Raw genomic sequence first — 72089 nt, forward strand, 5'->3', positions numbered from 1 at the left:
GAAACTAATTGTCAAAAATATATATATTTTCCGTCACTGCATCATCAAATAAAACTGAAGCAATTGATAACCTCGGAAAAGAAACTATTCCGCCCCTGCTTCTATATATTTAACTTCAAACTCTTCGTCAAAAAGAACAATTCGACACAAAACAATTTGCCAAAAGGATAAAACGAACTATCTGACATGAAAATGAAACTAATTGTTGCATGAAAACTATTTATCGAAAGGAACTATTTGGCGCCGCTACATCGCGCGGGTATTCTATTAGTATATATATATATATATATATATATATATATATATATATATATATATATATATATATATATATATACACACACACACACTAGCCGTTTACCCGCGCAAAGCGACGGGTGCGGATCAACAAAATGACATAAAAAATTTTGTTAAACAAAATGACGAACAAATAGAAATTTCTTATACCTTGGCTAGGATTAAACGTAAGACATTTTTGGGCTTATTTGATTTTAATAGAAAGAAAAACAAAGGAGGATGTAGCGAGCATGAGAGAGAACCAAGGTTTTGCGGTCAATGGCAAGACATTCATGATAGACGAATGCTAGATCAATGCGCCTCTTCCAGTTTATATGAAATGTTTTATAACGTGTACATCGTATTAGACCGATTCAAATGGATATGAAGAACACTTGGTCAAACTTTGACTAATTCAAAATCTTATCATCATCTTATTTGACTTTTTTATTATTATTGACAGATTCAGTGTTTAGCGATTCAATTGGATATGAGGAACACTTGGTCAAAGTTTGACCCATTCAAAATCTTATCGTCATCATCTTATTTGACTTTTTCACAAATGTTGACCGGATAAGATTTAGTATTTACCGATTCAATTGGATATGAGGAACACTTGGTCAAACTTTGACCTATTCAAAATCTTATCATCATCATCTTATTTGACTTTTTCATAAATGTTGATCGGATAAGATTTAGTATTTACCGATTCAATTGGATATGAGGAACACTTGGTCAAACTTTGACCCATTCAAAATCTTATCAACATCATGTTATTTGACTTTTTCATATTTAACCCATTCAAAGAAGACCTATTCAAAATCTGTCTTTGACCAGATAAGATTTATTATTCTCCGATGCATAAAATTATTGTATATGATGCTTAAAAGCTTGTACCTCTTAAAATTCAGCAAAATCTTGTAAATGCTTTTTAAGGTATAAAGATATATATATATATATATATATATATATATATATATATCTTACTATCTTATTATACAAACCTTACTATTTCTAAAAATAGATTTAAGACGTCCAAACCTTTAAGCTGAATGTACAACAAATCATTAATATAATAATATTATAATATAAGTGATTCAAATGATAATGCAAATTGTACAAATATTTAATACACAATAAATTATATACTCCAATAGTTGAATCTTATCTTTCGATCTGTTATCTTTCCTATTATTGCCACTGTTTATCGCTTATTAGTTCACTTGGTTATTATTTTGAACAGTTCCTTCCCTTATCTGTTATTTCCCTTGTATCCGGGCATTCTCGGTTCGTATAAACCGGAAGACTCATTCCCCATCAGCACATTAATCTATCATCGACCTCTCAAGAAACCTCAGCACATCATCTTTAAAAACCCCGAGTCGTTGGCCTCATACTACATCGCCGTTTGCTGCTCCGCCTCAACATCTTCGAGTTTCAAGCTACGTATTTGGAAGAAGACCAACAAACCCTTCACCTTTGATGATCATCGCTACCACCAAAACTCCCCAATTCCACATGCACCAAACTGAATCTCGGTTCAATTCCTCATGTTGATTCAGTTTTCAGAATTTGAATCCTCTTCTTCTCTTAAATTTCTGTAGGATCCCCTATTCAAATTTTGAATCCTATTCTCCCCTTAAATCTTTCTGATAAACATTCAAATTTTGAAAATGATTTCTCTCATCTTCTCTCAAAAAAACCCTAATTCCATTGGTTTGGTTACAGGTTTAATGAAGGTTTCAAGAAATCCAAGCTTCAATGACTAATGCGTAATCACTCATGATGAATTATGGGGTATGTTTGGTTTTATCGCCATTAGATGTGTCTTCTTCAAATGGTCCCCTGCTACCATCAAGAGTAATCAAGAGTTTCTCGCTTCGTTTTCTTGCACTGATATCTGCTTTAAGACAACATATTTTTTTTCATCTTCTTTACACTTATTAATTGAAATTAGGTGGTATTCACTTTGTATATGTGAACGTGAATTGAAGTCACCCTGACATCTGTTTCCAGAAAAAGAAATCCTAAGATCTCTCTCTCTCTCTCTCTCTCTCATGTCACTTCAACAGAGGCTCTGCGTGTTCCAAAAACCAACCCACAACAGCATGGCTCGCTTCATGGTAAGTTGCAATGTGTGTGATATTTAACAATCAGGGATAGTTTCTGACGTTCAATGATCAATCTGTATAGACATCAATACATGGTGTTTTAAGTAACAATGTTATTGGAATCATGAACAAGGATTTCTCAAATATCAATTTGTGGATCTTTTGCATTGTATGGAACTCGACTCCTTGTTCAGAATACATAAAGCCTAGAACTTTAACTCAACATTGTAAACTTTTTTTTTGTCTTTTGCAGCATAATGGCTCTTTTTTGGTAGTCAATTGAAAGTAACATGCATATATCTATGGTTCAATGAAGGTGACTTTTAGGCTTATTTGCACTGCATAGGACATGATTCAAACAATTTTTTTGCAATGTTTCAAGCTAAAACTGTTTCTCACTTCATAGTTGCGATGTTATCTTTTTTTTTTTTAGCTTTAGATATCCGGATAAGAGTATACCCAAATATTAATTTAGTTCCACTTTAGGTTGCAGTTTACTTGGTAACCCTATTTTTTGTTCCTGTTTGGAAATAAATACAAAGACATAAAAAGAATCATGTAACATTTCACATTGGCTTTAGGATATGTTGTTAATGAACTTGCAATGTTGCAGGTCACAGATTCTCACATGTTAGGTCCATGAAAATGTGTTCTAATAAATGGAAGTTTTGGTATTGTGATAACTTCAATTGCAGGTATGATTGGGATTTTGTTGAAATCTATGGTTTGTGATATCATAGCATGAAGCTCATCTGGTGCAAAATTCACAAATAGTGAAAAAAGTGGGGCTGCAACAATAAAGAAATTAATGTCACTTATGAGAAATGATAAGAAGGGGATGTCCCTCTTTGTGCCAACGTTATATCAAATATGTCAGAATTAAGGTAAATCTCATATTTGTTTGAAAAGGATTTGAAGTTTGTTAAATATTTCCAAATCTCAAATTAGCAATTTGTGGTGTTTGTGTATGGTACTATAGGCTTGGGATCTAGGAGGAAGAGTTTGTCAAATCATGAAGAACATTTGGTGCTAAAAAATTCATAAACATAACTTAAGGAGATGGAGAAAGAGGCACATGAAGCAATCTTCACACATAACAAAAGGTACTTATGTGTACTCCTTAATAGATTTGGATGTTAATTTGATTATTTTTTAATGAATATACAATATTAGATTTTTTTAGTGCAGTCACTATGGATGTAATCTTCAGGGATAGCTTGGAGTGCTAGAAGCAATATCAATCTAGACAAAGCATTGGATACTTCAAGTTTCAAAGAGGACAAGTTTTAAATGCAATCACTATGGAGGTAAAATTCAGGTGGAGAAAGATAAGTGGACATAGTTATGGTGCCTTTGAAATTGAGGGTGTTTTTGTCATTTTAGAGAAAAAATATTGTGTGTTGAAGATGAAGTGGACATTTTTGATAACTTTGTTATTATTTGTTGTTGTTTGGGATATTTCCAAATCTTAAATGACACTTATTGATAATTTTTTTTTTACATGTTGGTTGGTTTAATAAAGAATCAGGTAGAAAAATACTTCATACAATTAACAAGTACATATATAATAATAATACAAATCATTATAATATGTTATGTACTTTTTTAATTTCATTCCGTGCGATAGTGAGAAACTGAGAATTGTGATGACGGTTCAAGACTTCAGCTTCAACATCGTATTCCCTTTGCAAGTTTGCGTCGACTGTCGTGTCGTCGTTCATAAGAAGGAAACGAAGGGTTTTGTTTTATTTCAAGCGTGCATACGTGACTGCATTATATATTTGGTATTATTTAAAAAACGAATTCGGGTATTCGGGTATACCCGAAAATAAATATTAATACCTAAAACCCGACCTATATTATTATCGGGTTAACCTATTACCCAAACGTTCATACCCATTACCCGTTCTACCCGACCCATTCTACCCAAATTCGAAACAGGTCGGGTGGGTAGAACGGGTTTTGGGTTTTTTCGACAGGCCTAATTCAAATTATTGGCTTTCACACTTATTTTATTTCAAAGGGAATTATGAAAGCCAGGGGACAACAAATCATATAGGGTATTATAAGGTACCATTAGTGCATTATGTTTCTCATTTTACATATGTGTGCTCTTTATATAAGTTTACCGTATTTGAAACTTCATCCTTGTTTGAAGGATGCAGTTAGCAAAAAATGTTAAACTATTTATTGTTTATAGTTAGATTATTTAAATTTGAAATTATGGTATGAATAGTATTATAAAATTTATTAAAAATTCCATTATATATAAGACATTAGTTTTGTTTTATCATATATATAAACAAAAGCAAATAGGTGATATGAGTTTTGATTATATAGATTTGGAAAAATCATTTTAAATAAATTTAAAAGAATAAATATATTTTGTACCTTACATTCAACAAATGTAATGCTTTGTATGTGAATGATCTTACTAAAATCAAAATCAAAATCCAAAACCTAAAATTTTCTAACTCCAAACTCTAAATCTCAAACTTTAAACCCCAAACCTTTAACCATAAGCACAAATACATGTCAAAACATCTTTGCAATTAAAATTCACTAAAGGTTTCCGACAATAAAATCCTCAATTTGTGGTCAAATCTGTATTTTTTATTATCTAACATGGAATATAAAATGTTTATTGAAGAAAGTATTCACATTCACCATTTATATAACAATGTGTGTCCGCCTTAATTGTAAAGATATTTGCGGATTCCTTCACTAAAAATAATTTATTTTCCAAAAAAAACGAACTATACAACCCCCCCCCCCCCCACCCATATGGGCGCCCGCCGCATTGCGCGGGTAACGGCTACTATATATATATATATATATATATATATATATATATATATATATATATATATATATATATATATATATATATATATATATACCCTAATAAATAAAGATAATTTTGACAAATGTCATGTTCTCACTGAAATTGACACATGTCATTTTCTCAGAGTTTTTGAATTATTTATTTTCCACTTGTCATTTTTATATTTTTTTATTTTTATTTAATTTCCACCTATTAAATGTCACCTCATACTAATTAATGTGAATTAATATATATATATAGTAAACCTTCCATTTGTATTTCTATTAATATATCAATAAATTCCATTTATGAATTTATATTAATTAGTTTTATTAGTTTAGATTAATTAAGACGAAATATATAAATGGTCCTTGTAGTTTACTTTAAAAAATACTTAATTTTTACACATTCATATTCAACATGATTATTTAAAACATGATAATGATTTTTTATTATTATAGATTGAATTACTTATTCATCATTTTATTTATATTTATTTCAAAATTTTAATTTAGAAAATACTTAATGTCTATACATTATATTTAACTTTTTTAATCAACCCGTGTAATACACGGGTCTCACACCTAGTATGTATATATATATATATATATATATATATATATATATATATATATATATATATATATATATAAGAATTGTACCCCTTTGTATTAATGCAACGCAGACTTCACTTGCCATTTGCTTCTTATCTGGAGTAAGTAACATAGGATACATAACCTACCAAATCTAAAAAAAATTAATTCGTACCAAATCCATTTATGAAAATCTTTAATAAAGTGAATTACTTGTTTTCGATCAGGGAACCAAGGATGACTTGGTTGGCTGTCTGGATAATGAATTAACCCTGTGCTTTCGATTTATGCCCTCAATCTTTCGACTTCTTTCAGCCAAATGTCATCAGTCTCGTTTTCTTGCTTTGAATCGCAATAATAACACAAAAAGACGAAACATAAGACACACTTGAATGAGGAAAATTGGAGTATGGAAAGGCTACATGCGACAATAGCAGACAATGACTTCAATTTATAGTAGAGACACACAGATGATGTGAGTACTACTTCTCTACTGTGGTCGTCCTCCTATTTCGTCTAATTAGACCTGATTTTGAGCCTTTGTGGTACAATCGATGCCTCCAAAGAAATTTGTAATTATGGGCCAACTGGGTGGAGCCAAAATCGATTACAGACAAAGATGGGAGTGAAGAGGATTAGGGCATGAATTAGATAAAAAAAAACAATAATACTTTGGATTCCTGGTACGACCTCCAATCCGTTTAGAAACTTCTTCGAACGGAAGAGGTGAATGGCGGTGGAGGGTTCGACATACCCTATAAAATTGGTTCCACATACCCTATAAAATTGGTTCCACATACCCCGGGTATGGAATGAAGATGCAGCAGCAGTGGAGACAATGTAATGCTTTGTATGTGAATGATCTTACTAAAATCAAAATCAAAATCCAAAACCTAAAATTTTCTAACTCCAAACTCTAAATCTCAAACTTTAAACCCCAAACCTTTAACCATAAGCACAAATACATGTCAAAACATCTTTGCAATTAAAATTCACTAAAGGTTTCCGACAATAAAATCCTCAATTTGTGGTCAAATCTGTATTTTTTATTATCTAACATGGAATATAAAATGTTTATTGAAGAAAGTATTCACATTCACCATTTATATAACAATGTGTGTCCGCCTTAATTGTAAAGATATTTGCGGATTCCTTCACTAAAAATAATTTATTTTCCAAAAAAAACGAACTATACAACCCCCCCCCCCCCCCCCCCACCCATATGGGCGCCCGCCGCATTGCGCGGGTAACGGCTACTATATATATATATATATATATATATATATATATATATATATATATATATATATATATATATATATATATATATATATACCCTAATAAATAAAGATAATTTTGACAAATGTCATGTTCTCACTGAAATTGACACATGTCATTTTCTAAGAGTTTTTGAATTATTTATTTTCCACTTGTCATTTTTATATTTTTTTATTTTTATTTAATTTCCACCTATTAAATGTCACCTCATACTAATTAATGTGAATTAATATATATATAGTAAACCTTCCATTTGTGAATTCTTATTTCTATTAATATATCAATAAATTCCATTTATGAATTTATATTAATTAGTTTTATTAGTTTAGATTAATTAAGACGAAATATATAAATGGTCCTTGTAGTTTACTTTAAAAAATACTTAATTTTTACACATTCATATTCAACATGATTATTTAAAACATGATAATGATTTTTTATTATTATAGATTGAATTACTTATTCATCATTTTATTTATATTTATTTCAAAATTTTAATTTAGAAAATACTTAATGTCTATACATTATATTTAACTTTTTTAATCAACCCGTGTAATACACGGGTCTCACACCTAGTATGTATATATATATATATATATATATATATATATATATATATATATATATATATATATATATATATATATATATATATAAGAATTGTACCCCTTTGTATTAATGCAACGCAGACTTCACTTGCCATTTGCTTCTTATCTGGAGTAAGTAACATAGGATACATAACCTACCAAATCTAAAAAAAATTAATTCGTACCAAATCCATTTATGAAAATCTTTAATAAAGTGAATTACTTACTTGTTTTCGATCAGGGAACCAAGGATGACTTGGTTGGCTGTCTGGATAATGAATTAACCCTGTGCTTTCGATTTATGCCCTCAATCTTTCGACTTCTTTCAGCCAAATGTCATCAGTCTCGTTTTCTTGCTTTGAATCGCAATAATAACACAAAAAGACGAAACATAAGACACACTTGAATGAGGAAAATTGGAGTATGGAAAGGCTACATGCGACAATAGCAGACAATGACTTCAATTTATAGTAGAGACACACAGATGATGTGAGTACTACTTCTCTACTGTGGTCGTCCTCCTATTTCGTCTAATTAGACCTGATTTTGAGCCTTTGTGGTACAATCGATGCCTCCAAAGAAATTTGTAATTATGGGCCAATTGGGTGGAGCCAAAATCGATTACAGACAAAGATGGGAGTGAAGAGGATTAGGGCATGAATTAGATAAAAAAAAACAATAATACTTTGGATTCCTGGTACGACCTCCAATCCGTTTAGAAACTTCTTCGAACGGAAGAGGTGAATGGCGGTGGAGGGTTCGACATACCCTATAAAATTGGTTCCACATACCCTATAAAATTGGTTCCACATACCCCGGGTATGGAATGAAGATGCAGCAGCAGTGGAGACAATGTAATGCTTTGTATGTGAATGATCTTACTAAAATCAAAATCAAAATCCAAAACCTAAAATTTTCTAACTCCAAACTCTAAATCTCAAACTTTAAACCCCAAACCTTTAACCATAAGCACAAATACATGTCAAAACATCTTTGCAATTAAAATTCACTAAAGGTTTCCGACAATAAAATCCTCAATTTGTGGTCAAATCTGTATTTTTTATTATCTAACATGGAATATAAAATGTTTATTGAAGAAAGTATTCACATTCACCATTTATATAACAATGTGTGTCCGCCTTAATTGTAAAGATATTTGCGGATTCCTTCACTAAAAATAATTTATTTTCCAAAAAAAACGAACTATACAACCCCCCCCCCCCCCACCCATATGGGCGCCCGCCGCATTGCGCGGGTAACGGCTACTATATATATATATATATATATATATATATATATATATATATATATATATATATATATATACCCTAATAAATAAAGATAATTTTGACAAATGTCATGTTCTCACTGAAATTGACACATGTCATTTTCTAAGAGTTTTTGAATTATTTATTTTCCACTTGTCATTTTTATATTTTTTTATTTTTATTTAATTTCCACCTATTAAATGTCACCTCATACTAATTAATGTGAATTAATATATATATAGTAAACCTTCCATTTGTGAATTCTTATTTCTATTAATATATCAATAAATTCCATTTATGAATTTATATTAATTAGTTTTATTAGTTTAGATTAATTAAGACGAAATATATAAATGGTCCTTGTAGTTTACTTTAAAAAATACTTAATTTTTACACATTCATATTCAACATGATTATTTAAAACATGATAATGATTTTTTATTATTATAGATTGAATTACTTATTCATCATTTTATTTATATTTATTTCAAAATTTTAATTTAGAAAATACTTAATGTCTATACATTATATTTAACTTTTTTAATCAACCCGTGTAATACACGGGTCTCACACCTAGTATGTATATATATATATATATATATATATATATATATATATATATAAGAATTGCACCCCTTTGTATTAATGCAACGCAGACTTCACTTGCCATTTGCTTCTTATCTGGAGTAAGTAACATAGGATACATAACCTACCAAATCTAAAAAAAATTAATTCGTACCAAATCCATTTATGAAAATCTTTAATAAAGTGAATTACTTGTTTTCGATCAGGGAACCAAGGATGACTTGGTTGGCTGTCTGGATAATGAATTAACCCTGTGCTTTCGATTTATGCCCTCAATCTTTCGACTTCTTTCAGCCAAATGTCATCAGTCTCGTTTTCTTGCTTTGAATCGCAATAATAACACAAAAAGACGAAACATAAGACACACTTGAATGAGGAAAATTGGAGTATGGAAAGGCTACATGCGACAATAGCAGACAATGACTTCAATTTATAGTAGAGACACACAGATGATGTGAGTACTACTTCTCTACTGTGGTCGTCCTCCTATTTCGTCTAATTAGACCTGATTTTGAGCCTTTGTGGTACAATCGATGCCTCCAAAGAAATTTGTAATTATGGGCCAACTGGGTGGAGCCAAAATCGATTACAGACAAAGATGGGAGTGAAGAGGATTAGGGCATGAATTAGATAAAAAAAAACAATAATACTTTGGATTCCTGGTACGACCTCCAATCCGTTTAGAAACTTCTTCGAACGGAAGAGGTGAATGGCGGTGGAGGGTTCGACATACCCTATAAAATTGGTTCCACATACCCTATAAAATTGGTTCCACATACCCCGGGTATGGAATGAAGATGCAGCAGCAGTGGAGACAATGAACCGATGCGATACGTCGAGAGAGTCGGAGGGGCAAATATTGTTGGCCTGGAAGACGACGGTTGAGAGAAAGTTGGCGGTGGAGGGAGGGAAGAAAGGCTTGAGTGTTGAGTGTGAAACATAGAGCCAACACCAAGTATAACCGAGAGGAAGTGAGAAAAAGGCGGTGACCTAGTGTTTTAAAAACCGGTTTAAACCGGCCGGTCGAACCGGTTGGACCGGGAACCGGAGAAGAGAGCGGTTCAACTATCTCCGGTTTTACACCAATTTCTGAACCCGATTGAACCGGCCGTTTTTTAGAAAAAAACCGGTTGAATCAGTTAAACTAAATAAAAATACATGGAAAAAATATTTTCAATAATAAAGGTAGATTTTTTCATATTTATTTAGATTTCTCTAAATAAAAACATATGGTAAATGTTATGATATTTTTTGATGCATTTATGTTCATTTAAAATTATATTGTGTTCGGATTATACTTTATTTTCTTTTGGACATATGTGAATTGATACAAAACTTACAGTTATGTGTTGTTTTAATGTATTTATATTGATCTACAACTTATTTTTATGTGTATTTTTAATGTTTGAACTTGTAGACGTCAAATTCATGACTTATGTATGTATGTATGTGTAGAAAAATAAGAAAAAAAATGAAAATTATAGAAACCGGTTGACCCGGCGGTCGAACCGGTTCAACTGGTTGAACCGGAAGCCGATGGCCATACCGGTTCAACTAAAAAACCGGCTTAGAAGAAGTGAGAAGATCAATCTAGAGTATAAGAATAAATAGATGAAGCGGTGGCGGTGAAAACCCTTGTCAGTCCCACTGCCTCGAAAAACACAGAACAGACACCACGTATCCTCGTAGACAATAAAGAAAGATGTTGCGCGTGTAATCCACTATCCACTATAATATACAGATAAAATATATAATTATCAAAAAGCAAAGAAAAAAAATAAAAAAAAATATCCACCAATAATAACAGAGTCCTGTTCACAAAGGGAAGTCAAAATTAAACTTATATATAATTAGAGATTATTGGATTGTCTAATTAATAAGAATTTTTTTAAATAGCCAAATGAAATGTCCTTTAGCCTAAGGATGAGCAGTTTGTCCCAAATCCCGATCCCGATCCTGATCCCGTACCAATACCGTACCAGAATCGGTACCGAACCGTACCGAATTTAAAAATACGGGACAATACTTGATACTTCAAATACATGAAATTCGGGAATCGGTACCGCCGGTACCGGTACTAGTACCGAGTACCGGTGATGTTAATTCGGTTTGGTACTCGGGATTAACTTTCGATCAAATTCGGTATTCGGAAAATCAGGAACGAGACGGGTCGGTATCGGTTCCGTCCCACGCTCTTCCCTACTTTAGCCGATCCTTTAAATTTAAGTCGACGGGTTGGAAATTTCGATAGTGTATATATTGATTATAGATTAATTTGGACTGGACCACTTTTTAGCGGCTCAAACTTTTAAGTTTGTTTTATTCAGCAACTTGTATTATTATATTATGATATAATTTTCAATAATATTTATATAACTATTTTTTTAAAGAAATATTTACACAAAATCTTTCTAGTCAACCTAATTCATACATTGTATTTACCGTTTTAACGTGAATATATTTCGTGATGTGGCATTTGAAGAATTATGAAACATCTCTACGGAAAAAAAAATCATTATTTGATTGTTCCTGTATTCTTTAAAATTTCTTTTTAAGACACACGTTCCATATCAAAAACCAGTCTCTGAAAGAAAAATTATTGAAACGGATTTCTTTTTAAAGGGGCCGGAGAAAAACTTTTTTTGCTTACCTGAATAGTGAATATCCTACGCTCACACACAATGCAGAAGCCTTCACCGTTAAACAAAAACCACACCCCTTTTTCAATGATGGCGGAGATTTCCAACCTTCATCTCCATGAAGATGATGAAGATAACGAAAATGACGACCTTCTAAACTCCCTTTCTCCTCGCAGCCATGACTGGTCTCAAGATCTCGACGGCTTCGACGTTTCGCCTTCAGATCTCGACTTTCCTTCCTCGGAATATTTCATTTGCCGACAAAGGCGCCGCTCCGATCGGAATCCGATCCGCGTTTTAAACGGAAACAATGCTTCTACTCCATTCGATCTCGAAAACGAGGTAAACTTCGTAATCGATATGTTCCATCATCGAGTTGAGCGATCGCATTCTTCGTCGCGTGTAATGTTAGACACCGATTTGGGTGATTCTGATCGTATTGTTAGAGTTAGTGATTGGAACGAGGATATCAATTCACACAATTTGGAGATGGATTTTGAGTCAGGATTAGGGTTAGGGTTTCCGGTAGAAGTTCGTAATTGTAACGACGAAGGTGATGACAATTCTGGATTTATGGTTGCTGATTGTGGTGATGAGTTCTTCGTGTCGAGGAGGACCAGCAGCAGTGGTGCTCGATCTGAATCGAGAGATCCAACATATTTCATGAGTGGATTAAGCGTGACTGATTCCGATGAGGATCATGTAAACGAGATTATTGGTGTGGACGATGATTTCGGTGATGATGAAGCAAGTCTTAGGCTATGTTGGGATGCTTTTCAGCTAGAAGACGATGATCATTCAAGATGGGACATACCTGCACAACAACATTTTGAGTGGGAGGAAGTAGACGGTGGAGTCAACGAAAGGGAAGTGTTGACCATGTTTCTGGACGCAGAGGCTGACAACAACACCACAGTAGATGATCTCGAGTGGGAATTATTCCTGAATTCTCATAATCACGAAGCAAATCCCACTACCACAGAGGCCAATAACTACAATGAGTGGGAGGTTTTCTTGAATGTTCACAATCTTGAAGCAAATCCAGATCTAGAAGGTCAGTTTGAAGACTACAATGATGCAGAACACGAGATGTTATTCGGGCAGTTTGCAGATAACGGTGACTCAGGTTTAGTTCAACCACCTGCTTCCAAAAAGGCAGTTGAGAATCTTCCATCTGTGGTTATGACTCTTGAACATGTTGAAAAAAACAACACACTTTGTGCTGTTTGCAAGGATGAAATTGGTGTTGGGGAAAAGGCAAAACAGCTTCCTTGTATTCATCATTACCATGAAGATTGCATCATTCCTTGGTTATGTATACGAAATACATGTCCAGTTTGTCGCCATGAGTTGCCAACTGGTGATCCTGATTATGAAAGCAGGAAAGCAGAAAGGGTTGCTAGTTAGTTAACTCTGAAACATGACAAGGTTAGTATGGTTTTGAAGTTTTAGCATCGATACATTTAGGATGATGATTTAAGTGATTCCTCAATGTTTAAATCTATCTATATATGATTTCTTTTCTCCAATAAAATATGAAAAGTTTGTTACTTTTGAGTTTACATTTCTTCAGCTCCATTATCTCCAGCAAGGAAGTTATATACTTTCCCTTCAACTTCAATCCAACTACAACCAACTTCTTTCTTCACCCCAATCTTCTTCATCTTTTCCCTAATCATTCTAACATCATCCCACTTCTCTAAACTTGCAAAAAGGTTCGATGACAACACATAGTTTTCTGGTTTACTTGGCTCAAGTTTTAACAACTTTTCAGAAACTTCTTTTCCCAACTCCATATTACCATGAATTCTACATGAACTAAGCAATGAACTCCAAATTCTAGCATCAGGTTCTTCAGGCATTTTAGCAATAACAATCATAGCATCATCAAAACGTCCTGCACGACCAAGCATGTCGATTAAACATGCATAATGCTCGATTTTTGGCTCGACTCCATGAACAGTATCCATCTCATTGTAGAATTCAAGACCTTCTTTGACTAATCCACCATGGTTACATGCCATTAAAATGGCAATGAAGGTGAAATGATCAGGTTTCATTCCAAACCTTTTCATTTCTATGAACAGCTTTATGGATTCGTTTCCCTGCCCGTGAATCGCATAGCCTGCAATCAGAACTGTCCAGAGCCCAACATGGTTTTTATCTGACCGGTTGAAAACATTCCGGGCAGCTTTTATGCTGCCCGTTTTCGCATACATGTCTATGATTGAAGATATTACGAAAACGTCCCTCGTGAGGTTTTTCTTTAAAGCAAAAGAATGGATCGATTTTCCTAGCTTTAGAGCTGACAACTGTGAACAAGCGCTTAACACACCTGTGGTTGCAATCTCATACGGTTGGGTCCCACTAAACACCATTTTTCGGAAGATATTTAATGCTTCGTTTGGTTGTTTATTCTGTGAGTAACCAGTGATAATTGAATTCCATGACACCAAATTTTTATTCACCAATCTATCAAACACGAACCTTGCAGACATTGGTTTCTCACATTGAATGTAAAAAGAAATTAATGAATTACCGATATGTGAATCGGTTTCTAACCCCTTTCTAACCACAAACCCATGAGTTTGTTTACCATAGTTAAGCAACTTGAGGTCTTGAAAAGCTAAAAGCAAGCTACTGATGTTGTGCAAATCAGGCTGAATCCCAAAAGATGTCATTTTAACATATAAATCTATCGCTTTTAAAGGATCACCATTTCGCACAGAGCCACTGATAAGTGTATTCCAAGAACTTACTGTTGTGTTTTTCATGAGGTTAAAAGTATTTTCACCCAAACAATATGATGACCTATGTTTTGTGTAAGCTGTAATGAAAGCATTTGCCACCAATTCGTTAGATTCAATGCCATGTCGAATTGAATATCCATGAAGTTCCTTTACCTTTAAGAGATGTGAATGATGTAAGCAAACTTTTAAGACGTTTAGAATGGTTACCTGATCGGGTTTTATTTTTTCCATTTGCATCTTGCGAAGAAGTTCAAATGTATGTCCAACTTCACCTTCTTTTGAACAACCCCAAATAATCGAATTCCAAGAAACCACATTCTTGTTTTTTATTTTATCAAGAATGATATGGGCTTCTAACATGTATCCGTTTTTCAAATACATGTCCATCAATGCATTTTGAATCATCAAATCATGATACAAGCCCAATTTCACAGCCAAAGAGTGGATGGTTTTTCCTAACAAGATGTCTCTTTCAGAAGCACAAACTGGTAGCAAAGTTACTAATGTAGCAACGTCAGGTGTCAAACTTTCTCCGGCAACCAGAAACTCCATGAACAGATGGATACTTTTTTGAGAAAATCCGTTATTTGAGAACACTGAAATCAATGAATTCCATGTGACCAAGTTTCTTTCAGGCATAAAGTCGAACACCTTGACTGCATCATCTACAAATCCAAACTTGTCATACATTGCAACCAACGCATTACCCACAAAGACATCTGAGATCAAACCTGTCTTCACGGCCATACCGTGAACCACCTGACCACATATCAAATTCGGAGCTCCGACACAAGCTTTAATCACGCAAGGCAAGGTGAAATTATCAGGTATATGCTCTGTTTGCAAAAACTGGGAAAAGACAAGAATCGCATCATCACAGAGATCGTTTCTAGAGTATCCGTTGATGATTGCGTTCCATTGATATAAGTTCTTGTTCTCTAGTTGTTCGAAAACGATTCGTAAATCGGAGGGAGATCCACAAACGGAGTACATCGTGATAATTTGAGTGTTGAGGATTGAGTTGTTTCTCAAGTGCGGCGATGACCAAACCAGTTGGTGGACTTTCCGGCCGGTTTCGATGTCTTTGTCGCCACCGCATGCCTGCAGTAGAATACCGGTTGCTTTGGCGGTTTCTGTAAGTTCAGAAGGCGAGTCGTGGAGCAAAGTCAGAGCTCCGGTGAGGTTTTTCAATTGGCAGAGACGATCGATCTTTTGAGACAAACGGTTGGAGTGTTGTCGGCGAGGAAGCTCACAATTTGCGACGAGTTGAACGTTGGTGCTGGTCGAGTGAAGTAGAGGCGGAGGTGGATGGCGGTCTCCGACGTGTAGTGGTGGTGACGATGACATCATAGCCATGGTGAAAGGCTCGCCTCTTTTTTTTTTTTCCTGCTCTTTCTAGTTGACGATATTTCCTCAATTAAAAAATAGGCCTTTTTTAATAAAAACAATAAAATTTTGCATATATTAATGAAAATAAATAATTTCTCAAATTCTTGCAAATAACTTATAATAATCAATTTACAGTGTTCAATAAAAATACAATAAAATCGTTTATTGGATATTGGATACTTTTAAGAGTTTTTTTTCTTCTTTTAAAACGATGTATACTTTTAGAGTTATTTATAAGAAAACGTTTAAATTTATTATTTTTTGTTGCCTTTTTCTTTTCTTATTAATTGACAATCTGTCCAAAACTTTTTATTTTTGCCTTCAAAGCGTGTTAAGTCCAAGAGTCGGTTACCCGTAATGACGCGGGGGTGATATGTTTGTTAGTGCATTCTAAAACATCATTTTTATGGTTAAAGAAAACTCATCATTACAAGAAAAGGGTTTAAGAAGCAGAGAATGGTTAAAGAAGCAAATAAAATGTTTGAATGAAACTCATCAACTGCAAGAAACTTCTTATTCGATTCTCTTGTTACACCAACTTTGATAGATAAATGTTACATAAGACGGCTTGTTATTGGGTCTAAAGTTACCTTAAAGGAGATGATGGCTAACATCAAGCATAAGGTCAACTACGAAGTGTCTAGAGGTCAATGCTATATAGCTAGAAAATGTTTATTAGTGGGTCCAAAGTTACCTTAAAGGAGATGATAGATAACATCAAGCATAAGGTCAACTATGAAGTGTCTAGAAGTCAATGTCATATGGCTAAAAAAATAGGTAGGAAAACCATAAAAGGTAAATTAAGCCATCACCACGCCAAAGTGTGGAACTATGCCCATGAAATGCTTAGATCAAACCATGGTAGTACATGTAAGGTTCAAGTTTTTTTTTTTGAAAAGAATGTAAGGTTCAAGTTATTGTCAATCATGATGGAAAAACTAGAAAATGCAACTAATTGGTTGAAGGAAAATTTATGTGAAAGGAGGTGGGAAATTTGAGGTAGTTGGTGCCAATGGATAGACATTATAATTTATACATGATGTCCATGATGATAAATGACTAAATGTTGATGATGGTGTAAATTCTTATGAAGGTATAAGTATGGATGATGTTCATGAAGGTGCTAACAATGATGAGGAAATGGAGGTCGAAGCATTGGAGGTGATGAAGATATAAATGAGGGTGTTAACAAAAATAAGGATGGTAATGTTTATAAGGAAGTAGAGGACTGGAGGTTAGTAACCAGGTCCTCTCCAAAACTACAAAGGCCATTACCTAAGACAACTTAATTACCATTACATGACATTATCTAATATAATTTAATTACCACTACATTCCGGATCAATACAATAGCTATGAGCAAAACAACAATAAACATTAATAAATTGACCATTTTCTTCTTCTTGAGTCAATTTGCTCTTGGCATTCACTATTGTTCTTTAAGTACATACGTGACTCAAATTTGGCATCTTCAATTTATTTATTTCACAGTGGTGGATCAACCCATATGAAAAACACAAAACTTTTGTCGAAGGTTCTTGCAAATACACAAAAATAATTAAACAAGAAGCTTATCTAAATTACATATGTCATGATGTAAAATTAACTTTTTAAAAATAGAAATGTTGAAGATCGAAAATAAGTTGTAAAATGTTAATGCCCCTACATAAATTTATTTATATTAATCATTAGACCTCAATAAAATTTAGTTATAATTATACAACGAGTGAGATGACAAACGAGCAACAAGCTGTGGCGCTAAGTCTTTTTGTGTGGTAAAGCCAAGTCATTTGAAGACTACACATATATATCTACATGATATGACATTACTATGCATGATCCGTTGTACTCTCTTAAAAAGTTTTACCGTATCCGGAAACGTATCATCAGATGTCTCAATGGTTACTTATTAAACTTATTGTGTAGTCCATTTAGTGAAATCTATGCATTCACTCAATCATTATACATGATTTTAAGGACCAACAAACATCTACATACTTTCATTTCAATTTGAATGAAAAATTTATTCTTTTGCTACCAATATTTTTTGTGGATATTTTTTTACTTTTGTAAATACCACCATGATCACATTGGAAAAATATTTATGTTAGTAGTATATCTTTTTATTACAATAACATAAACAAGTCTGCAACCTATCTTTTGAACCAAGTCTATTAATTGATGACAAAAATTGAATACCTAAAAATGCATTTTTTTAATCAGAAACTAATAAATTTAACCATACTAAATAACCTAAAGTTTTTAGCATGTCGGTTTCAAATTTTGATGCGTCACTACTCACTAGTGAAGTAACTACATTTATTATCGGCATCTTGAGGTCTAATCAATACATATAAATATGAATTTGTCATTTATATAAACATAAATATCTTAATAGTAATAAATAAACATACATTATCATTTAATTCATCAAACCATAACAAATATTATGGACAACTCAATTTGTTAATTAAACAAATTGTTTTTCAAAATTGGATACTATGAAAAAGAAATTGAAGAAGACGTCTATTTATAAGAAAAATGTTACATACGGTATGACCTTACGAGTGATCGTCACTTATAATTGTCATCACACAATGTAAATGATTGTTCTTTTGCCTGGTATATTGATAAAGATAAGGTTTCTTTTCATATTATTACTATATACATAATAATACTACATGCAAATTCCATCAAACAATATTACATTTATGTTTTTTTTCCTTACATTTTATTTTTTCTTTTAACATTTTTCGTTTTTTATCTTTACATCTCTTTTAACAATAAAACAACACTACATTTATAGTTTTAATGAGATTGGTTGGTTTGAATCTCTTGGATAACCTTTCGTTCATGAAATGTACAACAATATTACATCCAATATGATCTACTTAACTCATTCGATGACTTGTGAATGTGGATATAAATTAAAGAGAACTCAAGTAGTCTTTGAGCAAATTGAAAATAGGATTTGCAAATGGAGATCCTTCGGATCTCTCAAACATGATTCCATCCATACGCGCTTGCACTCCATCACTAAATGTCAACCCATCCATCAGTTGCTTTAATGCCATGTCCATTCCAATTACACTGCTCCCTATTCCACTTAGGATTTCTGGTAAAGATGGTGATGACTTTGACAGCTCAACCAAACTAACCTGGACACAATTAATCATGTTTAAAAAAAAATCCGTAAGAAAAAACAAAACAAGGGCAAATTTGTAAAAAAACCAACTTGTTTATCGTGAGGTATGTTGGCCTTGTGTTTAGCAATAGCAACAGCACGTGAAAAGCCTCCAATTGCATCAACTAAACCCCGTGAAGCAGCATCATTTCCACTCCACACTCTCCCTTGAGCAATCTCCTCCATCTTATCCACCTGTAATCAATATATATATATATATATATATATATATATATATATATATATATATATATATATATATATATATATATATATATATATATATATATATAATCATCAATTACTTGTTATTAAATTATGTAACCAATTAATAAATGATTAGCTTAAATATTCTAAAATTTCATAAATTTCTCCTACATACACTCATTGATCTTGAAAATGCTGCCTTGTTACGAAATTGTTGATAAGCATTCTGAGCAGACTCTGCAAACAGTTTCTCTTCATCTGGTCTGAACATACATACGTGTGCAAAGCATTTATAATTTATAATCAATTAATAATCATAATATAAAAATAAGCATCAATTATCAAACAACAAAATGTAATTTTAATATTTTATAGAAGACAATAAATCTTCTCACCTGAATGGTCGCTGGTCAGCAGCAGTCAACTCAGAAAATCGTCCCTTTGATATTACTTCCTTGTTGAAACCGATTCTTTCATATAATTTCCCCAAATTGAACTTACCTACAACCAAAATTAATATGGTTAATAAAATAAAAAAAAAAGACATCCACAAAAATATTTAATAAAAAAAAAATAATAATAATAATCGACCTGTGACAACACCAATTGACCCGGTCAAAGTAAGGTTCTCCGAGAGTATAGTTTGCGCAGCCATGGCCATGTAATATCCTCCACTAGCTGCCACATCAACCATTGATGCAACCACAGGCTTAGATTCAGCCAATAATCTGATTTCCCTCCACATTCTAATAAAAATTTGTAAATTTTTAAATGAGTGCATATATAAATTAAAGGTTAAAAAGATTTATACTTTTCAAAGCACTTACAAGTCAGAAGCCAGAGCATCACCTCCAGGGCTATCGATTCGGATTATAACAGCTTTATACCTTTTCGACTCTGAAAAAAAAATATATACTTATTTTATTTTGTTATGCATTTGGAAAATAAAAATTAAACTATATAACATTTTGCATAATACCTCTAACAGTGCGAATCTTCTCAATGAATTGCTCAGCAATGATGCCAGAATTGGGTGAACTAAAGGGCCCACGTACACGGCTGATGCTTCCGGAAGCTCTAATTACTGCTATTTGATCTTTTCCACCTGATAACCCCAAAGTCCATTTCCTAACTCTTGAGTATTTCCTGTAGCAAGTGAAATAACCAAATTGAAATAGAAATGTTAAGTAAGGGTAGAAAGTGTAACATGTGAAAAAATATGTTGAATGTGAGGGATCTTACTTGTAATCAACAAGCGGGAGTTTTTTCTCTTCTGCAATGCCCAATTTTGTTTTTAGCATCGATGTAACCTGAAAAGGTTACACATTATATTACCACAAAATATCTGAAAACTGAAATGGTATATTTGTAAATAATTAATAGTATAAAGGAAAAAACAATAGTGAGGTCTATGTTGCACTAGAACTACCTTTGTAGTAGATGAAAGTGCAAACCAAAATCATCAATAATCAAGCTTTTTAACATTTTTGAACTCCAAAATCTAATAAATGACAAAAGTTAGGAAGTAATTTCTTGAAGAAATATGTTTTATTCCTATGTGTTCTTCTTGTGTGTATACCTCATCATCATATTTTATATCTGTTATCCATCCATCTTCTTTCAACTTCTCTATTTGGTAAACTCCTTCATTTATAAAACTTTCAATGTCTTCCTTTTTCTTTCCTGTAACACAAACAATCCAACTTGTTTAATTTAATACATCAAGATTAGGGAAACCAGTCAAACCACAAAGTAACTTCACCTTTGGCTTGAGAAATCTTATCAACCCAATTCCCATAGATATTATCTACTAATGTTGTAAGCACCTCGCGATTTTCTTCAGATATATTCTTGCGAATTAGTTGATCACCAGCACTTTTATATTTACCAATCCTCTGAACTTGTGGTTCCACACCTATTTTCTCAAGTACACCTATATATATACATTTACATACATCATTTTGGTTAAGTTCAGGGTTTAAGGGTTTAATCTGGAGCTTTTGATCAATGGAAAATGTAAACCTACCTCCAAGAAATGATGCTTGAGCAGATAAACCATACAAGGAAAAATAAGCACTTGGAGGGGCATACAGCTCTTCACAAGCACAGCCAAGGTAATACTCTTTTTCACCCCATGCAGGTGCATAAGCAACAATGAACTTTCCTGAATTACATTGTCAATGTTAGTAGACTTATCAGATTTATGGTAGTTGAAACTTTAATCAGATTCTGTATAAGATAGTGATCATAGAACAACCTGACTTCCTAAAATCCAATATGTGCCTTCGAATTTCTTCAATTTTACCCCATCCACAATTTAGGGTTTCAATGTGGAGATAAACACCGGATATGCGAGGATCATATGCTGCCTTAATTAGGTTTTCACATATTTGAGGCAGGGATAACCCTGAAGAGAAACGAGTCTTCACCTGATCAGATATCTGAAATTGGCAACAGTAGTAGAGTTTATTGTTCTTCCATGTAGATCAAAATGAGCCGAAACAGTTTCATCATTTGCTGTTATATAACAACTCAAGAGAATTTCTTTAGGAGGAATCTATAGAAATATACTGAATTTGATATTTTGACTGATCCATATAGAAAATAAACAATATATATTATATACAAACAAATGAAGTAATGAACTAGAAAAGCGGTCTTCGATGTAAGAATCACCAATCGAATAACTAAAATATAGATGCACAACCAGGATTTGATATGTGAAAAAGTAGATGAAAACAACGGACCTGGCCACGCAATTTCAAATTCAAAACACTGCCCTTGCGAACACGTTGCCATGGATAAGCAATTAGCATGCGTAGCTTCACCACGAAGCTCTTCCACGCACCTGGACTTTCAAACTCAAATTCTCCAGTAGGATACGCATCATCGCCTCTTAAACTGCCATTATTATCCAACTCAGACTTGATCTCGATTTTATCCTCCTGATTCTCTGAGGAAACATCTTCACTTTTGGTGTCAGATGAGGAATTGATAGCTCGAATGGAGACGCTCCGATGAGGTTTCAGATAATAGCGAGTTGAAGTGACATGTGGAAGGGAGAACTGAGAAGGGGAAAGGTAACGCGGCGGCCGGGATTTGGTGAGGATAACAGCGGAAATGTGGACGGTGGTGGTGAGAAGCCTAGACATCAGGTGGCGTTCTCAGAGACGGAAACAGAGGCCGAGAGAATAGATAGAAGACAGTGGGGAGCCGACGGAGGAAGCATGGATTGGAAATCCACCACGTCGTCAAATTTATTCCTAAAACTCGCTCATACGTTCTTCGATTACAAATTTACAATGTCGACCACGACCTTTACTAGGACTGAGATTTGAGTCTCGTATCCTTCGAAAATATCTATACTAATTTTTGGGAAATAACTTGTAAGGGTAAATATTTGAGAATTTGGTATTTTTTTTAAACAAAAAATACCATTAATATGTGTTGCATGCACATGTTTTACCGATATTTATTTTAACTAGAGGTTTTTTTTGTACGTTGCGTGGGACGGATAGTGTTTTTTTTTTTGTGTGACTATTAATGTGCTTCACCTTTTGATAAAGAGATGTAAATACATTGTTATTCTCTGCTTTGACTATTTCTCTCCTCTAATCACTGGATCTAAGGGCCGATTCAAACCGGGTTGGACACTTCGTTCCATTGTTCCAATAAACGATTTTGAACCATATTTGTATTTACTGATAAGCTGGTTTCTTTGTTGCGGTTTTATGTAGTGATCAATTTTGTTTTTGCCACATGTTGAGAGTAACCAAGATACACTTTCAAGTTAACGACCAGTTCTCTATAGTTTTTGATCTTAAACATGTTATGATGATAATCTTTCATTTTGGATTTAAACAACTAAACCACTAAAGATGACAATAGCATGAATTTTTTTGTGTATGCTTTGATCTTCAATTTATTGTGGTCTAATTTGTGTAACATGAGATTCTGGATTTTTTTTTCAACTAAACAACTAAAGTAGTAAACATATACTATGATCACAATAGAATGATTTCATAAAACTAAAATTCAACATAAACATCACAAATAGACCATCAAGACAATAACAATTAAAAGGATGGCTTTTACACTAATCCAACTTAGTAACCAACTCTAAATTTATGCAGAAATAATATATTTTGGTAGATTTTCCAAGAAAAATGAATGTGCAATGCTAGTAAAAAAAAAAATCCTACGGGTTTACCTCCTCATCAGCAATGACAATGAAAATATGATATGAGTCACCACTAGGGATGAGATTTAGAACCGGAAAACCGGAATATGTAGAACCGGGTCCGGTTCCGGGTTTAAAAATTGGTTTTATCCGGGTTCCGGGTAATCCGGGTTTGGGTCCATCGGGTCCGGGTAAACCGGGTCTAAAAATCGGAACCGGTTTTTGGAACCGGAACCACTTTTAGGGCCGAAACCGGTTTTTGTGAAACGTTTAAAAGATGCATATTTTATTCGTTTCAACTCCAATTGACATACGGTTTTTTCCAACATGTAGTTTAGAGTTTGTACATGATTCTAGACTATAAATTTTTCATTTTTAGTTTTATATTCATTGACTTACAGTCCTCCAAAGTCGAGATATCAAAGCTGGAAGTTTTTAGTTTTTCAGTTTTTTTGTATTCGGTGAAAGTTTTAAAACATACATATCTAATTCGTTTGAAGTCGGATTAACATGTGGTTTTTTTCAACTTCTAGTTTACAGTTTGTACATGAGTTTAGACTATAATTTTGTCATTTTTGGTTTAATATTCAATGACTTACAGTCCTTTGAATTCGGGATATCAAAACTGAAAATTTTCAACTTTTCAGCTATTTGTTTTTGTACTTTGTATTATGTGAAAATATTAACACAAGCATATCTCATTCGTTTAAAGTCGGATTGACATGCGGGTTTTTCCAGAGTGTATTTTAGAGTTTATACATGATTTTAGACTATAATTTTGTTAATTTTGGTTTCGTATTCAATGAGTTACAGTTCCCTAAAGTCGGTATATCAATATGAAAATTTTCAAAGTTCAACCCACTAAGTAGTAAGTAATTACCAAAAAATTCCGGTTTTTCCGGGTTTTCTGGTTCTAAACCAACTTTATCCGGTTCCAACCTACCCACTTTGATGTTTCCGAGTTTTCCGGTTCTAGACCCACTTTACCCGGAACCATACCCGGAACCGAACCGGAACCGGTTCCTATATACCGGTCCGGTTTCCGGTTCTATAAAATCCCGTTAACCGGTTCCGGGTTTTCCGAGTCCGGGTCCGGGTTTGGACCCACTTTCATCCCTAGTCACCACCTTCTTCAACGATTGTCATGGCTTCTTCAATGACAGGGGCAAATGATGTTTGGGTCTGTGTAAAAATAAAACAAATAAACATGTTTAATATGCACCCACAAAAGAATAAAAAATTAAATAAGTAAAGAAACGATTTCTTGACAAATGAAACATTTTTTTTAATTCTAATGAAATGAACCATTATGTTCTTTCCTATATTGCACCATACTAGACATTGCCTATTTTTAACAACTTACTTTTATATGTTTGTACTTTTCATGTGTATAATTGGATAAAATTTTCAAAATACAATTTTGTATAAAATGTTATAAAATAACCGTTTTATACTGTTAACATAAAACATAAAATGTTACACGAATGATGTGTCATTTATTAAATATTATAAAATAACATAAAACATAAAATGTTACACGAATGATGTGTCATTTATTAAATATTATAAAATGACCGTTTTATATTTACTTTTGCCTTTTTGAAATTCAAAATTTTATTGTAAAAATTATTTATTATTTTTGTTAGCAAAAAATTTCTCTAGGCATTTGTTTTTTTAATTATTTTACAGGCATGAATTTTAAATACATAAATTATACAATTAATTTTACATACAAATATTTTATATTTGTTTAATTTAATCGAAAATATAGAATGAATAAATCTGCCACAACCAACCGGTAACCATCACTGTTCATTTATCTAAATAATGGTAAAAACATTTAGGGGGTGTTTGAGATTGTATTTTGAAGTCTAAAAATAATTTTGGAAAATAAATATTTATTGACATTATGGTTTTGATAAAATTAGTTTTTTTTTTTTTTTTTTTTTTTTTTTTTTTTTTTTTTTTTTAATGTTTAAATTAGTTTTTATGATTGCAAAAACATTTTAATTGTAAAATGACAAAAAAATTCATGGAAAGAATAGAGAGAAGGAAAAGATAAGGTTAGAGTGTTCATTACAGTAATATTATCATTCTCAATTTAAAAAGCCAAATTCATTAAAAAAGATAAGATTAAAAACCTCTATCTTCAAGTATGTTAAAATGTCATTTAAAAAGCATTTAAGAGCATATCGAGCTATAATTGGACTTTTTAAAAATCTAATAAATCAATAACATATTTTGATAAAAAAAATAATAATCTAAAACACCCTTTAAACTTAAATAACGTGAAAAAGATTATCTAAAAAACACCTAATCCAATTATTTTATTAGGTGAAAAATCTTGTCGAATATTTGTGATAATCTGAAAGAACACCCTAATCATTTTTATTAGTTTTTCACATCAATTTTCTTTTTTAGTTTTTCACCTAGTTAACCCTTCCCATTCAACAAGAATTGATCAATCGCCATGATTGTGTGAATTCTACTCGATTTACAATCAGCTCCAGATATCCCATGATCTGTTCTTATGTCAACACACAGAAACCCACGAACTCCTTAATATCGAAGATTCATTCCTTCCGGCAATCTTTTCGGGGAGTACAGACAGAGGGAGAGGGGTTTGCTCTTTACGGGAGAGCATCGCCATTTACCAATAACTGAGCTAGGAAATGGGGTGTTCTTTTTCAGGATTAAACGCCCTATACGACGCCGTTAACGGAGGCGCTGATGTTTGGATCAACGACAACCGCTTCAAGATCGTCCGCCAGCTCGGCGAGGGTGGTTTTGCCTACGTCTTCCTTGTTAGGGAGGCCTTCACCGACGCTTCCGGCGGTGGCGTCTCTAAGAAGTTCAAAGACCCCTCTCACATCGCCGGTAAATACAAATCCCACAATCTGAGATTCCATTTCTAGGGTTTCAAAGTATCCGCATTGCATTCGTTGATTTCGTTATAGTTACGAATTAATTTGATCCCCAGAGGATGGAACGTATGCGATGAAGAAAGTTTTGATTCAGAATAATGATCAGCTGGAGTTGGTGAAGGAAGAGATCCGTGTATCCGCCTTGTTTAGCCACCCAAATCTGCTGCCATTGTTGGATCATGCCATTATTCCAGTAAAGGTAGCTTACTTCTATACGCAATCAGATCTATGATCATATAAAATCATCGACTTTTTTCATTCACTTTATGAAAATTTGTTGAGTGTGATCGAACAAATAAAATGTTATCCATTAACATGATTCTGTTTTGTTGGACAGGCCACACCGGAACAACCTTGGACACATGAAGCATACCTGTTGTTTCCAGTTCATCTGGATGGGACTTTGTTGGACAATTCAACAACAATGAAATCTAAAAAACAGTTTTTTTCTACATCTGATGTTCTTCATATTTTCCGACAGGTAACCAGCAACCGTTATGCATCTAGAATTCTCACTCTCTGTTTTTTGTAAATATAAAAAACTGTAATTTTTGTCCATTGCAATGCAAATACAGTACAATCTGTTCTGTCCTGTCCTGTCCTATCCTGTCAGTACAACCTGTTCTGTCCTGTCAGGGTCTAAGGGGTCTAATTGTAGGATTTGGGTTGCAGTTGTGTGCAGGACTGAAGCATTTGCATTCTCTTGACCCTCCATACGCGCATAACGATGTGAAACCAGGAAATGTCCTTTTAACACATCGTAAAGGTCAACCACCTCTCGCTGTATTGATGGATTTTGGAAGCGCGCGTCCTGCTAAAAGGCAAATCCGGTCTCGCTCAGAGGCACTGCAGTTGCAGGTAGGTAGATGTAGATAGTCTTACCTCCATCCATCCAATGCCAATGACAGATAATTATAAGATTGTTTGAATAATGTTTAGGAATGGGCATCAGAGCATGTTTCAGCACCCTTCCGAGCTCCAGAGCTATGGGATTGCCCAAGTCAAACAGACATCGATGAACGGACTGATATATGGTCACTCGGTTGCACTTTGTTTGCCATAATGTAAGTCGTGTTGTCTGTCTGTATAAAGTGTTGTCTGTCTGTATAAACTATAAAGATAAATGAATGATATGTTTAAAACAGGTATGGCGTGTCTCCATTTGAGTATGCGTTAGGGGAATCAGGAGGGAGCTTGCAATTGGCTATTATGAATGGACAGATAAAGTGGCCGAGTGTAACAGGAGGAGGAGGGGGAGTTCCAAAACCACCATATCCAGATGCTCTTCATCAGTTTGTATCATGGATGCTACAGCCTCAACCCACTGTTCGACCATTGATAGATGACATCATCATTCATGTCGACAAGTTAATCTCTAACTACTCTATTTAGACTTTTTATACTTGGATTTTTAGTTTTTGGAGTTGCCATATATTGTTATTGGTTGTTAGAACATGAATGATTAAGTTTGTGATTGTTATGGACATAAATAAATGATATGAGGTTTCTTTCTAAGTGACCCTCGTTCTGTATCATTTTCCTTTTTTTTTCTTTGGCAGCCCTTTTGGTCCATTTTTATTCAAATTGGCTGGAGAAACAATTTTATCCACTGTTCATTGAAAATATGAATCTTTATGTTCCTGTTTTGACCCTTCAACTATGGTCTTGACTTTTTTTAGTTGTAACACCTTTCATTCTCATGTTTGGTTGACTTGAATGAATGTATGTTTGAATTACAAGACCAGTTTCGCAACACCAAATAAGGTTCCTTGTCAATCACTGAATTTTTTCAGACTTCAAAGCCTTGTTGATACATTATTCGGTGTTGATTCTACAATTATTGAAATCAAATTAGTTATGCAAATTTTACGTCAAATACCTACTTTATATCATAGTATTGTTGATGTCATCACAAATGCAAAGCCTTTCTCGGAATTTCTTGAAGCCGAAAACATGCTAAAACTTCATGGATCTCATGAAGAACTCATATATACTCCTGTCGATCTGTTTTTGTCTTCCAATTCCACTATTTTTTCATCTTCCAATAGCTCTGGGATATCGAAAAATAAATGAAATAAAAATTAAAACAATAACGAAAGTGCTTCCACATTTGCTAACCATTTTCAGGCAATAATCAATCCGGATCAAATCAACAAGAGGGAATCCTTGGAAACAACCAGGCATACTACTCATAACAAATAACTTTAGGCAACCATTATATGGAACAACTGTGGATGTTTTTCCACTTCAACCAGGCCCTACCATCAGCCCGATATGCCACTACAATAGTCGGGCCAACTTGCATCACAATAACTATTACATGGATTTAGGTGCAAGCTCTCACATGACTTTCAATCAAGATAACATGCTTTCATTAGCAAAATGTAATAACTTAAAATCCATTATGGTTGGAAATGGTGCTTTACTACTAGTTAGCTTTGTTGTCCCTGACTTTTTTCTCCACTCAAACAACCGATTTCTTCTTAGAAATGTCATCGTTTCCAATAAAATGGTCAAAATTTTAGTGTCGGTTCTTAGGTTTACTACTTGATAATTCCGTTTTCATTGAATTTGATCATTCTATTTTTTTTTGCTAAGGATCTTGAAACATGTACAATTTTGTAGCGTTGTGACAGTATTGATGTCCTACATCCAGTTCTCCCATCTACTTCCCATCTAATGCCTGCTTCTTTCCATGTCACTGCCCTGGCTGATGTGTCTCTTCCTACTTGGCATTGACGACTTGGTTATCTTGGCTCCTCCGTCCTTAATTTTTTTACATTCATGTCGTTTTTATTAGTTCTACAACAAATTTCCAAATTGTCATGCTTTTCAAGTTGGAAAACACCGTCGTTTAGGTCAACTACTAAAACGTCGTTTAGGTTAACTACTAAAACATCTAGTGTTTTTGAAGTATTTTATTCTGACACATGGACTTCTCATGTTACTAGTCTAAGTGGTCATAAATATTATGTTCTTTTTTAGATGATTATTCTTTTTTTTTTTGTGGGTTTTTTCCCTTACGCGCCAAATCTGATGTGTTTCATGTTTTCCATAATTTCCGTGCCTAAGTTTTCAACCAATTTAAAGTAGATATTCAACTTTTCCAATATGACAATGGCCACGAGTTCAACAATCAACCTTTACTCACTTTCTTTCAACAACACGATATAAACGTTTGTTTTTCTTGTCTATACACGTCATATAACAAAATGAGAAAGTTGAAGGTACCATACACACAATAACATATCATAAGCACCTTCTTGTTTAAAGCCTCTCTCCCTTTGAAGTTCTGGGTGGAAGCTCTTCTTACAACAATTCACACCTTGAATCTTCTTCACACCACCACCTTATCCTTTAAAACCCAATTCGAGATCCTCTTTGGTATGTTTCCCACCTATGATCATCTATTCATCTTCGGGTCATTTTCCAACACTGTTTCAACCACTCTTCACAAACTTAAGCCACAATCTTATGCATGTGTCTATCTTGTCCCCTCTCAATATCATCGTGTCTCTCATTGTCTTGACCTTAACACACAAAAGGTTATTATATCAAGACATGTCGTTTTTTTATAAGAAACACTTCCTATTTCCTCAATTTCACACGTCTCCTAATCTTTCTTTTTATGATTCATTTGTTGATGAATCAACAACACCCTCCATCATTCTGCGCTTATGTAACTCATCTCTCATGAGCTCATCTTCCACATCTACCCATGTAGGTGCTCCTTCCCCCTTCGTTGGTCCAAACCGAGCCCCCCACCCCCTTCCTAGACATCATCGAGGAAGCTTCCATTCCCACAATCACTATCTTTACGGTCTTCATGGGAGGTCACTCTATGACCACCTGATCACGAAGTGGTAACTTAAACCCTTTTAAATTTCTAAATCTCTCTATAATATCATATATATATATATATATATATATATATATATATATATATATATATATATATATATTATGTATATGTATATCTTATTCTTAGGTCTATTACTTAGGCTCTGTATGATTCTCACTAAAGCAAGATAAGGATATGTTTACTCTATCTGCCAACCTTTTTTACCAAGACTTTTCATAATATCCTGGTCTTGACTTCAATGATACTTTCAGCCTGAAAGCCAAAACGGCATCCATCTACACCGTCCTCAACATTGTTGTCTCTAGAAATTGGCTTATCCATCAACTTGCTGTCAGAAAAGGTTTCTTGCATGGTGACCTCATTAAGGAAGTCTACATGAAACAATCCCTATGTTATATTCACCTCAAATATCCTGATCATGTATGTTGTCTCAGAAAAGCTCTCTATGGTCTCAAACAAACCCCTAGGGCTTGGTATCGATGATTTAATGCCTATATCTGTAACATCCAAAATTTTGGTATGTCTTGAAACCCTAAGGAATGATAATTTTTGCATAATTGGTCCCTTAAGTACACTGGGCGTACTTAAGTGTACGCTTAGCGCAATTCATGGTTGTGGCCGTGGAGGAATCAGGGTCCGCTGGGCGTACTTTGAGTTACGCGGGGCGTACGCGCCAAGGACGCAAAACCCTAAATTCCGAACTTGAGGCCTATTTAAACTTCTTTAAGTCCATTGGACTAAACCTTAGAGAGCCTCCCCAGCTATAGAATGTTCATATACTCCTGGAAACCTTGTGAGATCATTCTTAAGCCTTAAAGAGTGCATTTGTGGCCTTTTTAGTGTGTATTTCAAGAAGAAGGGGTGGTCAAGCAAGCTTGGATCAAGTGTGTGCTTCAAGATCCTGCACCAAAATCATCTTGCAAAGCTTCTGGAGGTAAAAAGCTTGCATCTTTCCTTTCTAATCTTTAGATCTAGCTAGGGTTTTGGTGGTTTGTCCCTTTTGTGAACTTTGGACCTCTTTTGTTGAGCTAAGCCTCCCTTTTCGATATGAGAGGCAGATCTGAGGTCTCCTAGTCATTTAAAAGTATAAAAATGGAAGCTTGATGAGAGATTTGAATTCATGAATGGGTAAAAGACCTTGGAAAGGTCTTAATGGAGTAGTTGGGTGTGTATGAGACATGCAAGGGCATAAAGTTGCCAACTTTATGCCTTAGGACATCTTGTTAACTTAGATCTAGCTTTTGGATGTGAAAGACTCGAGCATTAAGCACTTAGTGGAAAAAGTTCTTAAAATGGTTGTACGTTGGGCGTAACTGGCTATACGCAGCGCGTAGTCCCTAAGCCTTCATTACGTTGCACATACCAGGGTGGTACGCTGGGCGTACGCAACTCAGTTGGGCCCTAAGCTATTTTGGGCCTTTGGGCCCCGTTTGGTTGATTGAGCTTGATTGGATTCTGTGAGTTAGAGGCCTTTTCATCCGTTTGGGCCGTGGATTTATCGGTTGGGCCTTATTGGGCCAAGGGGCCCATTAAGGATGTTGGACTTGGAATTTGGGGCCCATTTGCAAGGAAAGGGTAATTGGGCCTTGGGGGTAGAATTGGAAGGTTGGGACTTTCCTGGAATAATTTAAGGTCTTATCATTGATTATATTATTATTGTTATTATTCAGCTCGGGAGGTTGCGGATTATTAGGAGGACAATATTCGTATTCATCGGACGGAGGTGAGTCTTCTCACCATACCTATGGGTCTACGACACCAAGGCCCGCCCATTATGTGATCATGTTATGTGTGTGCTATTCATTTATGAATTGATAAGTTATGTGATATTATGTTGGTACGGAAGACCCCAGGGGGAGCCCGTGGCATTGGATATAAGACCTTGTGGGGTAGCCTATGGCATTCCTAGGTAAAGACCATGTGGGTTAGCCCATGACATTGGATGTAAGGCCATGTGGGGTAGCCCATGGCAGTCCTAGGTAAAGACCATGTGGGGTAGCCCATGACATTCTTGTTGAATCGTATTGCATGGTTTCTGTGGCATGTTTATAGCTTTATTAGCTAACAAGATATGTATATGTGAATGTTTGTGGTATGCTCTGGGAAACTTACTAAGCATTTCACTTACAGGTTGTTGATTTGTTTCAAGTATTTCTGAGCCCAAGGGCAAGGGCAAGGCGTGATGACGTGGTGTGCACTATATCTCTCTTTTTAATGTATTTGGGACCCTCTGATGTTTTAAAAAGGAAAACAATGATGTAGTGAATGTTATTTTGAAAACATATGTTTGGGAATCTATGGTTTATGAGATTGGTTTTGATTAACTCAAAAATGAAAAATTTATCCGGTAAAATTGGGTCGTTACAAGTTCGTATCAGAGCCTTGGTTTGAGGGATTTTGATACATTCTCGAGTGTGTCAGGACTCAAACTAAGGAGGTGATAAAATGTTTTCAAAAGTAACCTAAAAGGAATTTAAAAGAAACCTAAAAGATGAGAGTGCGACGCACATGATCAGCCGATCCAAGTAAGTAGTTTCCCAATTTGAAAAACCATGTGATACTGATATTGAGCTTTGTTGATTATATGAAACTTGCTAAGTGTATGTTTTTAGAATTGTATACGGTTAGGAGCATATAGCCTCATAATGATTGATTTGGCTTTATTTTCTTTTCCTCGTTTAGATATAGTCTTAGGGTAGAATCTATTATTCGAAAGTCTATTTGATCCTTTCTATGTATAATTTGCATGCATAAAAGCAGTCTGTCATGATTGGTTTGGTTGATATGAATAGAGCGAGTCTTAGGACATCCTGAGGCTGATGTATTCGGTAATTGTGGGGTATGGTTGGGTCGTGGGATGAATTTAAGTTATCTGGTAGAGCAGTGGGGAAAGGTACAAGTAGGTGTGGAAGGTAGTATTGGGCCCGTACTACTGGAAGCACAAGACATGTACCCGAAGCATTGCTAGATATGACGACCTCGAGGAGGACCAGTATGGGGAGATCCCTTATATAGAAATCTTGATCATTTTAATTTATGATATTTCAGTTCAGCATGGTGATGACACGGTTGGGAGCAGGGGGATCAAGATCGGGATCTGGATCCGGGGCTGGGTCAGGCAGCACTACTGATTGTATTGATGGGAGGCTGCGTGTGACAACCAAAGTTGTTTCGTTACATTTCCCCGTTACCGTTAACGGAATATTCCAGTTTCTAAAAGTTTCGTTAATTAGAGGCCGTCAAGTAAATAAACATTTCATTGTTTACATTTAATATGCCATTAAAGTCGTGATAAAAGGGAATAAAAACATATAAAACACATTTCCATTTAGTTGGAAATAGTTAGTTTTTATTATTATTACCACTAAATCGGGTGCGACCAAAAGCTCTGTCTAACGACAGTATTGGGTAAAATTCCACTGAGCTCCAACTCCCACCCATATATAAAGGGGAGTAAACTCCATTTGGAGACTTTTTACCCTCTCTCTCTCTATACTCTCTCTCTCTCTCTCTAGACTCGTTTTCGACCCAAATCCGCAACCAAACGCTTCCAAATCGTAAGTCCACTTACCTAGCTTACTCTAAATATTATGATTCGTGTTTATAGTTTAGAATTGGACCATTTAAGCTGTTGAAAAGGAGTTCATTATCCTAAGCTCCTCCTTAGGCCGTAAACACCTAAAATGAGGCCAAATTGACCCCAAAATGTCCCTAAAGGCTTGGAAATAAATTGAGGATTTAGCCTAGGAGTGTTTGATCAATTAAAACAATCATTTTGAGGCATAAAAGAGAGTTTATGGCCCAGGCATATGCCAAGGCCAAACACCTCTTAAACATGTCAAAATGCCTCAAAGACACTCCCAAACCACCCTTGGACTTAATACATAAATTAGGGGCTTATCATTTCGGGTTTAAACCATTTAAACACATCAAAATGGAGGGACAAAAGGAGTTTACGACCCAGGTATGTACCAAGGCCGTAAACACCCCTAAACATACCCAAATGATAGTTTTAATCCCCCCAAATGGCCTCACACTTCATTATAAATTACTAGCAAGGTATTAGGGGCTTGAAACTTCAATAAACTCAAGGAATGAGAGTTTACGGCCGTAAACTCCCTTAGGAGTTGTCCCTGGGCCGTAAAATCCATTAAGATTCCCTTAAAGACCTTAAACCCACTCATGCTTTTTGGAATTGGACCTAGAAAAATCCCACTATCAAGATTGAAGCCTTAAAACACACTAGAACCCTTCACCATGAGTTTACGGCCGTAAACTCATGGTGAATAGTCTCTGGGCTGTAAACAACATATTAAGGGCTTACTCTCGGATAGTAAACTCCATTCCTAAGCCATACACACCTTTAGACGCTACCCGGGACACCCAAACACTTAACCAAAGTGTTTTCTGCTCCTTTGAGTGCGTATCCGTGTTTAATTAGTATTAAATATACTAATTGTATGTGAACATATGTTATCATATGTTAAATAGGTCATTGAGTGTGTTCGAGTCTTTACGTGACACCGAACGCCCAACCGGCACCCTCGTCGGACCTACTTACACCAAGTGAGTTCATACCCCTGAATGAACCTTTTAAATGTTTTTACATGTTTTATAGGGGGGAATACAAGTTAAACATGCCAGTTATCATATCAATCACATGTGATTGATAACCCGCATGCACAATGATTTACCACACTATATACTGTTTTACCAAGTAGGACACTATGAATGGTTTTCTAAAAGGTTTTCACTTGTCAAGTTCTTACTTATACTGCTTTATCAAAGTTTCATTTTCAAAACTGATTTATGAAAGGTTTCCAAAGAATTTCTAAAGGTTTTTAAATCAAACTTCTTTAAGAAAGGAATACCAAATCGTGATTTTCTTATATAAAGGTTTTTCCAAAGTTTACGTCTATGTTCTTATACTTCTACTTGGTTAAGATACCACTGCGTTATTTCTATTTAGATAACGTTTCCACTTCGTAATACACTTATACCTGATGGACACTTATACTCGTTCACACTCTTACTTAGTGATACGTTTCTACTTCACTTATACTTGATATCGCTTCTACTTCACTTATACTCGATACGCTCCTACTTCACTCGATGTCGCGTCTACTTCGAGATACGCTTACACTTGTTAGACACTCCTACTTCACTTGTTAAACGCTCTTACTTCACTTGTTAGACACTCATGCTACACTTGTTGATTGCTTTTACTTCACTCGTTAGACACTCCTACTTCACAAGAATCACTTCTACTTGATACACACTCAGTCGTAGTTAGACGTATGTTTGTGCTTATATAGGTACATATAAGTAATGATTGAAAGACTTAGGAAGGCTCGTCCGCCCTATTTCCTTTTCTTCGTTGAGATGTGGTCTGGTGGGATCGGATGGCCGTCCGAAGGTCGTTTGATTCATTAGTTATATATTATGTATATGAGTATGGACATACAGGAATGCTCTAGTCAGTTCAGTTAAGAGTCTCAACCTCTATTTCAGCACTTACATTAGAAACACATTACCCACTATTTGGAAGTCTCTACCTCTAGTTCAACACTTACATTAGAAACACACTACCCACTATTTGGAAGTCTCTACCCACTATTTGGGATGCATCTTCAGGACACAGCCTTCTCCGTCGTCTAGTTGGTAACCAGAATCTCCTGTAGGGAGAGCGGACATTGTGTGTATAGATCTATACGGGATTGACACCCCCGCACCCAGACTGCTAGCTACAGTCCTAGCCTACCAAGCCAACGGGTGACAAATGTCATAGTTTAGACGCTTGTAGGGCGTCTGGTACTCTAGTCAGTATGGTTACGAGTATCCCGGGTTACCTTATAATTCATGGCCTTAAGGTAACGGTATTTCACCAGCAGTTTACACTGTATGCTGGTAATTCATTTTCAGAGTCACACTGTTTTGACCTTACAAGACGTATCTTTCATTTGATACTGTCTGGGGTCTGTTTTTCTCTGTTTTGACCTTACAAGACGTATCTTTAATTTGTTACTGTCTGGGGTCTGTTTTTCTCTGTTTTGACCTTGCAAGACGCATCTTTCATTTGATACTGTCTGCGGTCTGTATTCATTGTTTTAGACCTTACCAGCTGTGCCTTTCATTTGGTACCTTCTGGGGTCTGAGTCTCTACTTGTTAGACTGAACCAGGTGTGTCGTTCGTTCGATACTCTCCTGGAGTCTATGATTCCTTTGCCTTAGTCAGCAGTCCTCACTGCTGAGGCATATGTTATTTCCCTGTTGTCTCTTGCTTTCTTTAATAATAAAATTCAGTATTTTGATAATGATAGCGATTAAGGGAAAACTACTTTCTACCACATAACACTGACTAGTCTTGGTAGAAGACTGCTTTTATTAAAGAAAATATAGGATTTTCTGGAAAGAACTCTAATACACAGTAAACACTTAATCTACTACATTATAAAGTTATTTGAATGAAATGTCACTAATTACTTATGAACTCACCAGCATTTGTAAAAATGCTGATACTCGCTTTTCAAATAACTTGTATTCTCAGATCAGCATTAGATAGGTACATCCCGGAGCTGTTGATGAAGATAGCTTAGTACCTTGCTGTACTTATTATATTTACCTGTTTTACTTTGATACCTTGTAATGTAAACCATGTAAAATTGTTACTATTAATGCAATGTTTTGTTGTACTTTGATTACTATAATGCATGTGTTGTGATACTTGACATGACGTCATCCACCCCAGAACGTTTTCGCCGTTCCGGTTTTGGGGTGTGACAGATTGGTATCAGAGCATTGTTTATAGTGAGCTAAGTATATCAATTCATAAAAGATATACAACCTATAAACACAAAGGGATAAAACACTCTGACCAAGAATTATACTTTAAAATATAACCATATTTTACCAAAGTATAGGAACATCCAGAATCTAAACATTCGAACACAAGTATCACTAGAACAACAAGAATAAAAGTCTTCGGATGTTGAGCACTACCGTCAAACCTGGGCAGTTATGTAATCGTAAGCTGGGATAAATGTAACTTGATCAACTACATTTATCGAGATGCGATGAACATGTGCTTGGGAGTGATAGTGGTGTACAACAGGTCTGGAACTTACCAACTAGGATTGCTAGAGCCAAACATAAAGTTAAAATACTATAGGAGTATTTTAGAATGCTAAAAGATTCACACTAATCCTAGAATTCATATTCAGAGGATAAGGAAACAAACAAGAATTAAACTACCATAGGGGTATTTTAGAATCCATAACTAACCTTGTGTGAAGAACTAAAAAGATCCTTATTGATATACCTACAATTACAGAGAGTATACTCCCAAGGTTATATATAATAAGGATCCCATAGGCTAAGAATGTGTGGTTTCGCCCTATTTCCTTTTCCTTGTTTGGATGTGGATCTAGAGTAGTATCACATATTCGAAGGCCTATCGGAGCTAAGCTATATATGAATTGTATACCCTGTGTAATCGTAGCAGGACTCGATATGGATCATCCAGTGAAATGTTAATGATCTCATAGGAATCTTTAGACATTTCCATTCTCGCACGAACCCTGTAGAAAACCCTACCCTCTTCAGTGCTTGACAGAAGAGTTGATTCCGACCCCGAAGAAGTTCATTGAGAAGATTTCCAGCTCGGAAATAAATGAACTGGGTTGGGACTATTGAATTCACCAAGTGCCTATATCTTTTAGGGACAATGGTGAGAGATTCGCCTAAGTTTCCGAGATTCTAGTCATCCGTCACGAAGCGATGACACCCAGAGTCAGATTCGGAGGCAAGGCGGAGTAGAGATTCAATATGTCCATACGAGGAAAGAACCCTAGGTAAACTACCTGAAGGAAACCAACACCGATTCCAGTCAAGGATACGAGGCAGACAGCGGGAGCCAGTACATGGAACCCGAGAAGTGTCTTTTCCTCATGTTCGTCACGATAATACACCCTTAAAATAATACAATTTAGTGAGTTAGTGGTTACACTACTCACGCTATGTGTTAGGTAAATCGTCGTTTCCCAATGCCAGTTACACGTTTAGAGCGGATCCCCGCACCTTTATTGAGAGTGTTTAGCCATGAGCTTTCATGAGCCTCTCTTTCCGCAGTTTCGTTCCGAACCGTTCTCAAATCTCTCCAGGCCGGAGAGTGAAACCTTTCCCTAGTATAAAGGTAACTTAGTAGGAACGACTTGCATCTTATAGCCTTTTTCCGACACTCATACACCAACCTCGATTACCAGGACTACATCATAGGGATGTAGGTCGACACTCAGACAACCAGTACCTGAGGCACGAGAAAAGTTTATGCCTAATACAGTCAGGACAGATATGTCCAGGGTCAGCCATCGTCTCTCATTACCTTGTGTTCCTTTCCGTGTAGGAAAAACCATTCCTCCGAGGAAGCGTAACTAGTCCACAAGCAAGAAACCTACTCTCTTATTCGATGAAGCTACGTTTCAAGCTGCAGTCTCCGCAGCCGTAGCAGCTGTCATGGCTCACCTGAATGCTAACACCGCCAATGTTAGCAAGGGCCCTGTTGGGATTCTCGATCCTGGCAATGGACAGCAGCAATCAACACTTCCATACTGAAACGACCCAAAAATACAACCCAAAAATTTCGTTTTTCAACATACCCAAAAACCATAATCTGAGTGTCATATCGTAAAACCATGCATGCTATATCTCAAAATAATAATAAAACACTGTGCGGAAAACTGTATCATATCCATGTCATATAAAAATCAAGAACTAAATCAACTCCCAGGATAAAAGCTGAAGCTGTGGTGTGTGCGATGCCATCAACCCGAGCTCTTCCCTCTGCTAGCGGAAGTACCTGAAACCAAAACTGAAACTGTAAGCACGAAGCTTAGTGAGCTCCCCCAAATTACCACATACCATACAATAATATATCAAGCACATACTGGGGCCTTGCCCCCTCCATCGGACCGAAGTCCGAAGCTAACTGACTGGGACCTTGTCCCCTACATCGGACCGGAGTCCGAAGCTCACATCAGACCGAAGTCCGAAGCTGACTGGGACCTTGTCCCCTACATCGAACCGGAGTCCGAAGCTGACATCGGACCGAAGTCCGAAGCTGACTGGGACCTTGTCCCCTACATCGAACCGAAGTCCGAAGCTGACATCAGACCGAAGTCCGAAGCTGACTGATCATAACATAAACGTATCACTTAACATGAACACACATAACCCTGTCTGTGCCACGAAGGCATCAAACATGCTAACTACTGCATCGGATAAAAATCCGGATACTACTGCTAGCTAAACGGGCCGGCATTGTGGCCTTAGACCCGTTCCTACTGAAAAGGAACTCACCTCGTGAACTGGCTGCTGAGTGAATAGCTCTGAGGGCTAACTGCTGCTGCTCCGGTATCTCCCCGGCTACAAGTCCATAAACACACTCAATCAAATACTAAACACTGCACTGGGTAAAATGACTCTTTTACCCTTGGCCAAAGTCAACTCTCGGTCAAAGTCAACTCTCGGTCAAAGTCAACTCACAGTTGACCTGACTCGCCGAGTTGGGCCGCCAACTCGCCGAGTCCCTATTCTCACTCCTCGACCCTACTCGCTGCTACTTGTCGAGTATGGCATCGACTCGACGAGTACTCATTCGATCCAAGAACTCAGACAATCTTCATCCGACTCGCCGAGTCATATGAACAACTCGACGAGTTGTTCTTGAGCTTAAGAAGATTGCCTTGGACTCGCCGAGTTGTATGAACAACTCGCCGAGTCCCTCCATTACTGAGTCTACCCTCAAACTCGCTGAGTCCACTCCACTACTCACTGGGCCCACTCGACACCGCTCAAAAGGAAGAAATCGGGGACTCGCGACTCGACTCGCCGAGTCACCGCCATGCAACTATTCTACACTCGATTCTGCTCGAATCCAATACATACAAATGATAGATCTGAGTCCAATAAGCTGATTTACCACGTAAAGTTTCCAACTTTACGTGTACAAACACATGAACAAGGGAATAAAGGCTAAAAGATGCTTAAAAGGGGTAGATCTAGGGTTAATATGCAAAATAGCTCCATAAAGGCAATATATCTGGGCTCTACAACTCCTAAATGAACAGATCTAAGGTTATCTCGGCATAAGAGAGCTTCCATACCAACATAAGGCTTTAAGAAGGCATTAACAAGATCTAGAAAGGGGTTTAAGGCATAAAAGAGAAGGAAATCCGAAAATACCTCTAAGAGCTCTTGCTTTCCCTTGAATCTCTGCTCTCCAATCCTTCTCCTTGTTCCTTTCTTCTTCTCCTTCTTCAAGCCTTCACAATAGCACACAAAAATCACTTAGAATCACTCAAGAATGAATTAGGGTTTTCTCACAGCTTTTGAGGGTGAAGGAGGCGAGATTGGGGGCTATAAGGTGGCTTAAATAGTGGGCAACCCGGGGATTTAGGGTTTCTCCCAGACGGACAGACTCGCTGAGTCCAGAATATGGACTCGCCGAGTCTCCAGCTAACACGTGCTCGAAAACCCGACCCTACTCAGCGAGTCAGGCTATGAACTCGTCGAGTCCCTCTTATAAAAGTTAAAAAAATAAATACCAAGGAATTATCATACCGGAGACGGGTCGTTACACATACTCAGCCACCCAAGAACCTCCACCGAACCCACTAAAGAGAAAACTCAAGATTGAGGAGGGAAGTACCTCGGCTCAAGGACCTTCCGAAGGGCAACGAGCTGAGACGGCCAATGCTCCTGTAAATCCTTCCCTCCCGACTCCAAGAAGACCGTACCTAGGAGACCTTCCCCACTACAACAAGTGCATCTACCATCATCATGGTGTCTGCCGGGAGCTCTATTGTGCTCGGTGCCACATGTTGGGGCATACTGCTCGCATCTGTAGAACCCCGGTTGAGTTCATTACATCAACCACCAATGTGGCAACCCGTACAGTTTGCCACCTATGTGGTGAAATGGGACACTTCAAGAAGGACTGTCCAACCAAAGGGAAAGACAAGGACACAGGAGGAGCCTAACTCTACCGCTTAGGGAGAAGCATCAAGGAACCTGATAGACTTTTGGTACGTCTCTCGATCCCAGATAACTAACCGAGAACATTAAAAGGCTAATTCAAATGTAACTTTCTTCCCCATTAAGGCGAAAGTCGCAGCACTGTTATAAAATTTAAAATTTTATCAGGTAAAACTATAATGGCTAAACATATACGTTACGACCATGTATAGTTAAGATGGAAAGACCTAGAGTGAGTGAAGGCCGCCTCATTTCTTGTTCCTCGTTTGGTTGTGGATTTAGGGCGGAGTCGCTCAGTTAACAGTCCTCCCTACCTTAATTATACATGACTAGTATATGTTACGCGATTATAGAAATGCCTCGTGAGAATCCATTCATGAGAAGGTACTCCACTCAGAAACACTTAAAACACCCTATAGTTCCACGTCAACTCTATCGGTCCAAGTATCCGCGACAATGATACACAGGATGAAACCCAAGACGCCTAGAACTTGTGTGCTTGTTCGGCGCATGACTCTATCGACCCTCACTTTATATCATGTCGGAGTGTGCCAACTTCGAAGACTCTATTGATCATGGTTTGACTTCGTGCAACCATGTGTACATCCTTAGTGCTGTGTAAAAAGAACTTTCTCCGTAGCCATATCGGCAAACAAAGGTTCTCCTGAACCTAAACCTAACACAAATAATCAAACCTAATATGATCTGTCAATCGTCCCTCTTATCTCAAACCTTCCGAAGTACCCAAGAGAGGGTAGCACGCGCCATTGACCGACCCCTCATAGTCAGATGGACATCGAAGCGAAAGACACTACAGATACTCCAGAAGACGACAACCATCCGAAGCATACTTCGTAGATTCCCCGGAAAGACCCTTCGTACCTCGCACATCAGGATCGTGAACCTAGAGGACAGAACTCATGAGACCGACCACTATAACTAGGTATATGCGTAAAGGTGGCATACAATTGAGATAAAAAATATTTAAGGTGTGTGTTTCCTCCCTATTCCCTGTTCCTATTTTGGGTTGTGGGTTTGGGGTGGAGTCGCACAACTGAACATCCTGCCGACCTCAATTGTATACTGCCTGCATACACCCGGTATTTGTGGTTAGACTAAGCATGAGCTCTACCACGGACCTCTTAGAAAAACCTTTCACCCTATTCCATAAAATAGGAGCCAGAGTCAAGAGAATCACTGCGGGTTGAGCTAGTAAAGTTCCGAGTGATGAGACCCTATACTCACTAGAGTTGACCTAGACCGAGGAAACCCAGAACCTTCGGAAGAGTAGTTACAATAGATGCTCTTACTACTCAGGCACTTTGCCCACCCTGTTATAGACAGGTAGTGCGTATCATCCTCCACCCTCTCGCATGGAGGAAGTCATCGTCGCCTTGTAGATGATAGACTACATTCTCCGAAGTGAACACTAGGATACCGAGAACCCCAGGATAACCTTCGCGGCCAAGAATACTTGATCAAGTGCGAAAGTAATTGCGTTAAGCCTTGTGAACCAGATCCCGAAGAGATTATAGACTTGCCACCAGCCTTGGTGTTAGTCGAGGGGTTATGCAGGAGCATGCACTTTCCGTACTAGAATAAACCAAAGTCTTAGAGGTTAATTGGACTATTAGGTGTTCCACGGATACTATCTCACGCAGAAATAATAGAACCACCTCCTGAGATAGTCCAACACTCGTCTGGTGAAACCCTATCCCCCCGACCCTCAGGGTTTCCATGTCTCAAGATTCGTTAATGCAGGTCCATTCTGCACAAGCTTGAGATAGACACTCTACAGCAGACAGATAACCGTAGATACACAACCCATCCGATGACTTAGAAAGTCTCTATCAGCCAGTTGACAGGAAACGCGAAACCGAAAGACCACCCGAGCTTTCTAAGAACCAACCTGAAGGACTACACTACCAGTACGGGAGAGAATGTTAGGAACTTCGGAATGGCGATCGCGCCAGTAACGATCTGCCATAGAAGTACACTATGTTCTAAGTGCTGAAAAGCTCTACCTTTCCGAGAGCTTAGGACCATCTGAAAGTCCTTAGGGATTTGGTCCAACCTTCACCAGACCACTACTACCCTCGGATATGCCACAAGATTCACACCCGATCGATCCACTTCTTAGACTTGATATGTGATCTCCCGACATCACTCTTCGTGCCTCACTTATATTGATAGAATCCATTGAGAACCCCAATCTCGTAGATACACCAGTCGGAACCCACTAGCTACACGAGACGGAATCCGCATCCCGTACGTGAAGGTCTGTTGGAATGACAAACACAGACTAGAGTTCACTTGAGAATGCGAGGACAAACCGTATAGGAAGTACCCTCTTACCTCTACTTGACCATTCATACCTACTTCCTTGCCTAGACCTGAATTTCGAGACGAAATTCCCTCTAACGGAGGGATGATGTGACAACCCAAGTTGTTCCGTTACATTTCCCCGTTACCGTTAACGGAATATTCCAGTTTCTAAAAGTTCCGTTAATTAGAGGCCGTCAAGTAAATAAACATTTCATTGTTTACATTTAATATGCCGTTAAAGTCGTGATAAAAGGGAATAAAAACATATAAAACACATTTCCATTTAGTTGGAAATAGTTAGTTTTTATTATTATTACCACTAAGTCGGGTGCGACCAAAAGCTCTGTCTAACGACAGTATTGGGTAAAATTCCACTGAGCTCCAAATCCACCCATATATAAAGGGGAGTAAACTCCATTTGGAGACTTTTTACCCTCTCTCTCTATACTCTCTCTCTAGACTCGTTTTCGACCCAAATCCACAACCAAACGCTTCCAAATCGTAAGTCCACTTACCTAGCTGACTCTAAACATTATGATTTGTGTTTATAGTTTAGAATTGGACCATTTAAGCTGTTGAAAAGGAGTTCATGGCCTAAGCTCCTCCTTAGGCCGTAAACACCTAAAATGAGGCCAAATTGACCCCAAAATGTCCCTAAAGGCTTGGAAATAAATTGAGCATTTAGCCTAGGAGTGTTTGATCAATTAAAACAATCATTTTGAGGCATAAAAGAGAGTTTATGGCCCATGCATATGCCAAGGCCGTAAACACCTCTTAAACAAGTCAAAATGCCTCAAAGACACTCCCAGACCACCCTTGGACTTAATACATAAATTAGGCGCTTATCATTTCGGGTTTAAACCATTTAAACACATCAAAATGGAGGGACAAAAGGAGTTTACGGCCCAGGTATGTACCAAGGCCGTAAACACCCTTAAACATACCCAAATGATAGTTTTAATCCCCCCAAATGGCCTCACACTTCATTATAAATTACTAGCAAGGTATTAGGGGCTTGAAACTTCAATAAACTCAAGGAATGAGAGTTTACGGACGTAAACTCCCTTAGGAGTTGTCCCTGGGCCGTAAACTCCATTAAGATGCCCTTAAAGACCTTAAACCCACTCATGCCTTTTGGAATTGGACCTAGAAAAATCCCACTATCAAGATTGAAGCCTTAAAACACACTAGAACCCTTCACCATGAGTTTACGGCCGTAAACTCATGGTGAATAGTCCCTGGGCCGTAAACAACATATTAAGGGTTTACTCTCGGATAGTAAACTCCATTCCTAAGCCATACACACCTTTAGACGCTACCTGGGACACCCAAACACTTAACCAAAGTGTTTTCCGCTCCTTTGAGTGCGTATCCGTGTTTAGATAGTATTAAATATACTAATTGTATGTGAACATATGTTATCATATGTTAAATAGGTCATTGAGTGTGTTCGATTCTTTATGTGACACCGAACGCCCAACCGGCACCCTCGTCGGACCTACTTACACCAGGTGAGTTCATACCCCTGAATGAACCTTTTAAATGTTTTTACATGTTTTATAGGGGGGGAATACAAGTTAAACATGCCAGTTATTATATCAATCACATGTGATTGATAACCCGCATGCACAATGATTTACCATACTATATACTGTTTTACCAAGTAGGACACTATGAATGGTTTTCTAAAAGGTTTTCACTTGTCAAGTTCTTACTTATACTGCTTTATCAAAGTTTCATTTTCAAAACTGATTTATGAAAGGTTTCCAAAGAATTTCTAAAGGTTTTTAAATCAAACTTCTTTCACAAAGGAATACCAAATCGTGATTTTCTTATATAAAGGTTTTTCCAAAGTTTACGTCTATGTTCTTATACTTCTACTTGGTTAAGATACCACTGCGTTATTTCTATTTAGATAACGTTTCCACTTCGTAATACACTTATACCTGATGGACGCTTATACTCGTTCACACTCTTACTTAGTGATACGTTTCTACTTCACTTATACTTGATATCGCTTCTACTTCACTTATACTCAATACGCTCCTACTTCACTCAAAGTCGCGTCTACTTCGAGATACGCTTACACTTGTTAGACACTCCTACTTCACTTGTTGAACGCTCTTACTTCACTTGTTAGACACTCATGCTATACTTGTTGATTGCTTTTACTTCACTCGTTAGACACTCCTACTTCACAAGAATCACTTCTACTTGATACACACTCAGTCGTAGTTAGACGTATGTCTGTGCTTATATAGGTACATATAAGTAATGATTGAAAGACTTAGGAAGGCTCGTTCGCCCTATTTCCTTTTCTTCGTTGAGATGTGGTCTGGTGGGATCGGATGGCCGTCCGAAGGTCGTTTGATTCATTAGTTATATATTATGTATATGAGTATGGACATACAGGAATGCTCTAGTCAGTTCAGTTAAGAGTCTCTACCTCTATTTCAGCACTTACATTAGAAACACATTACCCACTATTTGGAAGTCTCTACCTCTAGTTCAACACTTACATTAGAAACACACTACCCACTATTTGGAAGTCTCTACCCACTATTTGGGATGCATCTTCATGACATGGCCTTCTCCGTCGTCTCGTTGGTAACCAGAATCTCCTGTAGGGAGAGCGGACATTGTGTGTATAGATCTATACGGGATTGACACCCCCGCACCCAGACTGCTAGCTACAGTCCCGACCTACCTAGCCAACAGGTGACAAATGTCATAGTTTAGACGCTTGTAGGGCGTCTGGTACTCTAGTCAGTATGGTTACGAGTATCCCGGGTTACCTTATAATTCATGGCCTTAAGGTAATGGTATTTCCCCAGCAGTTTACACTGTATGCTGGTAATTCATTTTCAGAGTCACATTGTTTTGACCTTACAAGACGTATCTTTCATTTGATACTGTCTGGGGTCTGTTTTTCTCTGTTTTGACCTTACAAGACGTATCTTTCATTTGATACTGTCTGGGGTCTGTTTTTCTCTGTTTTGACCTTGCAAGACGCATCTTTCATTTGATACTGTCTGCGGTCTGAATTCATTGTTTTAGACCTTACCAGCTGTGCCTTTCATTTGGTACCTTCTGGGGTCTGAGTCTCTACTTGTTAGACTGAACCAGGTGTGTCGTTCGTTCGATACTCTCCTAGAGTCTATGATTCCTTTTCCTTAGTCAGCAGTCCTCACTGCTGAGGCATATGTTATTTCCCTGTTGTCTCTTGCTTTCTTTAATAATAAAATTCAGTATTTTGATAATGATAGCGATTAAGGGAAAACTACTTTCTACCACATAACACAGACCAGTCTTGGTAGAAGACTGCTTTTATTAAAGAAAATATAGGATTTTCTGGAAAGAACTCTAATACACAGTAAACACTTAATCTACTACATTATACAGTTATTTGAATGAAATGTCACTAAATACTTATGAAGTCACCGGCATTTGTAAAAATGTTGATACTCGCTTTTCAAATAACTTGTATTCTCAGGTCAGCATTAGACAGGTACATCTCGGAGCTGTTGATGAAGATAGCTTAGTACCTTGCTGTACTTATTATATTTACATGTATTACTTTGATACCTTGTAAAGTAAACCATGTAGAATTATTACTGTTAATGCAATGTTTTGTTGTACTTTGATTACTATAATGCATGTGTTGTGATACTTGACATGACGTCATCCACCCTAGAACGTTTCCGCCGTTCCGGTTTTGGGGTGTGACACTGTGCGTGTTGATTGCGGCTGAGGTTGCGAGGGGAATCCTTGATGCTACCCCAGTCATCTTTGGGATGATCAAGGAGGGTATGATAGAGATCATGGAGGAGAGACTTAGGGCATTCAGGGCTGATGTTGCTGCGGGTCAAGGTGGAGCCCGAGCTCCCTCATTTCGGGAGTTCAAGGCATGTGGAGCTCTAGAGTTCTCCGGGGTCAGGGACCCCATTGTGAGCAGAAGCTGGGTAGCAGACATTGAGAATGCCCAGCGCATGAGTTCTTGCCCAGATGAGGCAAAGGTTGGATTTGCTTCCTGTATGCTGAGGGACAGGGCTCGAGATTGATAGGGTGAGGTTACTAGCTAAGTGGGAGTAGCCGGTGTGGCTGAGATGTCTTGAGCTGAGTTTGTTCGACGTTTCGATGTGGAGTTTGCACCACCTATTGAGGTGCAACAGTTTGTGAGGGAGTTTCATAGGTTGTAGCAGACCACCGAGACTGTGGCGGAGATCACCGCCAAGTTTCGAGAGCGAGCTTTGTTGATTCCTCGGTATGCTACGGATGATGAGATGAGGCGAACCCGATATCATGCTATGTTGAGGGATGATATTCGGGAGTTTGTGAGCTTTACAGGGTGTAAAACCCTAAACGAGATGGTAGAGAAGGCCTGTGAGAGGGAGATGGAGTTGGAGTCCTGCACGAAGCGGAAGACTGAGCAGGTACAGGCAGCAGGGGCTCATGCTAAGAAGCCTAAGACCTCTGATTCTTCAGGTAGAGGCCAGCAAGGACGGGGCAGGTGTGCCAAGTATGGGAGGTTTCATAGTGGGCTTGTTGGACAACCGAATATCAGGATGTTACTCTTGTGGCCAGCAGGGCCACATGAGTAAGGATTGCCCCAAAAAGGGCTTGATATGTTTCCATTGCAACCAGACAGGCCATAAAAAGGACGATTGTCTGAGGTTGCAGGGAGGAGGAGGAGGATCAGTGGTGGCACCCACGCCCACCACTATGAGGATTACTGACGACCGCCCTGTCAAGGCGAAAGCTCCAACGGTGAAAAGCCGCGCTTTTCAGCTGACTACCGAGGAGGCTTGGGCAACACCAAACGTCGTGGCTGGTATGTGTTTATTCTCCTCTATCTTGTGTTTGATAATTGCTTATATGTATGTATTATGTTTTGCATAGGGACCTTTTTGGTCAATGGTATGTCGGCTCATGTTTTGTTTGATTCGGGTGCTACCCGATCGTTCATGTCTCTTACGCTTAGCAAGAAGTTCCGAGACACGTCGGGGACTCTGGATACCCCACTCGAGGTGGAGATTGCAAATGATCGCACTGTGAATGCTGTGAGGGTATTTCAGGGTTGTGTCCTAAATGTGCATGGAGGGAGGTTTCGCGTGGATTTAGTTCCCATACCGTTGCGAGGATTGAAGGTGATCATTAGGATGGACTGGCTGGGGGCCAATGGGGCCATGATCGATTGCGAGCGACAGTTGGTCCGGGTTCGAACCCCAAGGAGGGGGGGGAGCGGGTTATTAAAGGCGAGAGGGCCTCGTAGGGCCTGACCCTCTGTTCATCCGCGAGGGCTATGAGGTTTTTACAGTAGGGCTGCAGGAGATTTTTAGCTTATGTTTTGGATATGTGAATAGAGGCGGTAACAAATGTGGACAGTGTGCCAGTGGTGCAGGAATTTCAGGACGTATTTCCCGAAGAATTGCCAGGAGTTCCTCTGGAGAGGCAAATGGAGTTTCGTATTGACTTGGTACCGGGTGCCGCCCCGATCGCGAAGGCACCATATCAGTTGGTACCACCCGAGATGCAGGAATTATCTACGCAACTTTAGGAGCTGCTAGATCGGGGGTTCATACGTCTGAGTAGTTCCCCGTGGGGTGCACCGATTCTTTTCATGAAAAAAATGGATCGCACAGGATGTGCAGCGATTATAGGGAGCTGAACAAGCTGACGGTGAAGAACCGCTATCCTTTGCCAAGGATCGACGATTTATTTGATCAGCTTCAGGGTGCACCTTGGTTCTCCAAGATTGATCTTCGGTCTGGGTATCATCAAATGAGGATTAGGGATGAGGATATACCGAAGACAGCTTTCAGGACTCGTTATGGGCATTATGTGTTTGTGGTGATGCCATTTAGGCTCACCAATGCCCCGAAAGCGTTCATGGATCTCATAAACCGGGTGTACAGACTGATGTTGGATCGTTCAGTGATCGTTTTTATTGATGATATCCTGGTTTACTCCAAAACCAGAGAGCAACACGAGCAGCACTTGAGAGAGGTGTTGGAGACTTTGAGGGCAGATAAGCTTTATGCAAAGTTCTCCAAATGCAATTTTTGGCTGCAGGAGGTGTAATTTTTAGGGCATCTCATCAATAAAGAGGGTATTTCGGTTGACCCAATTAAGGTGGAGGCTGTGATGCGATAGGAGGTACTGAAGAACGCCTCGGAGATTCATAGCTTCCTGGGTTTAACTGGTTACTATCAGAGATTTATCCAGGATTTCTTCAAGATTGCTACTCCATTGACTTGTTTGACCAAGAAGAATGTGACTTTCAGGTGGGATGAGGATCAGTAGAGGGATTTTAAGACTCTGAGGCGGAGGTTATGCGAGGCTCCAGTCCTAGTACTGCCTGAAGGGTTGGATGATTTAGTGGTATATTGTGATGCATTGATTCCAGGGTTGGGTGCAATATTTATGCAGAGGGGTCATGTGATTGCTTATGCCTCGAGGCAGCTGAAGCCTCACAAGGCAAATTACCCCACGCATGATCTGGATATGGGGGCGGTGGTGTTTGGCCTCAAGATTTGGAGGCATTATTTGTATGGGGTGTAGTTCATTTTTTATACCGATCACAAGAGTCTAAAGTATTTGATGGATCAGCAGAACCTTAGTATGCGACAGAGGAGATGGTTGGATATACTGAAGGATTATGATTGCGAGATCCTATACTATCCAGGGAAGGCCAACGTGGTGGCCGATGCTTTGAGTCGCAAGGCGGCGGGATCCCCGATTAGGGACATTTTTATGAGGATGACAGTGATTTTGCCTTTGTTGGATATTATCAAGGGGGCTAAAGTTGAGGGGATTAAGAAGGAGAACTGGAAAATAGAGAAAATTCGAGGTCAGTATCCTTTGTTTGTCAAGGATAGCCACGACCTTTTTGACTCAGTGTGACCGAGTGTGGGCACCATTGGCAGGGGGAGTGAGGCAGAGACTGTTAGAGGAGGCGCATAAGTCAAAGTTTTCTATGCATCCAGGTGCAACAAAAATGTATAGGGACTTGATACTGAGTTATTGGTGGCCTTACATGAAGCGGGAAATCGCTTGGTTTGTGGAGCGGTGCTTGACCTGCAGGAAGGTCAAGGCTGAGCATCAACGGCCTCATGACAAGGTTCAGCCATTACCCATTCCCATGTGGAAGTGGGAAGAGATCACTATGGACTTCATTACAAAGATACCAAGGACGACAAGAGGAGTGGATGCCATACGGGTTATCTTGGACAAAATGACGAAGAGTGCCCATTTCATTCCAATCTCCGAGAGTATATCCATAGAGAAGTTGACGAACATTTATGTTTGAGAAGTAGTGGCTAGGCACAGGGTGCCGGTGTCAGTGGTTTCGGATAGGGATGTTCGATTTACATCTAGGTTTTGGGGAAAGTTCCACGAGGAACTGGGTACACAGCTACACTTCAGTACATCATATCACCCTCAGACCAATGGTCAGAGTGTGAGAACGATCCAGACATTGGAGGACATGCTGCGAGCATGCGTGCTGGATTTTGGAGGAAGTTAGGATACGTACCTTCCATTGGCAGAATTCTTGTACAACAATTATCATACTAGTATCGATCGAGCTCCTTTTGAGATGTTATATGGTCGGAGGTGCAAGACCCCAGTATGTTGGGACGAGGTTGATGTGCACAAAAGTACCCACTAATTTTAATATTTATAACCTAACAAACTTAGACTATTTATGCACTTATAGGCAGTGTACCTAGTCAGATTACAGTATAGCTTAGGTAAGTCGGGTGTCGATCACAGGGAACAGTGGATTAATTTAATATATTTGATTATAGGTTACAGGTTACATGAAAAGAATAAAGAAATAAATATCAAACTAACAATTAATTAACTACTCTTGATAAACTAACAGGAAAGCAAATCTCTTCAGGTACTTTGGTTTAGATAAATTACACCTTAAAAACATAGATAATTGCATACTCAAATTCATTTATTCATGTTCACCGATTCCTAAAATGATTAGATTCGCGTTCACTATAATTAATCCTTTAGCAAACAAGTCAATTTAAACAATGATCAATTGATTAAAGTAACATGCTTCCTAGTGTTCAGTTCGTATCAAGCAAGACCTGTAAATTTAGTTAATCAATTTAGACATTTAATTAACCTCTTGTTGATGGTCATCAAAAAAGGCTCACACATTAATTTACTTATTCTCAAATTAATTCTAGTTTCACATTCGTTATTTCTAGTCTTATAATCTCGATGGTCATCAAAAATCATAAGAGACAAGCAAATCAAGCAGATGTTCATACAACTTAATTCACTTAACAATTAACAGAAAATAATCATCATTAACACGTAAGGATCTTTTAACAAGCTTGGCAAGATAAATTAAACACAAATAAACTATTTAATATAGCAATTAGTCTAATAATCAAAGTTTCATTCAATCATAAACGCAAAGTAAAAGGTTTTTACACCTAAATCAGAAACTAAATACAGAATAGTAACACAATGGAATGCTAAACATGGTCACGTTAACAACCCATATGATTACCGACATGTATCCTCTCTCCAATCCTTCCGATCTCCGCTCCCGTTAGCTTATCGGCCTTCCGGCCGCCTCCTAGATCCTCAAAACGGCAACTATGAAGTTTTCTTGTTGCACAAGTCGAAGTGGAATATCATAGATTATGAAACTGGTGGAATGATATGGGGTATTTATAGTTGATGGAGATGGAATTATATGAAATATTAGAGTTGGATTGGAATAAGGAAACTAATGTGGCTTAGGGATTAAGCAAATAAAGATAAGGAAAGTGGTGCTTGGGGAATAAGTAACTTGGAGGGAATTTCCATCCAGCTTTTAGGCCGATTTTGGATAAGATAATTGTCGAATTAGCCAAAAGTCCCTCTCACATAAGTCGTAGGAAATTTCGTCTAGTTTCCAGAACATTTGAATCTCGTCAATTGGACTTGTGAGTCATCAGATATACCCGAAACACTGAAGAGGGGTCAATCTGCCAGCAATATCCTTTTTGCATCTTTTCAGCTTCATTCTCTTCCTTTTGCATTCCAACTCCCATTTTTACTGTAATTAAATATTTCAAAGCATATTAAGTATATTTTAGTTCTAAATAATAATAATAAAGGCTAAAATATTAAGATATGTTATACATAAATATATATAAAAATCCACATATCAAAATACCCCACACTTAGACTTTGCTTGCCCCCAAGCAAATTTACTTTTAATTTTATTTTACCAATATCGCACTAAACAATCCATTTAAAACTTAGCCATTATGTCAAGACCGCAACGCATGCATTTGTGTCTAAAATTTTCAAAAAGTACCCCCATACTTTAAATACTCACAATCTTCATAAATACTTGCCCACTTTTTCCGAACAATGCTCATTTTATGCAACCCTCCGAATCTATCCGCAGAAAACCTCCTAACCTCAAGGTATTTTTAGTTGAGCAACCTAAGCATACATAATCTAGAATTACAACTTTTCGATACCACTATGGAGCTCTTTTGGAATTCTTCAATTCTTTGACATTTGATCTTTGATTTCTTTGAATTCACCACCTTTGTTGATTTTATTTCTGGTATCTTCAACTTTTTGGATTTCTTCAGAATTTTGATCTTTTGATCTTCACTTTATTTGCTCCAAAATTCTTCAAACTTTACTCGTAATTCTCTCTCTTTTTTTTTACATGTACCTCACTTTTTTTTTCACCCAAAACCTACATGCTTAAGCAGAGACGCTCAACCTCAACCTTTATTGGTTAATGATAATAATTTTCCTGGATACATTTCAGGTTTAGGCTGCTAAACATATTGCATCCCTCAAACCAAGCGGGGTTGTGTTTTTGTTCCATGATTTCACTAAAATAAGGGAGGCCACAAATGCACTATAACGTATATTGGCTCAACTAAACATTTGAGTTCTCATCGAATCATTTCATACAATATTAGCAAAATTTAAATTATCACTAGATTTTTCTAAATTAAACTATTATTTCAAGTTTTTAAAATTTTAAATTTCCTAAATCTAGCAATTTCGTAACTATTATTTTATTTTTTCTTATAATTTTAATTTACTTTTACCGACCCCCTACCCCACACTTATTTCATACAATGCCCTCATTGTATGATAAAACGAATTAAGAACATAAAAAGAGAGAAAAAGGAACAAACTCCCCTGGGTAGTTGTGGCGAGATCGAATGGGGCTGCTACAAGCTGCTCTGAAAATTGCTGGAAGACTGGAAACTGGAACTGCTGCATCTGAATGTGCCGAAAAATACAAAAGAACATTGACTTCTGAAATGTGGTGCAAACGATTGCAAGCTAAAGCAATATATAGTGACCATGACGTGGGAAAGTGTCAACCACGTCGTGTCGTCGAGTGAGGAAAAATCCATATCGCGAATAATAGCATGGCCACGACGTAGTAAGTGGTGGTCACGTCGTGGTATGTAGAATAGCAGCCTCCTCTCGTGATGAAAAACTCCCCCACGACATAGGAAAGTGTCAACCATGTCTTGGCAGCCGGGATGATACTTCTACATTGTGTCAAAATAAAACTCCATGGTGTGGGAACAACTCATCCATGCCATGGGAATCAATGTATAGTTAGAAACGCCACTCTTCGAAATAATAATCCCTCCAAATATCGACGCGCACCCCACACTTAATGAAAGTCATGGCTCTCAAGTGTCAACTTCAAACTCTCACACGGTTTTTTCTCTCGTGACAAATCAACATTCGACCTTAATTATTGAAATTTCTGAAAACATCTGAAGGGTAAAAGTTTTGCAAAGATCTGAAACATTAAGAGCATCAACATGGAAACCAAAATTTAAACAAACTAAAAATAAAAATAAAAACTCACTAAAATAACTAAAAAAACAAAATAACTAAAAAGGATATCACAATCACTCGTCTTCGTCGAAATCAAGCTACAATTGTTGATTAAATCCCTTGCATGCAAGAGGTGGTTTGTGAAAACAAAAACTTTCGGGACCTGTCAGACTATTTCCTTTGTTTTCTTTGCACCATAACTAAAAAGTAGAACAAGAAGTGACCAAACTAGTCAAGAACAGCAAGAGCTCGGTCTTCCACTTAACCACCACGACACGCCTTGCTATACTAAGCCTCATAGATTGAGTTGGACAAATCAATAAAGTAGTAGACTAAACAAGTCAAGAATTCCCTAATCGCTTGCAATCTCAAAACCCATGCAAAAAATAAAACCAAGCAATGCCTATGATCACGTATTCCTGCACATAACAACAAAAACCTTCCCGACAAGTGACATAATATCAACTAAAAAAATGAAAACAAATAACAAATAATCAAACAAACTAAATTAATTGAAAACCGCTCCCCGGCAACGGCGCCAAAAACTTGATGTGCACAAAAGTACCCACTAATGTTAATATTTATAACCTAACAAACTTAGACTATTTATGCACTTATAGGCAGTGTACCTAGTCAGATTACAGTATAGCTTAGATAAGTCGGGTGTCGATCACAGGGAACGGTGGATTAATTTAATATATTTGATTATAGGTTACAGGTTACATGAAAAGTATAAAGAAATAAATATCAAACTAACAATTAATTAACTACTCTTGATAAACTAACAGGAAAGCAAATCTCTTCAGGTACTTTGGTTTAGATAAATTACACCTTAAAAACATAGATAATTGCATACTCAAATTCATTTATTCATGTTCACCGATTCCTAAAATGATTAGATTTGCGTTCACTATAATTAATCCTTTAGCAAACAAGTCAATTTAAACAGTGATCAATTGATTAAACTAACATGCTTCCTAGTGTTCAGTTCGTATCAAGCAAGACCTGTAAATTTAGTTAATCAATTTAGACATTTAATTAACCTCTTGTTGATGGTCATCAAACAAGGCTCACACATTAATTTACTTATTCTCAAATTAATTCTCGTTTTACATTCGTTATTTCTAGTCTTATAATCTCGATGGTCATCAAAAATCATAAGAGACAAGCAAATCAAGCAGATGTTCATAAAACTTAATTCACTTAACAATTAACAGAAAATAATCATCATTAACACGTAAGGATCTTTTAACAAGCTTGGCAAGATAAATTAAACACAAATAAACTATTTAATATAGCAATTAGTCTAATAATCAAAGTTTCATTCAATCATAAACGCAAAGTAAAAGGTTTTTACACCTAAATCAAAAACTAAATACAGAATAGTAACACAATGGAATGCTAAACATGGTCAAGTTAACAAGCCATATGATTACCGACATGTATCCGCTCTCCAATCCTTCCGATCTCCGCTCCCGTTAGCTTAACGGCCTTCCGGCCGCCTCCTAGATCCTCAAAACGGCAACTATGAAGTTTTCTTGTTGCACAAGTCGAAGTGGAATATCATAGATTATGAAACTGGTGGAATGATATGGGGTATTTATAGTTGATGGAGATGGAATTATATGGAATATTAGAGTTGGATTGGAATAAGGAAACTAATGTGGCTTAGGGATTAAGCAAATAAAGATAAGGAAAGTGGTGCTTGGGGAATAAGTAACTTGGAGGGAATTTCCATCCAGCTTTTAGGCCGATTTTGGATAAGATAATTGTCGAATTAGCCAAAAGTCCCTCTCACATAAGTCGTAGGAAATTTCGTCTAGTTTCCAGAACATTTTGAATCTCGTCAATTGGACTTGTGAGTCATCAGATATACCCGAAACACTGAAGAGGGGTCAATCTGCCAGCAATATCCTTTTTGCATCTTTTCAGCTTCATTCTCTTCCTTTTGCATTCCAACTCCCATTTTTACTGTAATTAAATATTTCAAAGCATATTAAGTATATTTTAGTTCTAAATAATAATAATAAAGGCTAAAATATTAAGATATGTTATACATAAATATATATAAAAATACACATATCAAGGTCGAACATTGGGTGATAGGGAGCACGAAGGTGGTACTCAAGACCACCGGGTTGATCCAGCAAGTGCGCGATCGTTTGTGGGTCGCACAGAGCCGTCAGAAGAGTTATGCTGATCGATGACGATCGAACCTTGAATTTCGGGTGGGGGATTTCATTTTGCTGAAGGTGTCACCCTGGAAGGGAATTATCAAGTTTCGTAAAAAAGGCAAGTTGGGGCCTCGGTTTATAGGACCGTTTAGGATCATAGCCCGAGTGGGCAAGGTAGCCTACCATTTAGAGCTTCCAGAGGAGCTTAGTCAGATTCACAACACCTTCCATGTTTCTCAGCTTCAGAAGTGTGTTGCTGACGAGTCTGCGGTTATATCCTTGGATGACATTCAGGTGGATGGGGGCCTAAATTATGTCGAGAGGCCGATTGCCATACTAGATAGGAAGATGAAGGGACTTCAGAACAAGGAAGTAAAGTTGGTAAAGTTACACGGGGCGTACGTGCCAGGGACGCAAAACCCTAAATCCTGAACTTGAGGCCTATCTAAACTTCTTTAAGTCCCTTGGACTAAACCCCAAAGAGCCTCCCCAGCTATAGAACGTTCATATACTCTTGGAAACCTTGTGAGATCATTCTTGAGCCTTAAAGAGTGCATTTTTGGTCTTTTTAGTGTGTATTTCAAGAAGAAGGGGTGGTCAAGCAAGCTTGGATCAAATGTGTGCTTCAAAATCCTGCACCAAAATCATTATGCAAAGCCTCTGGAGGTAAAAAGCTTGAATCTTTCCTTTCTAATCTTTAGATCTAGCTAGGGTTTTGGTGGTTTGTCCCTTTTGTGAACTTTGGACCTCTTTTGTTGAGCTAAGCCTCCCCTTTTGATATGTGACGCAGATTTGAGGTCCCCTAGTCATTTAGAAGTATAAAAATGGAAGCTTGATGAGAGATTTGACCTCATGAATGGGTAAAAGACCTTGGAAATGTCTTAATGGAGTAGTTGGGTGTGTATGAGACATGTAAGGGCATAAAGTTTCCAACTTTATGCCTTAGGACATCTTGTTAGACTTAGATCTAGCTTTTGGACGTGAAAAATTTGAGCATTAAGAACTTAATGGAAAAAGTACTTAAAATGGTGGTACGCTGGGCGTAACTAGCTGTACTATAACGCTCGCGTTTCAAGGCTAGGCATTATCATTGATGTAATAGTCTAGGTTAACCAATGTAACTCTTTTTGAAGTATCAATGATGAAATATTTGAGTATTATGTGAATTATGTGTTTATTTTCTTAATTATTATAATTTAATGAATTAAGAATAAAATAATCGTCAAATTTAAAGTGTGAGATAAGCCTGGTATCTTTGCATAAATATGTAGTGGTCGAAACAAGGATTCCGAAGATATAAAGAATGTCAAAATCCGAGTTATAACGAAGAAGTTATGACCTGTCGAGTTTCGCGACAGAACCGGCACGCTGAATGACGTAAAAAGTGAAATTTACGTTAGAGCAATATTTACCCTGAGAAATCTAAATGAAATTCGTAGAGTTCTTTAAACTGAGAGCGTGCATAAAAAGAACGCCCAAATCTGACTTCGTATGAGGAAGTTATGATTTTTCTAAGTTTTGACTTAGCAGTATGCAGCCCGAATACTCGATTTGAGACCGAGCGGTTTTTAGCCGAAACAATCTAAATGAGAATCGAAGATCTCGTTAATAGTAGTGAAACGATAAAAAGATAGGCGAAAACGGACATCGGATGAAGAAGTTATGAATTTATAATGGAGTTTTCCTGTCCCGGCCGACTAAAAACAAATAATAAAAATAAACTCAATATTAGCCGACGGTGTCTAAACAAAAGTTGTAGAGCGTAGTCTCACCTATGCGGGGATATAAAGAACGTCGAAAACGGAGTTCGTATGAGGAAGATATGAATTTTTGAAGCTTATTAAATATTTTCGATATTTAATTTAAATAAAAATTATCCGATATTATCCAAAAGGGGGAGTCAGCGAGTTGATCCACATTACGCCCAACGTAAATCGGGTTTCAGCCCCCTATAAAAGGGATGCGATGACAACCGAGTTCTTTGCTCATTTCTTCCCTTTCTCTCGCGTTTTTTCATCGTTTTTTGTGCAAGAATTATCTCGAAGCCCCGGTATCATTCCCGAGCCCCGAAGCAAGTCCCGATGCCCCAAAGATCCCAAGAAGTGCAATTCCCGAGCCGAAGCTCTGCCCGCGAGGAGTCCGGTTTTTGTGAAGATCTTCCAGATCTGCCGAAGAATACTACTTCTACAAGCCGTAGTGCTGTCCAATCATCTTTTGATCAAGTGAGTGTGTGGTTACTTTCTTCTAACGCATAATTATGAAGTATTTTATACGAAGTACGTGTTATGTGTATATTATGTTGTTATATGTGTGAATGTATATTCACTTTCTTCTATCTCAGAGATATGATTTATTCTCTATGAAATATGTGTTATGTGTATGTGTCTCATATGTTGTTTGGAATATGTATTGAATGAGAATGCTATACAGGTTTTAAACTATGTATTAAAATATATACTTTTATCTACTAATATGCCGGGTAGAACATGGGTAGATAGTTGTGTGATAAACAGATGAGAGGCCTCGATGTTGCTTTGATTCAGTCATCTAGCGGAGTTTAGATGACAACCACAGACTTTTCTAGACAGTTCTGTGGAACGCTAGCAGGTTCGCCACCTGTAGGTGTTAATGAACTTGGGTGTTCATTCGCTGTACTCCATCCCCCTCATGGTTGCCTTATTTGACATATATTGTCGGGAAATCCCCGAATGCATGTGTTGTCACCCCGATGAAATATTCTAAGACTAGGTCCCTTGTGTTAGTTGTTTTAGGGACGTAAAGTGAGAATAACAGGAATGGGTAATTGTTGGTTGGTGGAATTAAATATAATTATTTATTGTGGGTTGAAAACCCTATATGCTCACCAGGCTCCCAAGCCTGACTCACTCAGTTTATTTGTATTACATGAAGTGGTGCAAGGGCATAAGATGGATGAATCATCAAGTTGTTTTGTTTACAAGTTTGTATATGTATATATTTGTTGAATGACTTGTAATGTTATCGTTTATGCTTTATGGTCTGTATCGGAACATGACATCCCGCGTTTTGATTATATAATGAATATACATTTCTTTATGAAATGCTTTGGTAAATATTATTTTATCACATTTTGTTTTTGGGAACAAATTCCGCAACTCTTTTAAATCAAAAGGATTTACTCTGAAATTATTCTAAAAGCATAAATGAAACCGGTCTTTTATGGCCGTGATTTTGGGGATGTCACAGTTGGTATCAGAGCATTAGTTTAAGCGAACTAGGAATTTGTAGGATTTCTAGACTTAAACTTAAAATGCTAAGTGAAATTTTGAGATATGTGTCTGTTATGTTTTAGACACGAGCACTAATTTATTTTAGGAAAGTTGCCTAAAATGCTTTTATGTGCTAAATGTTATATGTTGCCATATATGATATTATTTGTTCGGATCTATGGTCTGTTGCCGACCGGATCTAGAAACCTTATGTGTGTAGGATTCTAAGCGTACGTCTACGAATTTAGAACTAGCATGTAAACGTTTCGGAGTGATAAGGATGATTTGAATATCTATCGTGATTAAGGATCTAATTTCACCTTATTCGGTGTATAGATAAAAAATGGTGAGAACAAGAAGTGGAGTTGGAAATGCTGATGAAAACAGGAATCAACCACCAGTGATTGAGCAAATACCTGTCGTAGCAGCAGCACCTGAGCCGATAACAATGGCTGGTGTACAATTGATGATTCAGATGATGTTGGATCGTCAAATGGATGAAACGAGACGTCTGCTTCAACAGAATCGTGTAGAACTGTTAATTCAAGTGGAAGAGCCCGAAGTGAATGAAGGGCACTCTGAAGGTGGAAACTTCAGTGGGTCTATTGGTTAAGCCAACCCACCGATAGTTAGGCAAAACAACCAGGATGGAAGGAATGATGGAATAGGATGCAAGTACAAGGACTTTCTGACTTGCAAACCATCGACCTTCACTGGAAAAGAGGACCCGATAAGAGTGATGGATTGGATCTCAGAAATGGAGTTAGCCTTCATGACTTGTGGCTGCAGAGGCAAGTTGCAGACTACCTTTGCAGTGCGTCAGTTCCGAGGTGGAGCCGTTCGTTGGTGGAACACTCTAGGGAAGACTTTAAGCCCTAACGAGCCACTGTAATTGTCATGGGCAGAGTTCTTGGCACAGTTCAAGCGCAAGTTCTGCTCAGCTCAAAATCTGTTGGAATTGGAGAACAAGTTTCTGACATTGACAAAGGGCAGCATGTCGGTCGACGATTACACTAACACTTTCACCGACAAAATGGAGTTTGCTTTGCACATCGTTCCAGATGAGCTGACAAGGGTTGACCGGTACGCAAAAGGACTCTCATGGGAGTACGCAGTGCCAGTTCATCAGGCACCTACTCTAGTGGCAGCTATTTGGGCTGCCAAGTTTGTTGAGGACATGATCAAGGGAAGAACCGCTAACAAGGTTTAAGTTGGCGAGAAGAGAAGGTTTGAAGGAACCTCAGGTTCCAATAAGAGAAGCAAATTTTCGAAGTTTGATTCAAAAAGTTTGGAGGAAAAGGAGGTGAAGCGAAATGGTGTGAGAAGTGCAAGAAAAAACACTTTGGGAAATGTAGTGAGGATGTAACCTGCTACAAGTGTGGAAAAAATTGGACATTTTGCCAATGAGTGTCCGTCCAACAAAAGGATGTGTTTTGGCTGTAATGAAGAGGAGCACATTTTGAAAGACTGTTCGAAAAGGAAAGAGGCAGCAAAACCCAACATTCCCCCAAAGCCGAAAGCAAGAGCCTTCCAAATGACACTTGAGGCTGCGAAGGATGAAGCTAATGTCGCTTCAGGTACTTTTCTCGTAAACGAATTACCTGCTCAAATTTTGTTTGATTCTGGAGCCAAATACTCCTTTATTTCGCATGAGTCTGGTAGAAAACTAGCTTTGCCTGTTGATAGACTAGATAATGCTTTATTAGTCGAGGTACCTAGTGGCAAGTTTGTACCTGTTAGCCATCGTATGAAAAACATCTTAATTGACTTGAATGGGAATAATTTTCACGAGGAATTATTGCCTATCGAACTAAATGGTTTCGACATCGTGTTGGGAATGGATTGGCTTAGCGCCAATGATGCCAAAATATTGTGCAGAAAGAAGATAGTAAAAGTAAAAGTAAACCCGCCAGGAAAAGAGTCATTTATGGTGTACGGGGACAAACGTCGAGTAAATTCTGGAATCATTTCCCTAATGAAAGCCAGAAAGTGTTTGACCAAGTGATGTACATCATCTTTAGCATTTGTGATCGATGCTAAGAAGGAAAAGAAGGTGATGCAGAGTATTCCAGTGGTGTGTGATTATCCAGAAGTATTTCCCGAAGGTCTTCCTGGATTACCACCTGATAGAGAAGTGGAGTTCAGAATAGACTTGTTACCAGGAACCACGCCAATAGCAAAAGCACCTTATCGATTATCACTGACAGAGATGAAGTGGGAACAACTGAAAAGTCCCACGAAGATCCGAAGCTTTTTAGGATTAGCCGGATATTATCGAAGGTTTATCCAAGGATTTTCTTAGATTTCTACTCCATTAACAACTTTGATCCACAAAGGAGCTACTTATGCTTGGAGTGATAAGCATAAGGAAGCATTCGAGAAGCTAAAGAAGAAGCTATACGAGGCACCGATACTTTCTCTACCCGATGTAGTTGAAGACTTCGCTGTTTATAGCGATGCGTTTGGGGTTGGATTGGGTTGTGTTTTGACCCAAAGAGAAAAGGTGATAGCATATGCATCTCGACAGATGAAGGAGCATGAAAAGAATTACCCGACTCATGATTTGGAGTTGGCAGCGGTAGTTTTCGCTCTGAAAATATGGAGACATTACCTCTATGGCACGAAGTGCAAACTTTTCACTGATCATAAGAGTCTCCAATATCTCTTTAATCAGAAAGAATTGAATATGAGGTAACGACGCTGGCTGGAGTTACTCAAGGACTACAACTGTGAGATACTTTACCATCTCGGTAAAGCTAATGTTGTCGCTGATGCTCTCAGTCGGAAAGTCAATGTCAAGAGAAAAAGTCCAAGAGTGTTGAGAATAGAAGTTTCCTCGATAATTGTGGAGAGTATAAAGAAAGCTCAAGAAGAGGATTTAGAGAAGAATGACCGAAAGGAGGAACGTTTGGGTAAAACGTTAGTGTTCGGTATAAACAGTCACAGACTGAAGGTGTTCCAAGATCGGATTTGGGTACCTAAGTCCGGAGGAACTAGAGATCTTCTGATTGAAGAAGCTCACAAAACCATGTACTCAATTCATCCTGGCAGTACTAAAATGTATAGGGACCTGAAACTCTACTACTGGTGGCCAACGAGGAAGCTTGATGTTGCAAAGTATGTGGCCGAGTGTGTGACTTGTGCGAGAGTCAAGACACAACATCAGAGACCATACGGGAGTTTAGAACCTTTACCTGTGCCTATGGGTAAATGGGAAGACATTGCGATGGATTTTGTCACTAAACTACCCAGAACAAAAAGTGGTCACGACATGATTTGGGTGGTCGTTGATTGATTCACTAAGAGTGCGCACTTCATAGCAGCCAATGAGAAATGGTCTATGGATAAGCTTGCGAATTCTTACGTGAAGGAAATTATGAGGCTTCACGGTGTTCCATTAACGATTGTGTCGGATCGTGATAGCCGTTTCACCTCAAGGTTTTGGAAAAGTCTACAAGAGGAAATGGGTACCAAGTTATGTTTAAGTACAACTTACCATCCGCAGACTGATGGTCAGAGCGAACGAACAATACAAACACTTGAAGATATGCTGAGAGCATGTACCCTGGAATTCCAAGGTAACTGGGATGAACATTTACCTTTGGTAGAATTTTCCTACAATAATAGTTTCCACTCGAGCATAAAGATGGCACCTTATCAAACTTTGTACGGACAGAAGTGTCGTACGCCGTCTTGTTGGCTTGAGGTTGGAGAAAAGCAGTTTATGGGACCCGAGATGGTCCATCAGACTACTGAGAAGTTGAAAGTGACCAGGGAAAGAATGTTAGCAGCTCAAGATCATCAAAAGAGCTATGCTGACAAGAAGCGAAGACCGATGACTTTTGAAGTTGGAGATTCAGTTTTGCTTAAAGTCTCACCTAGTAAGGGACTTATAAGATTTGGTAAAAGGGGAAAGTTGAGTCCAAGGTTTATTGGACTATTTAAAGTTCTTCAGAGAATTGGGAACCAAGCTTACAAGCTCGAATTACCCGAAGAACTTAATGGAATTCACAACACTTTTCATGTGTGTTATTTGAGGAAGTTCACGGGAGAAGTTCCCGATATAATTCCAATTTCTGAATTGAGAATTGATGAAAGCAAGAGGTTAATTGAAGAACTAGAGGCAATTGTTGACCGAAAGACTAAGAAGCTTCGACGCAAGATGGTCGAATTAGTGCTTGTCCGTTGGAAACATTTGATTGGGCCAAATCTCACTTGGGAAACGGAGAGTGACATGTTGAGTCGCTATCCGCATTTGTTTGTTGATGTGTGATTCCGGGGACGGAATCATCCTAAGGGGGAGAGAACGCATTTCAAGGCTAGGCATTATCATTGACCTAATTGTTGGATTAGTGTCTAAGGCTGTAACTCTTTTTGGTAAGCACTTGACCCGGTTGTGCATGATCCTTTTGGGTTGCCTTCACCATAGCAACTTGATAGGGTGATTTAGAGAGAAGAGATATTATTATTAATGTATTATAGGAATAATATGTTAAAAGAATAGTAATATTATTTGATTAATATAAGTCATAAATTAATTAGGAATTAATTTGGTGACTTAAAGAGATTAATTGAATAAAAGGGTATAAACTGTCAAATGTGTGAAAGTTGTATTTTGAGCGGATAATGCTTATTGATATGGGTTGGACGATTTTAGGGTTGTGGATTACCTAGAAATCGTCCAACGCCTTAACTAGGAAAGGATTTGGATTGTTTTGAGGCTAAGTTATCGAATTAGGGTTTTAAGGTGAAACCCTAGGAGCTCACAGTATAAATACACCCATAGGGTTGAGGAAATCGTCCACTCTTGTGATTGGAGAAACCCTAGAGTCGATTTCCCTCTTCCTCATCTCTCTCAAATCATCTTCTTGCTAGTTGGTGTTTGTAAGCCATTAGAGGAGTGACATTTGTGACTCTAAGCTCCAAGAAGAAGAAGGTTTCAAGCAAGTAACTCGGGGTATTATTCTAGATCTGTTTTCATATGATTTTGATTGTTAGTTTACATTAGATCTAGCCATGAAAGTCTTGGATATGTTGCATGTTCAATTAGTGAAACCTAGATCCAAGCTATAGGGTTGAATGTGCACATAGGGAAAGTTCTTATGTCTAAAACCCATCAGTGGTATCAGAGATATGATTGGTTTCAATTGAATGTGTTGCTTAACTATTTTGCTTGCTGGAAGTCATTTTTCTTCACCTCTGTTCGACCCAACTCGGCGAGTCCAAAGCTTGACTCGGCGAGTCCGAGCGTCAGACAGAGGATAATTCAGGATTTTATTGCTGTTTTGTCTTGGATTGATACCTAAATCGTTTTATTATGTAAAAATCCGAATTTTAACTAAATTTAATGATTATCCTTGACATAAATATAGATAATTTCAAATCTTTTAAATATTGATTATTTATATGATAAATATTGGACTATTTAAGATTATTTGGTAATTATCTAATGAATAAAATTTAATAAGGTCAAATATAGATAATTATGAAATTAATTGATTAATTTGAATTATTTGTTATTTGATCCCTATTGTTTTGAAAAGTTCAATTTGATGGGTTTTGAGCATTCTAACACTTCCTAAGTGTACATGCAACCCTGATAACCTTGGATCTATGTTTGTCTAATTATCATGCCAAGTTGATTTCCATGGCTATGATCCTATCTAGCATTCATGGGGAACAATTTAACTTAAATAATAGATAGAACTGCATACCTTGTTGTTGTAAGTGTTCCTTGAAACCTTGTGAGCCTAGCACCCCAAGTGTGATGCCTCAAATGCTTCACACAACACCAAATGCTATGGAGTAAACTTGGAGAGAATGTATAACACTCTAAATCGACTCTAGCCCTCTTGTTTCTTGTCTAACCCATTTTGGGAGAACACATGAGCTTTATATAGTGTTGACACATCTAGGTTTACACCATGTAAACCCTAATGTGTCATGACACTTCATTTCCATGACCCATGGGTTTGTAACTCCCATGGAGCCTCCATGGAGCATCCAATGGGTCTAACCCAACATGATTATCCATGGAGCCTCTTAGCCCACTATATAAGTTATGGATGATTTACATAATCAACCCATATATTTAATTAGTTATCTTTTGATCACTCAATTAATTCTAAAATCAATTCTTGATCAAACTAATTAAATAATATTATTAATATATTAGAACTTATAATATATTAATAACCACGAGTGTTATTTCTCTCATTTAGTCTATCCAATTGCATGGTGCCATGCAACCCAAATGGACCATGCCGGGTCGGGTCAAGTACATACCAGAAATAGTTATGGACTTAGACACCTTATCCAACAGTCTCCTACTTGGATAAGTCTAATTTTTATAACTGCAAGTATGACTTCAGGAACCGATCGGCAATCATAGCTCTTTTCAAGGTTTCTCAGAATTGAGAAGATGATGGTACGCCATTTCAGATAAGGGATCATATAATCCTCTGTTCTAGATATCAGCCGGACAAACACATGGAACATAGTCTTGTTTATTGTCCAGCAGTTTGTTTCCCGATTTCCGATTTGTTTGACATAGAACTTAATTGAACACATCAACTTAGTTCTGACCGGGCCCGGTACATAGGTCAAAACAAAATCATCGAGGGGCCCAGATATCAGCTTCTAATCCAAGAAGGAACAGATAAACTTTGACTCATATGCTTGTTCTACTACTTGTTAAATTACACACAAACGCACGTTTTATAACATCGAGTTACTAATGCGGTTTCGCACGTTCAATGCATAACTAACTCATAGTTAACAAGTCATATCTCTAGGTTTGAAGACTTACATGATATTACCGTCTCGCGATCACTTGAGATAAATTCCATGAAGTGATACCAGCGAGCGTGGGTTGAATCCAATACTCAGAACTTATGAGCACTCATGAGTGTTGAGGCCATGTCCAACACCTTAGACCTCTACAATCAACTCATGATAGTCTTACTTCATATCTACTTCCAACATATGACCGACTGTGGATAATTTGAATAATATGTAAACCAACATAAATATTCTGGAAGTCAAAACATGCAAAAGAAATAAAAGTAAACGATTAACAAAAGATAGTAACACTTTACTCATAAATAAACACAACTTTTATTCAGCATCAAATGTCAATTACATTTTACAAATTTCAAAATTATCTAACTACTAAAACTAATATCATCCTTCAGCCCTATGCTCTTAGCATGCTGGAGATGCTTAACCCTACCCAGTACCTTCGTGAGGGGATCTGCCTGGTTCTCATCCGATGATACCCTCTTTGCCACGAGGAGTCCTTCTTCTATACGATGTCTGATGAAATGATATTTTCTTTCGATGTGTCTGGATCTCCCATGATCCCTTGGTTCCTTTGCTAAGGCAACTGCACTTTCACTATCACATAAAATCTCTATAGGCTCCGATATAGCTGGTATAACTCCAAGGTCTCCAATGAAGTTCTTTAGCCACATAGCCTCTTTTACCGCCTCGCTTGCCGCTATATACTCTGATTCACAAGTTGAATCAACCACTATCTCCTGCTTGGAACTTTTCCAAGAGATTGCTCCTCCATTTAAGGTAAAGACCCAGCCCAACTGAGAGCGGAAATTATCCCTATCAGTTTGGAAGCTAGCATCATTATACCCTACAACTCTGAAGTCATCACTCCTACCAAGGGTAAGGACCCAGTCCTTAGTCCTCCGCAGGTACTTGAGAATGTTCTTTACCGTTGTCCAGTGAGCCTTACCAGGATTCCCCTGATACCTGCTAACCATGCTTAAAACAAAGGCTACATCAGGACGAGTACATGTCATAGCATACATGATTGAGTCTACTGCCGAAGCATAAGGTATCCGACTCATTTCTGCTATCTCATCCTCAGTACTCGGGCTCTGAGTCTTACTCAGTCTAGTGTTACTCTGGATGGGTAACTCTCCTTTCTTGGAATCTTGCATGCTGAATCTCTTCAACACCTTTTCCAAGTAGGTACTTTGACTAAGTCCAAGTAGTCTTTTACTCTGGTTTCTCAAGATCCTTATCCCTAGAATATAGGCAACTTCACCTAGGTCCTTCATAGCAAAACACTTCCCAAGCCAGGACTTAACTTCCTGCAGAGTTAGGATGTCATTTCCTATGAGTGGTTTGTCATCCACATACAGCACCAAAAAGCTAACTATACTCCCACTAGCTTTGACATATACACAAGATTCATCTTCACTCCTAGAGAAGCCAACCTTCTCATCAAAGCAAAGATTCCATCTTCGAGGTGTGTGCTTTAATCCATAAATGGATTTCTCAAGCTTACACACTCTATTAGGATACTTTGTGCTGAGAAAACCCTATGGCTGATTCATGTAAACATCCTCAGCCAACTTTCCATTAAGGAAAGCGGTTTTGACATCCATTTGCCATATTTCATAGTCATGAAATGCACCTATGGCTAACAATACGCTAATAAACTTAATCTTGGCTACTGGAGAAAAGGTCTCATCATAATCCACTCCAGGAGTTTGAGAGAAGCCCTTTGCTACCAGTCGAGCCTTATAAGTGTGTACATTACCATCCATGTCGGTCTTTTCTTGAAGATCTATTTGCACCCTACAGTCTTACGACCTGGTACATTCTCAACCAAGTTCCAAACTTGATTGTCGTACATGGATTGTATCTCGCTATCCATTGCCTCTTTCCATTTAGCAGACTCAGGGCCTGCCATGGCTTCCGCATTGCTGTTAGGTTCATCTAGACCTACTAGTGTTTCATCACTAATAAGTGCCTCACCTTCCGCAGTAATATGGAAACCATAGTAATGCTCAGGTACATTCCTAACCCTTGTGGAACGCCTCAGAGGTACAACTGGAGGTTTAATCGGATCAACAGGAGGTTCCTCCTCAAGTTGACTGCTAGGGTTTGAGGTTCCTTCACCACTTGACTCTTGAAGTTCTTCAAGGTCAATTTGCCTCCCACTGTCTCCTTGGCTTATAAATTCTCTCTCTCGAAAGACAACCCTCCTTGCTACAAAGACCACATTCTCACTAGGTCTGTAGAAGAGGTAACCAAAGGATTTTTGTGGGTAGCCGATGAAAATACACTTCTCGCTTCGAGGTTCGAGCTTGTTATGAGTCTCGCGTCTCACGAAATCCTCGCAACCCCAGACCTTGATGTGAGCTAGACTAGGAACTTTTCCAGTCCACATCTCGTGAGGTGTTTTGGCAACCTTCTTTGTAGGGACCAAATTAAGGATATGGGTGGCAGTCTCTAAGGCATACCCCCAAAATGAGATTGGTAGCATAGCTCGACTCATCATGGAACGAACCATATCCAACAAGGTTTGATTACGCCTCTCAGCCACACCATTCAACTGTGGTGTCCTGGGAGGTGTCAATTGTGAGACAATCCACATTCCCTTAGATAGTCGAGGAACTCAGTACTAAGATACTCACCACCACGATCGGATCGAAGCATCTTAATGTTCTTGCCCAATATATTCTCGACTTCATGTTTAAACTCTTTAAACCTTTCAAAAGTCTCTGACTTATGCTTGATTAAGTAGACATATCCATATCTACTTTAATCATCTGTAAAAGTCACATAATAACGATTAGCATCCCTTGTGGCATGTTTGAAGGGTCCACACACATCTGTGTGTACAAGATCCAACAAACCTTCACCCCTCTCACAAGAACTAGTGAAAGGCGACTTTGTCATTTTTCTAAGTAAGCATGATTCGCAACTATCATCTGACTTTAGGTCAAATGACTCCAAGACTCCATCCTTTTGGAGTTGGCCTATGCGTTTCTTGCTTATATGTCCAAGACGACAACGCCATAATGATGCTTTATCCAAGTTATTATCATTGGTAGAATCAATACACAATACAGTATTTCCTAAATTATCTACAACAGACACAACTTCATACACACCATCATAAGGTAATGCTTTAAAATAAAACACATTATTAAAGAAAGCATTTATTCCACCAGTTTCATTATCAAAAGAAAAGGTAAAACCTTGTTTGTACAAATCATGAAAGGAAATAACATTTCTTGCCATTTCTGGCGAATAACAACATTTATTCAAATCTAAAGTAAATCCACTACTAAGAAACAAAGTATAAACTCCAATCTTGGTGATAGGTGAAACTTTCCTATTCTCCATGATCAAGTTTATCTTTCCATGCTCCACATTCTCACTTCTTCTTAGTCCCTGCAATTCAGAACAAATATGAATACCGCAACCGGTATCAAGGACCCAAGAGTTAGAATAGAGTGAGTTATTAGATGAGATAGTGTAAATACCTGAATGGTTGGGTTTAACTTTCCTATCCTTCAAATCTTGCTGGTACTTTGGGCAGTTACGCTTCCAGTGCGCCTTTTCATGGCAATAGAAGCATTCAGCCTCTTTGGGATCAGAAGAAGGTGTAACGAAACCTTTCTTGGTTCTGCTAGAAGAGGAGCCATCAAGGGTCTTACCCTTGGTACCCTTCGAAGGGTTCTTTCTCTTCTTCCCTCTACCTTTCCCGATTGCCAGGACAGGTTCTGAGTTTGGAATAGTAGCAGGAGTGGACACAATCGACTTACCTTTAAGACCTGATTCTGCGGTCTTTAGGAGTCCCTGAAGTTTGCTAAGTGTAACTTCCTCCTTATTCATGTGGTATGTCATGCGGAATTGATCATAACACGAAGGTAAGGAGTGCAAAATAATGTCTATTGCTAACTCCTTAGGGAAGTTCACATTTGACTTCATCAAGCGGTCCATAAATCTTTGCATTTTCTGCAAGTGGCCCGTGATGGTTCTCCATCTTTCATTCGGGTTGTGATCATATAGGAGATGATTTCATATCGCTCTTGACGAGCACTCTGATGGTAGCGGTCCATCAAATCGTGGTGCATCTCAAAAGGTAGGTAGTCCTCATAGGACTTTTGGAGCTCGGCTGTCATGGTGGCCATCATGATGCATGCCACTTTGGTAGCATCTCTTTCATGTGCCTCATATTCAACAAACTCCTCAGGAGTAGCAGTTGGCTCAAGCTCCTTAAGCTCCTTGTTAAGAACATATTCCTTGTTCTCGTAACGAGTGACCATCCTGATGTTTCTGATCCAGTCAGTAAAGTTGGATCCATCAAAGATGACTCTCCCACAAAGGTTCATGAGAGTGAAGGAGCCAGTAGGGTTTGAGCCAGGAGTAACATTGTTGGAAGACATCTGAAAAGAAGAAAGTAAGTTTAGTTTAGATATAGGGATAGTCCTTAATAAAACACCCAAATGTAATACTAAGGCTAGGATCCAATCACAATATATTATAACCTAGAAGAAGGATGCCGTAATCCAAGTTATAACATATTTGAAAGGTAGGTGAATGACGATTCACCAATTTCAACCATGAAAACGAAATATAAATTATTAGGTTTTATTTGGCTTTTTGGAAATTCCTAGATTCTTTGAGATTCATTGAACTTTTCAATGGCATGTTTCAATCTCGAGTGTGTCCTTCATGTTTTGTGACTGGGATACCGAGGATCACAAAACAAGGTGTGAAGTAACCATGCAAATTACTTGGTACCCTTAATGTTTTTCACTTAATCGTTGTGCCGGAAAACCACACGCGCTCCTTCCGACCTCATGAAAAACCTTAAGTCACCCTTTTCCTTCCTTGTTAAGTCCAAGTTATTGTGCCGGTAAACCACACACGCTCCACCAACGACTTAAACAAGGTGCAAAGTGTAATTTCATGGATTAGCACCTTATTCACATTTTTCCTAAAGTAACTAAGATTGGGAATTTATAAAACATTTAGTTACTTTATAATAATC

The 72089-nt window shown here is 37.6% G+C and overlaps 4 protein-coding genes across 4 annotated transcripts; 2 read left to right on the forward strand and 2 right to left on the reverse strand.

The window, feature by feature from the left end:
* The first annotated feature begins 12077 nt into the window (after positions 1-12077).
* Positions 12078-13711, forward strand: LOC145052495 (uncharacterized). The gene has a single exon (XM_079000318.1). It carries the CDS (start codon positions 12204-12206, stop codon positions 13566-13568), a length of 1365 nt encoding a protein of 454 aa, XP_078856444.1. The 5' UTR covers positions 12078-12203; the 3' UTR covers positions 13569-13711.
* Positions 13654-16439, reverse strand: LOC145052494 (Pentatricopeptide repeat (PPR) superfamily protein). The gene has a single exon (XM_079000317.1). It carries the CDS (start codon positions 16265-16267, stop codon positions 13721-13723), a length of 2547 nt encoding a protein of 848 aa, XP_078856443.1. The 5' UTR covers positions 16268-16439; the 3' UTR covers positions 13654-13720.
* Positions 16440-19121: 2682 nt separating this feature from the next.
* Positions 19122-23004, reverse strand: SPPA (signal peptide peptidase). The gene is made up of 13 exons (XM_079000319.1): positions 22439-23004; positions 21949-22132; positions 21718-21855; positions 21454-21624; positions 21271-21374; positions 20934-21001; positions 20671-20837; positions 20519-20588; positions 20283-20437; positions 20087-20192; positions 19867-19954; positions 19536-19679; positions 19122-19458 (listed from the first exon to the last, which is right to left on the reverse strand). Exons 1-13 carry the CDS (start codon positions 22841-22843, stop codon positions 19228-19230), a joined length of 2031 nt encoding a protein of 676 aa, XP_078856445.1. The 5' UTR covers positions 22844-23004; the 3' UTR covers positions 19122-19227.
* A 3245-nt stretch (positions 23005-26249) lies between these two features.
* LOC145052497 (uncharacterized) lies at positions 26250-28330 on the forward strand. Its single transcript, XM_079000320.1, has 6 exons — positions 26250-26748; positions 26852-26994; positions 27133-27276; positions 27468-27653; positions 27735-27859; positions 27941-28330. The coding sequence occupies exons 1-6, from the start codon at positions 26544-26546 to the stop codon at positions 28185-28187; spliced, it is 1050 nt and encodes a 349-aa protein (XP_078856446.1). The 5' UTR covers positions 26250-26543; the 3' UTR covers positions 28188-28330.
* The last annotated feature ends 43759 nt before the right edge of the window (positions 28331-72089 follow it).

Source organism: Lactuca serriola, chromosome 5 (genome assembly GCF_051521515.1).
Source record: "Lactuca serriola cultivar US96UC23 chromosome 5, Lser_US96UC23_V15, whole genome shotgun sequence".
Classification (NCBI taxonomy): Eukaryota; Viridiplantae; Streptophyta; class Magnoliopsida; order Asterales; family Asteraceae; genus Lactuca; species Lactuca serriola.

Excerpts from the sequence above, each read along its gene's own strand:
- LOC145052495 (XM_079000318.1), top strand. The coding sequence starts at position 12,204 with ATGCAGAAGCCTTCACCGTTAAACAAAAACCACACCCCTTTTTCAATG.
- LOC145052494 (XM_079000317.1), bottom strand. The coding sequence starts at position 16,267 with ATGGCTATGATGTCATCGTCACCACCACTACACGTCGGAGACCGCCAT.
- SPPA (XM_079000319.1), bottom strand. The coding sequence starts at position 22,843 with ATGTCTAGGCTTCTCACCACCACCGTCCACATTTCCGCTGTTATCCTC. Across the intron at positions 21,002-21,270 it reads ATATAAAATATGATGATGAG|GTTACATCGATGCTAAAAAC; the intron begins GTATACACACAA and ends TAACCTTTTCAG. Across the intron at positions 20,193-20,282 it reads GTCAATTGGTGTTGTCACAG|GTAAGTTCAATTTGGGGAAA; the intron begins GTCGATTATTAT and ends TTTTGGTTGTAG.
- LOC145052497 (XM_079000320.1), top strand. The coding sequence starts at position 26,544 with ATGGGGTGTTCTTTTTCAGGATTAAACGCCCTATACGACGCCGTTAAC. Across the intron at positions 27,277-27,467 it reads TTCTTCATATTTTCCGACAG|TTGTGTGCAGGACTGAAGCA; the intron begins GTAACCAGCAAC and ends TTTGGGTTGCAG. Across the intron at positions 27,860-27,940 it reads TGCACTTTGTTTGCCATAAT|GTATGGCGTGTCTCCATTTG; the intron begins GTAAGTCGTGTT and ends TGTTTAAAACAG.